The 72,089-nt window shown below is 41.8% G+C and overlaps 1 protein-coding gene across 2 annotated transcripts; it reads left to right on the top strand.

Moving 5' to 3' along the window:
* Positions 1-21,575: 21,575 nt before the first annotated feature.
* On the top strand, positions 21,576-64,569 carry RTL9 (retrotransposon Gag like 9). Of its 2 annotated transcripts, XM_081043674.1 has the most exons (4): positions 21,576-21,661; positions 27,113-31,050; positions 31,598-31,710; positions 64,461-64,569. In XM_081043674.1, the coding sequence occupies exons 2-4, from the start codon at positions 27,190-27,192 to the stop codon at positions 64,462-64,464; spliced, it is 3,978 nt and encodes a 1,325-aa protein (XP_080899800.1). In that variant the 5' UTR covers positions 21,576-21,661; positions 27,113-27,189; the 3' UTR covers positions 64,465-64,569. The 2 variants fall into 2 exon arrangements, with proteins under 2 accessions (XP_080899800.1, XP_080899799.1); XM_081043673.1 differs by lacking the exon at positions 64,461-64,569 and having other exon boundaries at positions 31,598-32,693.
* The last annotated feature ends 7,520 nt before the right edge of the window (positions 64,570-72,089 follow it).

Raw genomic sequence — 72,089 nt, 5'->3', positions numbered from 1 at the left:
TGGATAGATCATCCAAACAGAGAGGAAATAAAGAAATATCAGCCCTAAATGGCACATTAGATGAAATGGACATAATTGACATTTACAGAGCACTTCATCGTAGAACGTCAGACTATACATTATTTTGTAGTGTACATGGAACATTCTCAAAGATAGACCATGTAATCGCACATAAAGCTAGCCTCACAAAATTGAAGAAGATTGAAATCATAGCAAGCATATTCTCTAATCACAAGGCTTTGATTTAGGATATCAACGGCAAAAAGAAAGCAGGAAAACTCACAAATATGTGGAGATTAGATAGCATACTTTTAAAGAGTTAGTGGGTTGGGGGCCGGCCCCGTGGCTCAGGCATTTGGAACTCTGTGCTCCTAATGCGAAAGGCTGCCAGTTCGATTCTCACATGTGTCAGTGGGCTGTCAACCACATGGTTGCCGGTTCGACTCCTGCAAGGGATGGTGGGCTGTGCCCCCTGCAACTAACAAGGGCAACTGGATCTGGAGCTGAACTGCACCCTACACAACTATGATTGAAAGGACAACTTGACTTGGAAAAAATTCTGGAAGTAAACACTGTTCCCCAATAATTGGGGAAGTCCTGTTCCCCTTCCCCAATTAAAAAAATGATAAAAATAAAGAATGACAGTGTCAAAGAAGAAATAAGAGATCAAAAAACAGATAGAAACAGATGAGAATGAAAATACATACTACCAAAATTTTTGGAATGCGGTGAAAGCAGTTTTAAGAGGAAAATTTATATCATTTCAGGCCTATCTCAAGAAAGAAGAAAGAAGAAAAATCCCAGATAAATAACCTCATGTTACACCTTAAAGAACTAGAAAAAGAAGAACAAATGATACCCAAAGTCAGCAGAGGAAAGGAAATCATAAAAATCAGAGCAGAACTCAATTAAATAGAGAATAAAAACACAATAGAAAAAATAAATGCACCTAAGAGCTGGTTCTTTGAAAAATTAATAAAATTGACAAACTCTTGGCTAGACTCACCAAGATAAAAAGAGAAGAGACACAAAATCAGAAATGAAATAGGGGAAGTTACCGCGGACACCACAGAAATACAAAGGATCATCCAAGAATACTATGAAGGACTAAATGCCACCAAATTCAATAACCTAGAAGAAATGGACAAGTTCTTAGAAACATATAGCCTTCCAAGACTGAATCACAAAGAACTGGAAAATCTAAACAGACCGATCAACAGTAAGGAAACTGAATCAGTCATCCAAAACCTCCCCAAAAGCAAAAGTCCAGAACCAGATGGCTTCACTAGTGAATTCTACCAAACCTTCAAAGAGTATCTAATAGCTGTTCTACTCAAACTCTTCCAAACAATGGAAGAAGAGACAGTACTCCCTAACTCATTTTATGTGGCCAACATTACCCTGATTCCAAAACCTGGTAGGGGTAACACGAGAAAAGAAAATTACAGACCAATATCTCTGATGAATACAGATGCAAAAATCCTACACAAAAGTCTAGCAAATCGAATACAACAATGCATTAAAAAGATTATACATCATGACCAATTGGGGTTCATCCCAGGGGCAAAAGAATGGTACAATATGCACAAATTGATCAATGTAATACACCACATAAACAAAATAAAGGACAAAAATCATATGAATATATCAGTAGATGCAGAAAAAGCATTTGACAAGATACAACATTAATTTATGATAAAAACATTTAATAAAATGTGTATAGAAGTAAAATTCCTTAACATAATAAAGGCCATATGTGACAAACCCTCAGCTAATATCATATTAACAGTGAAAAACTGAAGCCCTTTCCTCTACATTCAGGAACACAATACGGCTGTCCCCTATCACCTGTTCTTTTCAACATAGTATTGGGAGTCCTAGCCAGAGCAACAAGGCAAGAGAAAGGAATAAAAACATCTGAATTGGGAATGAAGAAGTTAAATTGTCACTTTTTGCTGATGAGATGATGCTATATAGAGAAAACCCTAAAGACTCCACCAAAAGGCTATAGAAACAATAAACACAATAAAGTTGCTGGCTACAAAATAAACGTACAAGAGTCCATTGCATTCCTATATACTAACAATGAAATCTCAGGAAAAGAAATTAAAAAAGCAATTCCTTTTGCAAGTGCAAGAAAAAGCATAAAATACCTAGTAATAAACTTAACCAAGGATGTGAAAGACATATACACTGAAAACTGTAAGACATTTTAAAAATAAATTGAAGAAGACACAAAGAAATGGAAAGACATTCCGTGCTCATGGATTGAAATAATCATAGTTAAAATGGCCATATTACCCAAAGCAATATACATACGTAATGCAATCCCCGTCAAAATCCCAATGGTGTTTTTTCAAGAAATAGAACAAAAAAGCATCAGATTTGTATGGCACCACAAAGGAACCCAAATAGCCAAAACAATCCTAAGAAAAAATAACAATACTGGAGTTTCATGCTCCCTGACATCCGCTTGTAGTACAGAGGAACAATAATCAAAACAGTATGGTAGTGGCAGATAAACAGACACACAGACCAATGGAATAGAATTGAGAACCCAGAAAAAAAACCATATAAATATGAACAGAAAATTTTCGACAAAGAAGTGAAAAACATAGAATGGAGAGAAGATAGCCTCTTCAATAAATGGTTCTGGGAGAATTGGAAAGCTACATGCAAAAGAATGAAACTAGACTGCTATCTGTCACCATATACCAAAATTAATTCAAAATGGATCAAAGACTTAAGCATAAGACCTGAAACAAAAAACTGCATAGAAGAAAACATAGGTACTAAACTTAAAGACCTTGGGTTCAAAGAGCGTTTTATGAATTTGACTTCAAAGGCAAGGAAAGTGAAAGCTATAATAAATGAATGCGACTATAGTAAACTAAAAAGCTGAACAGCAAAAGAAACCATCCACAAATTCAAGAGGCAACCAACTGAATAGGAGATGAATTTTTGCAAACAATGCCTCTGGTAAGGGGCTAATATCCAAAATATATAAAAAGAACTCATACAACTCAATAACAGAAAAACAATCAATCCAATGAAAAAATGGGCAGAGGACCTGGACAGACATTTCTCCAAGAGGACAAATGGCAAATAGACATATGAAAAAATACTCAACATCACTAATCATCGGAGAAATGCAAATAAAAAAACACAATGAGATATCACCTCACACCAGTTAGAATGGCTGTCTTCATCAAACAAATAGTAAGAAGTGTTGGAGAGGCTGTGGAGAAAAAGGAACACTCATATACTGTTGGTGGGAATGCAGACTGGTGCAGCCGCTATGGAAGGCAGGGTGGCGGTTCCTGAAAAAATTAAGAATAGAATTACCATATGACCCAGCAATCCCTCTCTTGAGTATTTACCCAAAAAATCTGAAAACATTTATCCATAAAGATATATGTGCTCCAATGTTCATTGCAACTTTATTTATGTTGGCCAAGACATGGAAACAACCAGTGTCCTTCGATAGATGATCGGATAAAGAAGTTGTGGTATATATACACAATAGAATACTATTCTGCCATAAGAACAGACAAAATAGTGCCTTTTGTGACAACGTGGATTGATTTTAAGATTATTATGCTAAGTGAAATAAGTCAGACAGAAAAAGTCTAAAACCATACAATTTCACTGATATGTGGTATATAAAACTGAAAACAACAAAGGAACAAGACAAACAAATGAAGAAACAAAAACCCATAGGCACAGACAATATTTTAATGGTTACCAGAGGGTCAGGGTTGGGGGTGGTAGCTGAGAGTAAAAGGGATCAAATATATGGTGATGGAAGGAGAACTGACTCTGGGTGGTGAACACACAATGTGATATATAGATGACGTATTACAGAATTGTGCACCTGTAATCTATGTAACTTTATTAACGAGTGTCACCCCAATAAACTTTAAAAAAATTGTAATAATATATACTGACAACAAAAGATTAATACAAGTCATGTGTATACATTTTTTGGCATCCCTGGTATTTGCAGAAGTAACAAATGAATTTTTTTAAAAATTAAACACAGGTGCTTTAAATAAATAACTTCACATTTTGTGTGTGAGACTGAAATTGGTGATAAGGCTTTCACTTTGTTTTAAAACCTGAAAATGCCTAGCTGTGGCTATAATACCTTTGGGTATAATCACATCTTGCAGTTTTCCTGCTGTATGGTACTCAGGACCTTGTCGGAATAGGAAGGAACAAACTTGGATTCTTCCTTCATAAGCCCTGAGGCTGCCAGGTACCAAAGGCCACTGTGTTTGTCACCTGCTCCTTTGGCTGCTGCCCAGATCTAGGAGGACCTGGAGGAAGGGGGCACTTTATTCACATTTATTCTTGCCAAGGAGAGGAAAGAATTTGAATGAGGCCTCTCAGTAAACAATCTTAGTCTTCTCCCTGGCATTGTTGTGATGGAATGAAATTCCCAGTTTCCACCAATGTTTGTTGAATATTTACCTGGAGGTTTACAGTTAGCCTGTGGACAGGGTTCCAGAATGCAGAGGAACGGAATTGGGAATGAGGGGAGCGCTGTGTGTGTACTGGGTTGGAAACAGCGGGGGTACCAGCATTGCAAAGCAATGGGTGTCCGGAGGGAGAGTGTTGGAGAAAAAAAAAATAGCTAACTCCTCAGCACACATTCATTCCTTTTCAAGACTTCCGTTTGCTGAAACAACTTGACTGGTTCCAATCTTAGAAGCCCACTTTGGGCAGTTAGTGGCCAGGGTTCCCAATTTGGCTTTCCTGTGGTTGGGGTTGATGATTAAGTGGATGAGGAGAAGGACTTTGGTATCCTGGCATAAAGAGAGGCCCTGGGATCAGTGCTAATAATTTCATGCCCCATCCTACTAGGGGGCATACAACAAATCCTTCTACCTCCCTACCTCCCTACCCCATGGAAAGACCAGGATTCACTGTTAGAAAACTCCTGGGGACATCACTGGTGAGGAATTGAATGTGGGGCATGTTGGGTTTAAGGAACAGAGGGACCATTCATGCTGAGGAGGTCTGGGCTGGAAAGAGAGACATGGGAGTGAGGAGCATAGAGGTGAGGGTTGAAACTGCCCAAATGGAGCATATAGAAAGCAAAACAGAAGAAAGGGTTTCCATAGTTATCATGGTCTGTGAAGTGGGAACAGGGCTTGGGAGTAGTATGAGTTTGAGAAGAGTTCATGTATTCATTCACACATCCATTCACATTTATTGAGCTTTATGCCAGATACTGAGTATGATGAGGAAGTTGGGGATTTAAGAGGGAGAAGGATTAAGAGGGGCTCCCCGTGTGGGTTCCGATGAAGAAGAAGGGAGGGGTGAGCGTCTGGGCGCTCTCTTGCCAGAAGAGCACATCTGTTAACACAAAGCTGCATCTGTATCCCAGCCAGCTCTCCCCCCTTCATTCCCCCCTCTCCACCAACCCCTTCAGGAGGGGAGTGACAAGGAGGCTTCTTACACCCTGCCCTCCTCCCCCATGTTCTTTCTAGGCACTTAACTGTGGCGCCAGCAACACCCCTTCTAAGAGCTCAGGCAATCCCCAGGGGCGTTGGGGGTAGGAGTGGGGGCAGGTTGACAGTTTCAAGAAAAAGAGCCAGAGAAGGAGCTGTCTGTCCATCTGTAATTAGCTGCAGCTGCTGTTGTGCGGCAGCATTGGAGTGTGAATGCATGCGTATGAACCTGTGTGCGTGGGGCCTCATATGACTCTATTTTTCACTGTATTCTGCACTGGCTTTGGCCTCACTGCTCTCCAACCTCTCCTGTCCCTGAGGATCCCGAAGGACAGAGTGTTCCACAAGCAGCACCAGCCTGACTCACTAATGCTGCTAAGGAGGAGGATAACAAATAAAGGCCTCCATATACCCTAGATGCACAAGCCCCTGCTCTCACCCTCCACCCCCATTTCCTGACTGTTTCCTACTAAGTGAAGCTCCAGTACTTGACATTAGCAGCACTTCACTTCCACACAGCCTTTTTGGCAAAGAGCTTTCACAGCTGTCATGCCACACATCTTCAGATAGTCCTGAGGGCAGCATTGTACAGGTGAGGACCCTGAGGTCCAGGCAAACAGAGAGATTTGCACAGGGTCACCCAGCTGCTTGGTTGGCAGAGCTGCATCCAGGATGCAGGTACTCAGCCTCTTGGCCTGGTGCCTTGTCCCCAGCGGAACACTGACAAATACGCATGGTCTCATGGGTGTTGTAGTTGAGGAATGTAGCAGCATTATGGGTACTGATGGTGAATGGCCTGGTATCTAGGAATTAGGACAGCGTCACAAATGATGGTTATTGAAGTTGGATCCTGAGAGATGGAGGGTTTTCCCAGAAGGAGCAGTGGAGGGAGGGGAAGAACATACCAGGCAGAGGGGACAGTATTTGTGTGAAAGTGCATGTTCTGGAGGGTGGGACAATGGTGGGTCGGGTGCATTATTGGCAGCACCCCACCAGAAGGGGAATGAAAAAGGTGGTTGGGTCAGCTTATTCATGGCTTTGTTGGCCAATCTGAGAAAGTTGCACTTTGTTTTGTGAGCAGTAGGGAGTCATCAGAGGTTTTCATTAAGGTAGGGGAATGATGGATATGGAAAGCAATTCTTAGGGCACCAGGTGGGAAGGATTCGAGGGGAGAGAGGCTAAAATCAGGTAGACCCATTGGGAGGCCATCTCAAGAGTCCTGGTAAGAAGTGGCAAGTACTCTGGACCAGGACCATGGCAGTGAGACTGGAGAGGAGGGGACCATTTCAAAGACATGTCAACAGGTAGAAACCACAGGTCAAGGAGGGTCTAAAAAAGGTAAAAGGTAAAAGTGACCCTAATGCTCTAGCTTGGGTCCATGGTGAGACTGTTAACTGAGACGGGGAACACAAGACAATTATTTGGCACAGGGATGAGTGGAGACAGGTGACAAGTTCAGCTTGGACATGTTTGGTCGGGGCTACAAGTGAGAATTCCAAGTGGACATGTCCAACAGGACGTGGGGTGAGAGATGGGAGCAGATCCCAAGTGAGAGATGGGGGCTGAGAAGCTACCAGGTTTCAAGTGATATTAGTTGACCCCATGGGACTGATGGAGTGTCTGTTCTTCCACCTACTCCTCCAGGGCAAGGCCTGGGGACAGAGCCAAGAGAGACTCAAAACGAAAAGGATGAGGTGATGGGGGACATTGGCCCAGGTGAATAGACGCCCTTCTTCCTGTCCTTCCCAGAAACCTTTTCCCTTTCCCTCAGGATTAGTGCCCCCTTTCCAGGGTTGTGCTCTGGGCAGTGAAGGCAGGTGCTCCATGGGTAGGACTCATGTCTACCCAGGGGCCACAAGCCAAGGAAAGGACAATCACTTCAGCTTTTGAGTTCTTTACTGGGGAAGTCTTCCAATGAAATACAAAAAATATTAACCACTGGGGACTTGGAACAGAAAGGACAAATAAAAAGACTCTACAATGGCTGCTGGAGCAGTTGGTACAAACAACTGACTCTCCAGTGCTATGAAGCCGGGAGCACATTCACGACGGCACTTTTAAAGATCCAGTCTGTGCGAACTACAGCCCATCTCCTAGGAGTCCTAAAACTTTAATTAGACCTAGCAGGTCCCGTCACCAAATCCCATAATCCCATATATCTATAGCAACAAGTTAGGCATGAGAGTTTTAGTTACACTATGAATGTAAGAGGCTCCAAAATGACATTTTCTTGACCAACTCCTCCCCCAGAACTATTTACTCAGGATGCCCTTGGTCTCCCCTGAAGCCCTGAGGACATCTATTGATTTCTCTGGTAAATCCCTGGAACCACAGCAATAATGGTCCTTAACCCTTTCCACATTAAGAACTCATTTTTTCCTCCTGAATATTACAGACCCAGTTTATGTGTATGATAATATTTATAGTAATAATAATAACAGATAATGTTTGCTGAGGGCTTAATATAGGCCAGGCATGATTCTAAACACATTCTGTGAAATAACTCATAATTCTCCATGAATAACACTACGAATCAGGTGTTATTACTATTCCCATTTTACAGATGAGGAAACAAATCACAGAGAGATTAAGTTGCTCAAGATTACTCAGCTTTTAAGAGGCCTGGACTGAGTCAAAGCCTGCTGGTGTAGCTTCAGAGTGCTGTTAAACTGAGGTCTTCTATGTCACCAACTAGCTCCAAATGCCTCTAGATAAGAACTCTCTGTCCATTTGCACCTCAGACTGGTAGCATTGCTGATTTAGGTCTGCAGTCCAGATATTTAAAACTGCTAAGGGTCTTTGTGAAGCAGCCTAGGATCTGTTGACTAAACTTGGAAGGCACTTACTCATGCTCCTGGAGAAAGTCAGGATGTAGGCTAGGGCTAGTTGTAGGATTCAGAGCCATGTGATTTTCCTCTGCACCCCCTGCCCCTTTTCCACAAGATGAAGTGCACTCTTTCTTAAGGTGCGGCTCTAGAAGAGCTTTTTAAACATACAGATTCCAGAGATGAACCTCAAACACAGAGACTCTATGGGGTCAGTAACTGGAATATGCATTTTAGTCAACTCCCTGACTGAAAGGGTTCGAGAACTGTTCTCATTCAGTCTTTGAGAGGATGTAGGTCAGTCTTCTGATTCTAGAGGTACCAGAAGCATGCCTAGCAGGGCTTCGTTCCCATCCCCCCTGCCAAGCAGAGAATCAGGGAGGGCTGGATTACAGAGAGCACGCTGAGGGCATGCCTGCACAGAAAGCAGAGCTCCTTACTTCCACCACACCCCTTGAAAAAGTGAATTTTGTATCCTAAGGTGAGGGTGGGGAGGAGGAAGAGAAAGGAAGCAAAGGAAAGGCTCTTGAAGCCACAGCACCCTGGGGCTTAGACAAGGGAGTGTCTTGAAGGAAAGGGGGAGCAGTGGGGGTATTGGAGGAGGAGAGCAGCAGTGGGCCAGTAGTCACAGGGTCAGGGAGCCACAGTGGGAGTGGCCGAGGCTAGGTATTGATTCCACAGCTGCATGAGATTTACAGGAACCAGGGACACGTTTTAGGTGGGACTCCTTTTCTTTTGTTAGTGCTTCATGAGCTGCATCCTTCTGGACCCCGCCCTATCAGAAATGATCCCATCTCACCGCTATGGAATGGGTAGCAGTAGTGAAGCTCAGTCTGCTGTTGGGGAAAGCTAAGGAAAAATTTCATGAAACCTTAGAAGTGAATCTGTGTATTTAGGTAGGTGGGGGATGGAGTGGATGTGGAACTAGTGAGAGGAAAAGCTTAGGAACACTCTCATGTAGTGAGACTGGGAAGAAAAGGAGAAGAGGACTCCTTTAAGGAAATGGTGAGTCCACGAAACCCTGGGGTGATTTTAGACCTGCAGTGAGCAGGACCATCTGCTGTTATAAGTCATTCTCAGATGGTGATGCATACAGCAGAAAGTTTGGAATCTTAATCATTGCTGATTTTTGTTAAGCACTTACTTTATATTAAGCACTGTACTGGGCTTTAAAGGCGTCATCTCATTTATTCTTCACAATACTATATGGTAGATTCTACCATTATTGTGCCCATTTTACAGATGAGGTTCAGATAGGTTACATGACTTGCCCAAAGCCACACAGCTAATGAGTATCCGAGCCACTATTTAAAGCCAGGTGGTCTGACTCCAAAACCCTGTCCACTAGGCCCGAGGACATAGAGATGTGGGGAGTTTCACCCTTGTCTTGTAGTTCTGGAAGGACAACCCTTCTTTGTACCTTACAGATCGCGGTGAACAAGGTGAGTCACTGTATCTATCATGAATCCCCTCAGGTATGAGTTCAATGTTGATCCCAGAAGAAGGAAAGGGTGGAAGTAGAGTCTCAGAGTCTAAGTCCCTGTGTGCTTCTCTCTTTGACCTGCCCTCCTGGGCTGGAGAAATGCCGGGTTTGAGGGGTGACAGAGTATTCAATCTGCTTGATTCTTTGCACTGAGGCCTCTTAACATATTTTGAGAACCCTAGTTCAGTGGTTCACGTAACAGCCTGAGGGTGCCCTTGCAGCGAACTCTCCTATCTCCTTTCCCACTCTAGTAAATAGGATTCTTCCCCCTCCGTGTTCCCCAGTTTCATTAAGTGGGTCTTCACCTTATTCCTGAAATTCCAAGTCTCCATCTCAGTAAATTGCCTTGTACTCCATTTTAGCAAGACTAGAACCCCTTTCTGCCAGTGGAGCTTCTTGGTACTTTTGGCTTTAATCCAGGTCCTGCTTCTAGACTCCTGCTCTGAGGTTCATCTTTCTATCTACAATGATCTCATGTTCCTCTTCTCTCTTCTCCCCTCTGTCAAAAGCTGCTGTCAGGATAGGATACATCCAGATGAGGTTTAACAGGTTGACCTAGAGTTTGGCATTATAGCTGATGCCAAAGCCCTTAGTCAAAGAAATTATGTACTTAAGAATTTCCAAGCCCTAAGGAGTGGATAGGGAGAGATTTTAAAGGGCCAGGGGACATTCTTAATACTCCTGGAATGCCATAGGTAGACAAAAAATTCAGGATATTGCCAAGCCAGAACCTGGATCATTTTGGTTATAATCAGAGTTCATCACACAAGGTGTCATGCGGGGTGTCAGGCGGGGTCTCTGGTCCCGCTCCCCACATAAGAACGCAGGATACAGCGAGGCCAAAAAGGAACACCCACGGAGCCATAGATAGGGGAGTCAAACCAATATATTCTTGCTGGTGACTGGGCTGGAGACACAGGAAGCAGGATCTACATAATCTGCAACCCGCCGTCCTAACAGCAGTCCGCGCTTCCCAGCCACCATCTTCTTGCTAGCTCCCATTTTTTTCTGCTAGCGTAGCCACGGCAGTTATATTAGTGGCCAATGGCTTACTGGTTACCGCTGGTGGCTAACTAGCCACAGCTGATGGCCATCCAATCACAGTTAATGGCCATTTACTACCCGAGCCAGCACCTTCCTATGTGAGGCCGAGAGCCTGGAAACTGCTTTCTGGGGTTCTGTCCCCACACTCCACCCATACAGGGTCTCGCCTCACAATCTACGTGACAAACATCTTCCACGAGGGGCACTGTGCGAGGAGCCTGGAGGTGAATGCAATATCCTGGACACAGCCAGGCTCTCTGGGCACAGCCAGGGTTTCTCACGGCACCGCCAGTACTTCTGGGCACAGACAGACTTCCTGGGCTTCTTAGGGTACCACTAGTCTCCTCGGGCACAGCAAGGGCCTCTCAGGGCACTGCCACTCTCTCTGGACACAGCCAGACTTACTGGGGTCAGCCAGGGTTCTCAGGGCACTGCCACTCTCCTGGACCTCTCAGGGTACCGTGCTGGAACAACAGCGATTCACAGTGAAGGTGCTTACATATTCTCGATGGCAGCCAGTCAAGACACAAAACCAAACACCTGCCAGTTCCAATACATGGTGGTATGTTCCCAAACAAACAGTGAAGCTGTCCATTAAATCAGGGATAGAAGGCAATTCCCCATAGTCCATAGTCATTCGCCAGGGCTGTCCTGGGGGTGAGGGATGACCTTGCCCTCACCCTCATCTTCCACGGAGTATTCAGCAAGCATTTCCTCCTGGCACTACAAGTCCCGCATCCGGGCTGCCTCAGCAAGAAATTCCCAGCCCACAGGGCCGCAACAACCTTCGCTTTCTCCTGCCTCTGCTGGTTGGAGAACCGTCCATGTCTTCCCACCCCTCCATGGTGGTCCAGCTCTCCGGCAGCTACTCCTCCTGGTCTTCCTGAGACTGAGTGTTCATATGCACAAAATGCTCCACTGCCCTTCGGAAAGCTTTGGCCAGCACCGTATCCTGCCGACTATGCCATGTATCGTGCAGGGCGGCCTGTGGGGTCTCTGCTCCTGCTCCCCACATAAGAACGCAGGATATGGTGAGGCCAAAAAGGAACACCCACGGTGCCATAGATAGGGGAGTCAAACCAATATATTCTCACTGGTGGCTGGGCTGGAGATACAAGAAGCAGGATCTACATAATGTGCAATCTGCCGTCCTAACAGCAGTCCGCGCTCACCAACCACCATCTTCTTGCTAGCCCCCATTTTTTTTCTGCTAGCATAGCCATGGCAGTTATATTAGTGGCCAATGGCTCACTGGTAACAGCTGACGGCCAACTAGCCACAGCTGGTGGCCAACCAATCACAGTTGATGGCCATTTACTACCTGAGCCAGCACCTTTCTATGTGAGGCCGAGAGCCTGGAAACTGCTTTCTGGGGTTCTGTCCCCACACAGGGTGATGTCCCTTCTCCTACCCAACACCCAAGGCTTTGACAAAAAAGTCTTCCAGACCATGAGCTTCTATTATCTGAGCATCATTTTCTCAGAGCTCTTCAGAAGGAGAAGGGCTGAGAAACTCCATGAGTTACCAAAGGCTATACAAACAAGCAGTAGTCAAATCAAAGCCAAATTCCTCCTGAGACTAGTTTCTTCCTAGAGTCTGAGATCGAATCCAGTCTCCACCAAACGCAAGGTGGTTTCCCAGCACTGATATTAACATTGTTCTCTTCAAATCCTCCCCAGACCTGGTATTCTTCATAGAATACAAATAAGAATCTGCATATTTCAGCTTTGTTTACGGTGGCCAAGACATGGAAACAACCAAAATATCCTTCGTTAGATGAATGGATAAAGAAGTTGTGGTATATATACACAATGGAATACTATTCGGCAGTAAGAAAAGATGATATAGGAACATTTGTGACAACATGGATGGATCTTGAGAGTATAACGCTAAGTGAAATAAGTCAGACAGAAAAAGCAGAGAACCCTGTGATTTCACTGATATGTGGTATATAAACCAAAAACAACAAAAGAACAATACAAACAAATGAGAAACAAAAACTCATAGACACAGACAATAGTTTATTGGTTACCAGAGGGTAAGGGCGGTGGGGGGAGGGAGATGAGGGTAAGGGGGATCAAATATATGGTGATGGAAGGAGAACTGACTCTGGGTGGTGAACACACAATGGGATTTATAGATGATGTAATACAGAATTGTACACCTGAAATTATGTAATTTCATTAACAATTGTCACCCCAATTTAGTGGTTACCAGATGGTAAGGGGGTGGGGGGTGGGTGATGAGGGTAAAGGGGATCAAATATATGGTGATGGAAGGAGAACTGACTCTGGGTGGTGAACACACAATGGGATTTATAGACGATGTAATACAGAATTGTACACCTGAAATCTATGTAAATTTACTAACAATTGTCACCCCAATAAAATTAATTAAAAAAAAATAAATAAATAAAATCTTTTTCTCAAAAAGAAAAAAAATCTTCATTTTTCTCCAATCTGAGAAATTGAAGGTAGCCAGCTTTGGTCTAACAAACATCTTATGCTTTTTCTCTGCCGAAGACAGTGTTCTTTCTGTGGTGCTGTGTGGAAATAAAAGGGCAAGACCTACTGGCCTGTCCTGTTCTTATTTATGGCTGAGGAAGTCACTATGAAAGCCCAGAAGGACACTGTTTTTAGTCTGGGTCATGGCAGGTTTTCCAAATGACTTTCTATCAATGACATTCCTCATCCTCACCTCCAAACACATTCTGGACCCTACGAATGACTTTTGTCTTGGTGTTGGGGGAGGAGGGTAAGTCACAAGGCCTGGCTCTGTTATCTTGGGTTATTTTGAGGAAACTTCAGCAGTCCTGAAAAGAAGGGTTAAATGTCCTCTTCAGGGACTGACAGGCCAGCCAGAGACAATGTGTAGCCTCTCAGGAAAGTGGTAAATAAAAGCATCAGAAATGTTCCTTTCCTGGAGAGAGCCTATAGATAGCTGCTTTGGCCTCTTCTCCCGTTAAATAAGGAAGGCATTGAAAAGGGCCTTCTCATCTCATAGTATGGAGCCATTGGGGCAGCATTTCTAACTGCCTTGAGAATCAACCCAAACCACACTGCTCTTCCTTTTTACCGTGAAGGAATTTCTAGATTCCCATTTATATCCTCCTGCTTATGACATCTTTCATTGTTTCAGCAAATTGCTGCATAAAAGATGGAGAACCCGGCAGGGGCTGTGCCCACAATAGGAGCTGTGGTTGCTTAATATAAGGAATTCAAATGTCAAGGATGCACTTTTCCAATTAAGTCCAACATAAGAAATCAGGTGTGCACAGCACTGACGGGCAGAAGACCCTGACGGACAGGTGGAGTTTCTGGTATGCTGGGGGCTTGGGCAAGAACAAAGAGGCATTTTAATTTTCCCAACTAAGAAGCAGTTCTGGCGGGGGTTGGGGGAGATGTCAGGAATTCTTCTGACGCCATGGGCCTGCCCACACCAGAGTTAGATATTTATTACCTTCCCCAGGTTTTGCCCTCCTCTCCCCCTCCCCAAAAGACAGCATCAGCTGCAGTGAGCCCTGGTACTTACAGGTGCAGAGGATTTTAGGACACGAAAATGGATACTGCAGGCTCCTGAATGCCTGCCAAGTCAGTTGCATCAGATTAGGAAGTGATGACTGTAAGAATAAGATGTTTGGAATATCTTTGGAATAGAATTGAGAACCCAGAAATAAAACCACATAAATATGGACAGATAATTTTTGACAAAGAAGTTAAAAACATACAATGGAGGAAAGACAGCCTCTTCAATAGATGGTATTGGCAGAATTGGATAGCTACGTGCAAAAGAATGAAACTGGACTGCTATCTGTCACCATGTACCAAAATTAATTCAAAATGGATCAAAGATTTAAGCATAAGACCTGACACAATAAACTGCATTGAAGAAAACATAGGTACTCTACTTATGGACCTTGGGTTCAAAGAGCATTTTATGAATTTAATTGCAAAGGCAATGGAAGTAAAAACTAAAATAAACGAATGGGATTATATGAAACCGAAAAGCTTCTGCACAGCAAAAGAAACTATTGACAAAATAATGAGGCAACCAACTGAATGGGAGAAGATTTTTGCAAAGAGTGCCTCTGATAAGGGGCTAATATCCAAAATATACAAGGAACTCATGAAACTCAACAACAAAAAAACAAACAACCCAATTGAAAAATGGACAGAGGACCTGAAGAGACATTTCTCTGAAGAGGACATACAAATGGCAAATAGACATATGAAAAAATGCTCAACATCGCTAATCATCAGAGAAATGCAAATGAAAACCACAATGAGATATCACCTCACCCCAGTCAGAATGGCTTACATCAACAAGACAAATAGTAACAAGTGTTGGAGAGGCTATGTAGAAAAAGAAACCCTCATACACTGTTGGTGGGAATGCAGACTGGTGCAGCCGCTATGGAAGGCAGTGTGGAGGTTCCTCAAGAAATTACGAATAGAGTTTTTCTTTCTCATTTGTTTGTCTTGTTCTTTTTGGTTCATATACCACATATCAGAACACACAATGGGATTTATAGACGATGTAATACAGAATTGTACACCTGAAATCTATGTAAATTTACTAACAATTGTCACCCCAATAAATTTAATAAAAAAAAAATTACGAATAGAATTACCATATGACCCAGCAATCACTCTCCTGGGTATCTACCCCAAAAATCTGAAATCATTTCTCTATAGAGACACGTGTACTCCAATGTTCATTGCAGCTTTGTTTACGGTGGCCAAGATATGGAAACAACCAAATGTCCTTCAATAGATGAATGGATAAAGAAGTTGTGGTACATATACAAAATGGAATACTATTCAGCGTTAAGGAAGGATGATATAGGAGCATTTGTGACAACATGGATGGATCTTGAGAGTATAATGCTAAGTGAAATAAGTCAGACAGAAAAAGCAGAGAACCCTATGATTTCACTGATATGTGGTATATAAACCAAAAACAACAAAAGAACAAGACAAACAAATGGGAAAGAAAAACTCATAGACACAGACAATAATTTAGTGGTTACCAGAGGGTAAGGGGGTGGGGGATGGGTGATCAAATATATGGTGATGGAAGGAGAACTGACTCTGGGTGGTGAACACACAATGGGATTTATAGACGACGTAATACAGAAGTGTACACCTGAAATCTATGTAAATTTACTAACAATTGTCACCCCAATAAAATTAATTAAAATAAATAAATAAATAAAAAGAAAACTGGCAGGTAAGAAGTCAATAAATATCTATTTAATTAAATTGAAAAAAAAATCTATGTAAATTTACTAACAATTGTCACCCCAATAAATTTAATTAAAAAAAAAAGAAAATCTTGTCCAGCTCACCCCTCCTTTGTCTTTTCAGTCACATCCAAACTCAGACCATCCGTTAGGATATCTGTCCTTCCAGGCTGCCTGCTATTTCCATGCCCATTACCACGGGGGTGCTGGCAGCCACACTGCCTCTAGGAGACTGTGGACTTGCAAGGTAGTCGGGCTCCTGGGATTAGGTTGGCAAGAATGACCGTCTTCCAAATGCTCAGCCCAGAGAAACAAAGAGAGTGAGCAAACCTGAAAACAGGTCCAAGACAGAGAGCTCCAGGTCCTTAGCATGTTCCTGGCGTATTCCGAAAGTAGCATCCACAGCAGAGGAAATGTCCCAAAATAGCTCAGGCTGCCAATGCCTTGCTGAAACCTGAGAAAGAATTACTGAATTCAAAGATCTGGGTCCCTGTGGGTTTGTAATCAAAGTGCGGATTTGTTGGTAGTAGGAACTCAAGCCTTGAGCTTAGGAGAGATATGAGGTCACCTGGGTCACTGCCTTCTCTTTTCCAACTTGCTTAAGCTGGTGGCAATGTCAGAAAGCTCCCCTGTTCTGAGATGGGGCTAGCAAGAGGTCCTAGGTTTGCTGTTTGCATTCCCAGGACTCTGATGTACTAACAGTATGAAGTAGCAATGCTCTATTTCTGCATTTCGAACAAGGGAACTGATACTGTGCAAAGGTTTGTTGTGCGTGTGTATGTGTGTGTGTGTTTCTTTTTTTAAAAAGATATTTCTTCATAACTGATGAAATTCCCTTTCCAGTAGATTTTTCATTTCTTTTGGTCTTTGGCATAAGTAAATGTCAGCTTCTTAAAAATCAACAGAGAAAAGTGAACAGTAGGGTCTCTGTGATTTTCTTGGGATTTGAGAAATCTCCCCTCCCTGGCTTCTGACTGGATGGTGTCTATACACTTCTGCCTATGGTACTGGCATAAGGATGAGGTCCACTCAGGCACACTGCCTCATTTTTGTATTTGCTGAGCTCTTAGGACACTCTCCTTCCATCAGGTATGTTGAAAATTTTAGGATTGTATGCATAGAATGGGGGTCAGTGTGTGGAATGTTCAGCATATGTCTTTCTTGGACCGGCTTTGGGGTTTAAGAAGAAAAAACACAGAATTTGGTTTCTAGTTCCAGCTCTGCCTATCTTTTGCTGTGTGATTTTGGGCAAGTCATATCTCTTCTCTGGACCTCAGTTTCCTCCTCTGTAAAATGAAGACAATAATCCCTATCCTAATCCTAACCCAAGGGTATATAGTGAAGATTAATGCAAATAATCACCAGAATGTTACTAAGGGAAGGGCTGGTCACTCTCAGTAAATGGTGGCATCATTCAGGGAACCCTGATTGGTAGCCACTAGAGTCCTGCATCAACATGCCTATAGCAAACCCAATGCATACCACAGTACTAGGCATTGTGGACTTCATGCCTAAGAGTCGAAATTACTTCTGCTTCAAAGCTGTGAGGTTTTGGCCAGTTGCTTAGTGTTCCAGAGCTCAGTTTTCCCGTCTGTCAAGTGGGTATACATACTACTAATAATACAGATCTACAATCTTTTATCTGAAACCACTGGAGTTAGATATGTTTTGGAGTTCGGAACTTTTGGATTTTAGAAAATCAGTATAGTACGTATAACATATATAACACTCCTTATGGGATCTGGGGCAGTATCCTGTGATCAAACACTTAATACTTCTAGACGCGATAAATGAATAGCCTCATGCCAGTTGAGGCCCAATTTTGCCACCGAGAGTGAGCTTGCCACAAAATTTCAGTTTTCAGAAACTTTTGGAGGTCAGAAAGGCAGAAAGGGAATTGTGGACAATGAAAGAAGCTAATATAGCTGATCCTTGAACAATGCAGGAGTTAGGGGTGCCGACCCCCTACACAGTTGAAAATCTGTGTATAACTTGAATCCCCCAAAACTTAATAATAGCCTACTGTTGGCTGGAAACCTTACCAATAACGTAGTTGATTAACACACATTTTATGTTATATGTATTATATATTGTATTCTTACAATAAAGTAAGCTAGAGAAAAGAAAATGTTATTAAGAAAAGCATAAAGACGAGAAAATACATTTACATTATTTATGAAAAAAAATCCTCATTATAAATGGACCTGCACAGTTCAAACCCGAGTCGTTCAAAGGTCAACTGTACTTATTTAATGCTTGCCAAGTGCCAAGTATTGTTCTGAGTAGTTTCTATGCATTATCTTATTTAGTTGGACCAATAACCTTATGTGGTAGGCATTATTATTATCATCCTTATTTTACAGATGAGAAAAACTGAAGCTCAGAGAGGTTAAGTCACTTGCCCAAGGTCCCAAAACCAGTAAGAGGCAGAGCTGGCATTCTAACCCAGACAGTTTGGCTTCAGAATCTATGTTCTTAACCACCTTCTCATAGGGTTAAAATAAGCCTTCAAATGCCTCCAGAGGTGACGGAAGTCACTGTGAAAAAGTAACTGGTGAACCAAAGCCCCATCTACAGGGAGTAGCTTACTCAGCTCCAGCTGACTGCTGCCATGTCATAATGAGTATCCAAGTCTTTCTGTTTTTGTTTTTTTCCCAGAGAAGCCAGAAATTCAGCTTTTTATGTGAAATCTCATAAATATTGACAACTAATTTAAAAATGTTGCAAACACTGTGTGGGTCAACTAGAATTCATCTGCAGTCTGGATCCAGCCTGTGACTGCCAGTTTGCAAGCCCTGCAGTGAGGAAATTGATGCAAAAGTGTTTGAAAACTTCAAAGCATGTTCCAGAAACAGACAGTCTCATTTTAGGGTTAAGATTTTTTCTTGACTGTAGTCTAGTTTTTTGAAAACTGGTGTTCCTGGAGATGAAAAGTCGGAATTTAAATAGAGACGTCAGTGAACTTGAGTGCTTCATTCCTTTGGCTGGCCGGGATAAATGAGAAACCTAGGTGTACTGGATGGGCTAAGCCTCAGAATTCTTGCCACACCCACGGGCCCCTTCTAAGGAGTCCACAGACCCTAGCTGAGGGAAGTAGCAGTTTCTTATGAATAGGTGGCTATGTCTAGTACCACGTGACCCCACTTCCCCCTGGCTATAGCAGATTGAGCCAGGAGAGGGCATCTGATCTAAGACAGTCATTCTATAGGCTGGCAAACAGCTTATGAGGGAATCCAGGATGAGAACTTTGCCCAAGAAGCAATTGCGACTAAATTTGGACCAGTGAGAGCACTTGGGGAGTTTGAACACTAGACCTAGAAAGATAGAGCAGTTGGCAACAGGGGCAGCAGCTGAACACAGGGAAGGCAGGCAGCAGGGTCCACGAATAAGAAGGACCAGGAGAGATTACTGAGCTTATTAAGTGCCAGACATTTTACACATGTTTTTGTTTAAAATACATTCACAGAGCCTGTGAGGTAGGTACTGTTTGTTATCCCTGTTTTCCAGACAAGGAAACTGAAGTGAAAGAAGTTGAAGTGCTGGGTGGGGATGGAGCCCAGGCTTTTTAGATGTTTAAATCAGGACATACAAACTCATTAGCCAGTGGTTTCTTAAACTTTAGAGTGTTTCAGAATTAGTTGTGACAAAATTTGGATTCCTTGGCCTCACCCCAGACCTACTGACTCAGACCCTTCGAAATTAAGCCCCCATCCCCAAGTCTGCATCACATTTTAACCGTCCTCTCAGGGAATGGCTGAAGCAGAGTTTCCCCAGCCATACTTAGAGAAATGTGGTTTGAGAGAGTATGGTAGGTGCTATGCACTGTATTGCCTTCACCTTCAGAAACTAGGTCACTCTCAACAGATGAGGTCAAACTCTAATATACTCTTTTGGAAATGGGGCTAATTCTGCAAATAAGAGGACATTATTTTTTCCTCTTTTCTGATGCAGGAAGTATACACTGACACCAACTGTCTGAGAGAAGATGACAGGATTGAGGTGAATGCTCAGCAGTTTGTATAGAAGACCCTGTCTGCTCTCCACGGTACAGAGCTCATAGCTAGCATATGTTCACTAAGCATTTTCCATGAGGAGCACAAATTGCAGTACTGCATTGGCAACAAAGAACAAGAAAGAAAATTACCAAATGCAGAGAGATAGATTGTAAACCATGGCATTTTCAAATATAAACCCACTTCCTAGGCTGATGGTAGATGTTCTTCTTGGCCCTAGAATAATTGTGTAAGACTTCCACCTGTGCCCTTATTTACACCACTGATAAAAGTGTTGAACAGGACAGGATCAAGGCTAACAGTGCCTTCTAGGTCGTTGTAGAACTCGACGCTAGCAACGGTATTGAGCGAGTTGCAAATTCATCTGCCTTTAGGAACTCTCTTTGGGAAGATATGTAATAGTCTGGAGATTGCTTGGAGAGCCTCAAGTCAAAATCTGGTTAGTGGTCCAAATGCTCAATGGCATCAGGCACATATTCCTACAAGAGGGCTGTGTGGTCCAAGGGGTGACATAGGTCAAATACATTGGCCAAGTCTGGCCTAAGCAGGGCTTGAATCCACAATTGGCAAATTTTATTTCTCTCACACTTCCCCCCTGGATACCTCCTTTATCTATGTTAACGTACTCACTTAGCATAAGGTCAAACTTTGTTCTTCCCTCTTCTGGCCAGAAAGATTTCTTGTTTTATAGGTATCTGATCTTATTTGTGTTGATATTTTGACTGGGAATGATTCCCTAAAGCGGGTCTTTGGACAAGTGTCCATTCTCCAGGAAAACTGCAGCAATCCACTGTGCAATGAGAAAGCCTGAACTACATAGTCAGTGTTTTGTAAAGTGAAATCTATTTCATTTAAAGGACTGTCTATTATTCTGAGATTATTTCCTACTCTTTTGGTGTTTAAAGAAAGCCCTTTTTATGAAACGATAAATTGGCGTTGTTTTGTCATGTTTCTTAGTGCATTTACTTGGAAAACTAAAAATTTAGCAATCCACTGTCAGTCCTCCCATTTTTCGGTTTGTAATAACTGCCAGTCTGGGCACCTGGTCTAATTTGTACAGTTCTGCTAGTACTTCTAGGTACCTCCTATCACCACTTATGTCCTAAGTGCTTATAAATTACCCGCTTCATAGTCTGCGGCAGAATCTCTCGGAGGATTGACATCAAGCTCACAGCTCTGGAGTTTACAGTATACTGGTCTGTAGTTTCCTTATTTAAGAAAATTGGGACGCTGCCCATTTGCAGTCCTTCTGTATCCCTCCTGTTCTCTCCGATTCCACAGATCCTTCAGGACGGCACCTAATGCAAGGCAGTTCCGTTTGCTCTTCTTATAGTGATCTTTTCCCTATAGAGTTGGGCATGCATATACATGTTGTTTGGGGAATTTGCAGCACATCCAATGAAAGCGCAATTCCCAACTAACAGTCAAATCCTTCTCTTTGGAGCTACCCAGAACACACCTACCCTCTCTTCCATATGACAGCCCTTCAGAGACTTGAAGACAGTGTGTGACTCTCCCCTGAGTTAAGAGCACCAGCTGAGTCAGACAGACCCGAGTGACAAGCCCAGCTTCATTCCCTCTCAGCTGTGAGAGCCAAGGTAAGTTATTTGATTTGATTTTCTCCCAACTTCAGTTCTTTAGCTGATTTATAAAATGGGGGTAAAAAAAACCCCACTTCATTAGTTTATTGTGTAATAAATAATGTAATTTATGTAAAGTGCTTAATACAGTGCGTGGCAGAGTGAGCGCCCAGTAAATGCTTCCTCTTTTCTCCTCTATTATAAGAGCCGGGTGGGTATTTTAAGTGTCCATGCTGCTGGGGAGCAAAGGGATGAGGAGAATTTCTTTTTTCCTGATTGATCAGGACCTTAAAGTAGACCAGATATTTCTTTATCCTGAGGTTGTCTATGTCCAGTTATCTGGGTATCTATCTGTTTGCTAGGGCTGTGGGAGAGGATATTGTTGAGAATCTAGGGAAAGGTTTATTTTCAAGAGCTCGAGAGCTATTTGTTGACATATTGGACTGTCTCTTGTTTATTCTTATTTCCCTGAGCAGCTAGCCAAGCAATCCCCCAAACGCAATTACCTTTTGTGAGGCAGCAGGAAGCATGACACCACCTAGCCATATCGATCAGTGCAGACAGGGCAGGATGTGAGGGACCTGAGAGATGCTAAGTAGTGACTTCTGGGCTTTTCCTTCTTTAGAAGGTCTCTCCTCTCTGTGTTTGTAGAGACACTGGCATTAATAAAATTGACTTCTGTGACCCAAATGGACTGAGCATTCAATTCTCTCAGTAGCTTCCTTAGAATAAGGCTGATGATGAATAGTCACAATGGACCAGAACTTGGAATCCTGGAATGACCAGTGCCAGAATGGTTTTCTAACTGTAGCTCTTTGCACATACTGGGTTTTGCAAGCAATTGCATGATATGAACTCTGAATACCATTAAAGCTAGAAAAAGTTTGAAAGGAGACACACCCAACTGTGAACAGACAGAGGAATGGGACTTGAGGGGATGGGGGGCAGGGTAGGCTCAGGACTAGCTTTATCTGTATGTAGGATTTCAAGTTTTTATTCTGAGAATATATTCCTAGATGACTTATGTAACTATTAAACATAAATAAAAGTTAGGAAAAAAAAAGAAATAATTTTTTTCAAAAGAAAAAGCAACAACAAAATAAAAGCAAGTCATTGCAGAAGTCACTACTGACCAAGGATCTGAGTAGTGCAAGCATTAAGTTTGTGGGGGAAGAAAGATTGCTTGGATGGGGAGATGTTGGAGATCCTTAGAGAGAACATGCAAGAAGAGGAGGGGAGTGGGCTAGACACAGAACCTGAGGGAAACACACCGTTTCAAAAAAGAAAAATAACGTTCTTTTTCCTTTGAATGCAACTGATATGGGTCCATTATAGACAAATAAGAAAATACAGATAAGAAAACAAAAGCAAAAATATTCTTTAATCCTACCACTTGGGTATGGTCACTGCTAACATTTTGATACATATCTTTCCAGACTGCATTTTTTTCTATGCAAAAATATACATATTTATTTTATAGAAAGCAGGTCATCACACTCAATGGCTGCTACAAACGCACCGTGAGTCATTCATCGTTAAATGAATTGTTTTCTAACATTGGCATGTAGGTTCATTTCCATTTTTTTTATTATTATACACAATAGTGCTTTCTAGCTGTGTGACCTTGGGAAAGCTAGTTGACCTCTGTGCCTTTTGTCATCTGGAAATGAAGGTGATAATAGTACCTACCTCATAGGATTGTTGTAACAAATGAGATTATGTATGTAAAGTGCTTAGCACAGTGCCTGACACAGTAAATGTTAACTTTTATTATTAGGTATAATAATAATAATTGTTGGGTTTCCTGTGACCAGTTTTTGGTTTACGGGAGAAGGGAGAGCAATTGGAATTATTCTTTTTGAGTAGTATACTATATATAATGAGCTCTGGAGTCAAACAGAGCTGTGCTTTGGAGCATGCCAATTCACCTCACTGAGGCTCAGTATTCTTATCTATAAAATGAGAGTTAAAAGGACCTAGCTTACAGGATAGCTATTAGGATCAAATGAGAGAATGCTTGTAATGCCCTCAGCATATTCCCGTATGCCAAAGTTAGAGTTCAATCAAAGTTAGTTTCTATTACTATTACTATTACTATATTACTATTACTACTATTACTACAATGACTCAGCCATTGGTAGGGGTGAGAGGAGGAACGAGGCAGTGAATAGAGCACTTGAAATGTTTCTAACCACTTGTCTGATTACAAAGAGAGGAAATGGAATCAAATGGACCGAGGCTCAAATCTGGGCTTTGCCATTTCCTAGCACTGTGACCTTGGTCACAACTTCTCCAAGACTGTTTCCCCATTTGTAAAGTGAAAATGGCACCAGTGCCTACCTTGCTGGTGTTGCATTGAGGCCCAAAGGATATAATGCAAGCATAGTGCTTATCCTGAGTGCTCAAGCATTATTGGTTGCTAATTATGAATGTGGGAAGGTTTATAATGACCTGAATGCCTCCCCGCAACCTCCAGACTCTGAGTCCCTATACCTCAGCTACTTGAACTTCTGCTGAAGGTTTTGCCCTATGCAGGGCTCAGGAACCAATTCTGCCCCTAGTCTGGGAGTTTCAGGGGTACTGATTCAGAAGGTTAGAGGGCTCTGGTAAACCTTTTTGCTAGTTCTACTCTGATCTTGTGCCCCATTTCTAGAAAGTAAGCTATAGCCCTGTGTTTATGAGCAAGCCCTCACCTGGTATGCTCAAGACTGGTGTGCTTTTCTTGTCAGCTGTCTGAACATCCTGGAACCTTGCTGTCAAATCCTAGCTCTGGGACACTGGTTGCCAGATTTCCCTCCAGGTCTCTGACACTGGGGCAAATCAGCATTTTTAGCATCACTGTCACAGGTCTCAATGAAGCCCCCATGGCCTATATTCCCAAACCCTGTTTTCCCTGCACTTGAACTCTTTGAACTATCTAACACTATTCCACTCACCTCCAGCCCTGGTTCTCTTATCTCTGACCCCTGCCTGCACTTCCATGTCACACCAGTTGCAGTGCCTGGCGCCCAGGACTCGTGTCTGCTCAGCCGCAGAGGGTGTGTCTCATTTTCTGAGCCAGGACACTTTCAGTCTCAATTATTTAATTGTGGGAATCTCCTCTTTTTCTTTGGGGGTGGGGCAGCCAGAGGTGGATATAATGGGCTGGTGGTCCAACTATTGGGGTAAGGAGAAATGGGGTGGAGTTGCATAGGTCAAGTGCTAAAGCGGAGCTTCTGGAGGGCTGTCAAGTGAAAGGCGGCCAGAGGCAAATGTCAGAGCCTATATAGAGGCAGGAATCTGGGACCAGAGAGACAGAGCAAGCACTAGCAAGTTAGGAGCAGTGGGGCGGGTGGGCGGGCAGGCTGGCTGGCTGTCGGGCAGGAGGGGGGCGTGGCATGGGATAGCTAAGGGAGATTGCAGAGAACAGCTGCTGGTATTGGGTCTTACTTTAATGAACTGGCTGGGCATGGGGCATAAGTAAATTGGACAGACTAAAAGAGCTAGGGGTGCAAAGGACACACACACCCTCTTCTCCCTAACTGCCAAGGTAAGATCTTCCCGGGTTTTGCCTGATGGGAAACTGTTGCATGTTCAGGGATTTTTCTGAAGATGGGAGGTAGACGTTTATGACTGCTCTTTTGACTCATCTTTCTCATTGCACCAATTAGTAGAATAACTAAGGTGCCAGCAGGAGGCCAGTATTTATTTTACTACACTCCATCTTGGGGTTGTCCAGGTTGGCTGGGGTTGGCTGGTGGGGAGGGGTCTTGGTAATGTGACTGAGTAAGGGAGAGAAAGTAGATCAGGTGGGTCTTTATAGACCAGTGGAGAAGAGTAAGGAGCTCTGGACTTGGGTGGACCTAGGAATTTATGTGACTGCAGGCAAATGAGTAAGCTTCTCTTGGCCTTAGTTTTCTCATTTGTAAGAGGAAGATAAAGTACTATCCAATTTCTTAGTGTTGCTGTGGGAACCAAATGAGATGATGTATGTCAAGTGCCTAGCAGAGTGCTTGCCAGTCAGTGCATGCTCAAGAAATGTTTGCTGTCAGAATTTCTGTTGCTAGTATTCATTCTCATTACTTTTATGACGACACAATGCCACTAGAGTGAGGATTTTTGTGACATTGTCCCAAATGAGTAAGTGTTCCATTTTTGTCATGGCCAGGCTGTGGGGATGTGTCCACATTGTGTAATGTGTGTGTTGGTTTCCAAGCTATGTGCCAAGGAGCCCCTTCTGGGGCTGCTTACAGGGAAGAGCCAGAGAGGTGAGGCTCTGGGATTGCCCACCACATGTCATCAGAGAAACTTGAAATGTGTACATACTATAGACTGGGCTTCAAGTGAGCTATGGTCTAGGATGTCAGAGAGATAATTGAATGCAGGTTTAGGGATACCAAAAGCTAGGCAAACTCAAAGAGTGGTGATAGTCAAAGACATACAATTTTTACTGTTGTGGTAACCCTATTTTAGCCCCCACCCTGGCTAATCTGAGAAAGCTGATAAAATGGGAATAATAATAGTATCTATTGCACAGCGTATTGTATGATTCAAATGGGATAATGCTTGCAAATCCTTGTACGTTATAGACAGTTTAAAGTTGCATACAGTTGCCTTAAATTTAGTGTCTGGAACACACTAAGTGAGTAATAAGTAGTAGTAGCAGTGGTTGTTATTTTTATTATTTTTATTATTGAGAATAATGATGATGATAAGCAGGCTTTTCAGTTCATGGAATGTTTCTCCTATTGATGTTTTTCTGAGGAAGACATTCAGGGCCATCAGAATAGTAAAATGGGGACTAAATCACTGGCAGGACTCAATGAGCCCCAGGAACTAATGATTTTTTTAGACTTATATTGATCACAGATGATGTATTACAGAATTGTACACCTGAAATATATGTAACTTTACTAACAATTGTCACCCCAATAAACTTTAATTAAAAAAAATATTTAAAAGACAAATCACTCAAAAACGCCAAATGTCTATTTGCAGCGACATTGAATGTTTGAGATACACATCATGGCATTTTCTATGAAAGGAACTAATGATTTTTCTGGAGCAAAGGGCTTTCTCATCTGGGCCCACCAGTACCTTGGCTGGTTTGTGAGTGCTCTTGTAGGATAGAACATAGCCCAGGAACCTGCACTTCTCACAGTTTTCCAGAAGGTGGTAGTGCTGCTTCATTTGATCCAGGACTGCCCAGGCTCCTGGCAGCTGAGGTCGCCAGCATTTTGATATTTACAAACTGATAAGCTGTGCTGTATGACTGAGTGGGTTGGTTTGGAAAGAATAGGAGCAGAAGGGATATTTGCTTTACATTTGTTCATTGTTGCACAGCTTCTTTAACCTGATAGGCCCATCTCCGATGCCACATAGCTGGCAATACAAAAAGTCAGACAAAAGGTCTCCATCATGAATTATTTGTCTGTTTCCCAATCTTTTTGATTTTGACCTTTGACTGATAAATCTGTTTCTTGTTTATAGATTTTCTTGCCACTTTGGCTTCAGCAGGACCCCTGATATCATCACTCTAGGGGCTCCCTCCAAACTATCCTGTGGCCATGGCAGATACGTCAATACCCTTACATTCATTGAGATTCAACAATATGCTGAGGGAGGAAAATGACAACCCAAACAGGGGGATGACCTTCTCTGGAACAATGATAGAGACCACAGAAGAGGTACAAGTTCTGCATTCCCATGTACAGCCTGTAGTCTCAACTTCAGCATCAGACCCTAGAGGGGTGTCCACACAGCTGATGAAATCTTCAGACTTTGACGCCATCTCCATACCTCTGATGGGAGTACCAGACTCTGGAGAATTGTCCCCACCACTTATGCCAGACTCAGACTCTGAGGAACTGTCTCCATTGTTAACGCCAGTTTCAGATTCGGAGGCATTGTCCCCATTGCTAATGCTAGCCTCAGACTCTGGAACATTGTCCCCATTGCTGTCTGCTTCAGAATATGGACTAATGTCCCCAGGTATGATGACAATTCCTGACTTCGGGACAACATCCACAGTACTAATGGCAACACCAGACTCTGCAGAGATATCACCATTGGCAATGCCAATTCCACCCTCTGGAGTGATGTCTACACCATCGATGGTTGCTCCAGATCCTGGAGAGATGTCCCCTCTCCTAATGCCAGATATAAACCCTGGAGTGATATCCACACAGCCAGTGTCAGTTCCAGGCTCTGAAGCAATGTCACCATTGCAAATTACAGATGAAGACACTGAAGCAATGTCCAAAGTGCTAATGACTGCTTTGGCCTCTGGAGAGATATCTTCACTGCTAATGTCAGGCACAGATGTTGAATCTATATCCTCACTAATAATGTCAGCCCTAGCTTCTGGAGCAACGTCAACTCATCCAACAAGCACCCAAGACTCTGGGGAAATGTCAACCCAACTGATGTTAGGCCCAGACTCTGAAGTAGTGTCTTCAGTGCTAATGTCAACTCCAGGCTCTGGAGGTATGTCCACACTGCTCCTGTCAAGTCCAGATGCTGGAGAACTGTCCACATTGCCAAAGCCAGCCCAAGATGCTGGAGCACTGTCCCCACTGCTAATGACAGCCCTAACATCTGGAGTGATGCCCACTCAACTGATGCCAGCCCAAAGCAGCTCTGGAGCAATGTACCCACAGTTAACACAAAATCTAGACTCTGAAATCATGTCTACTCCACAAATGAGGGCAACAGCCTCTGGGGAGATGTCCACACTGCCAGTGAAAGCCTCAGACCCTGGAGCAATGTCCACACTGCGAACGAGAGCCCCAGCCTCTGGAAATATGTCTACATTGCTAAAGACAGTCCCAGACTCTGGAGCATTGTCCACCCAACTGATGACGATCACAACCTCTGGAACAACATCTGTGGAGCAAATGCCAACTGCAGCCTCTACGGTGATGTCCACACAGATAACAATATCCAGAACTTCTGAAGCAAGATCCACAGGCTTTTTGAAAGCCACAACCAACGGGGCAATGTCTATGCTTCAAAGGAGAGCTCCAGATTCTGGAGCAATATCCACACAGCCAATCACTGCCCCAGCCTCTGAAACAATGCCTATGCTACAACTGACAGCCCCAACCTCTGGGTCAATGTCCACACTGCAAATGACAGCTCCTGTCTCTGGAGCAATGTCCATGTCACAAAGGAGAGCCATAGCTTCATCAATGACAGCTGTACCACAAATGAGAACCCCAGCCTCTGGAGCAATGTCTGCACTGTTAATGAGAGACACAGTCTCAGGAGTGATGTCCATGCCACAAATGAGAGCTACGACCTCGGGAGCATTATCCAAGCCACTAACAACATCCAAATCCTCAGAAGCAATGTGTATGCAGCAAGTGACAACTGAAGCTTCTGGAGAGATATCCACAATGCTAATCAGAGACACAGCTTCTGGAGGCATATCCATGCCTCAGATAAAAGACAACCCCTCTGCAGGGATGTCCACACCACACAAGACAGCCTCAGCCTTTGGAACTATGCCCATGCCTATAATGAGAGCCCCAGGCACTGGAGCTATGTCCACAGCACTAACAAAAGCCACAGCCTCTGGAAAGATGGCCAGGCAGCCAATGAGCACCCAAGATTCTGGAGGGATTTCCATGTCACTCTTGAGATCTATGACCTCTGGAGGGATGGCCCCACTGCAGATGCAAGCCCCAGACTCTGAAATGATGTCCACACCAAAAATGAGAGCCCCAGCCTCGGGGGTATTGTCTACACCACTAGTGAGAGCCTCAGACCCTGGAGAGATGGGAACCTCAGACATTGGAGAGATGTCCTCACTGCTCATAAGAGCTTCACCCTCTGGAGAAATGTCCCCACCACTAATGAGACCCCCAGCTTCTGGAGAGATAGTCACATCTCTGAAAACCCCAGCTTATGGAGTGATGTCAACTCCACAAATGACAGCCACAGCTTCTGGAGGGGTTTCCATGCCACAAATAAGGGCTCCAGTCACTGGAGCCGTGTCTACACCTCTCATAAGATCAACGGCCTCTGGAGCGATGTCCATGCCTCAAATGACAGCCATGGACTCTGAAGGGGTGTCCAGGCCACTGGTAAGAACCCCAAGCTCTGGAGAAGCATCCACACTACAGATGATGCCCATGGCTTCTGGAGAGATGTGCACACTATCAATGCAAGCTCCAACTTCTGGAGTGATGTCCCAACCATTAAGGGATCCAGACTCTGGAATTACTTCCACACCACTAAGGAGACCCTCAGCCTCTGAAGATGTGTTCACAAAGTCAATGAGAGCTCCAGCCTCTGGAAAGATGTCTACTGGACAAATGACAGCCGTGGCCTCTGGAGGGATGTCCAAACCATTCATGAGAGTCACAGACTCTGGAACAATCCCCATGCCATTGATGTCAGCCATGGCTTCTGGAGAGATGTCTATGCCACTAATGAAAAGCATGGCCTCTGGAGCAATGTCAGCACTGCAAACAAGAGTCTCAAGTTCTGGATCTGTGTCCTTGCCACAAACAACATACTCAACTTCCAGAGGGATGCTTGCATCGCCAATGAAAGCCTCAGCTTCTGGAGGGATGTCCACACCACTCATGAGGACCCCAGACCTGGAAGCCATGTCCACACCACAAATGGCAGCCACAGGCTCTGGAATGATGTCCAGTCTTGACATCAAAACAACAGATTCTGGAGAAACATCTGCCTCTCACATCAACATCACGGCTTCTGGATCAAAGTCCATGCCACACGTGACTGCTACAACCCTTGAAACAATGAACCCACCACCAAAGGAAGTTCCATCCTTTGGCATGCTGACCCCAGCACTCTGTTACCTCTTAGAAGAACAAGAAGCAGCCCGGGGTACATGCTCTGAGGAGGAAGAGATGGAGATTGATGAGGAGAAGCAAATGAAGGGATTTTTGGACGATTCAGAGAAAATGGCGTATCTGGTATCTCTTCATCTGGGGGCAGCAGAAAGGTGGTCCATATTGCAGATGGAGGTAGGAAAACCCCTCTCAGATGAAAACAAGTCTTTCCTGAGAAGATCACAGGGCTTATATGACTCTCTCTCTGATATAGACATCCTCAGTGCTGTTCTTTGCCATCCCAAGCAGGGCCAGAAGTCAGTCAGGCAGTATGCCACTGACTTCCTGCTGCTGGCCCGACATTTGTCTTGGTCTGATGCCATTCTACAGACCAGGTTTCTGGAAGGACTCTCGGAAGCTGTTACCACCAAAATGGGCCGGATCTTCCTGAAGGTGGCCGGTAGCCTAAAGGAGCTGATAGACAGGTCTCTCTACACCGAGTGCCAGCTGGCTGAAGAGAAGGATTCCCTGGACAGCTCAAGCCAGGTTCTACCATCAGCCTGTAAGCGGAATAATGAGGAGACAATGGAGAATGAACTGAACTCTCATCAGCAGACTGAGGAGGTAATAATGGAGAAATATACTCAAGGTTTTTGAGCAGAAAAACGATGAGGAGTACACCCTGCTCCTTTGAGTAAGATAAGGAAGAGGCAAGTGGGAGGCATTGAGCTGCTAGATCATTACTCCCAACATGGAGTTTCATCAGCAGGCCTGGCTATTGCAGTTATTTGGGGAGTGTTAACCACTTTGAGGAACAATGCCCTGCCCAAGTTATTGAAGGCCTAGGGTGGCTAATGGACTAAGTCCTCTGATTAGGAGGAGCCGGCTGGGCTCAGTCCCAACTCTCCACTTATTCCAAGCCCAGTTCTAAGGGAGGGGTCATCTTTTGGGGGCTGGGTCTTACCTACAGACACATGGGTTATGGATCCAGGTCACTAAGGAATTTGGCTACCCTAGTCCTCGGTCACACTTTATACAAGTAAGGTACATTAGCCAAGTTCCTTGGTGTGCTAAATTACTGAAATTATCTAGGCAGAACATCCTTTGTCACAGTAAGTGTGGCTCTTACCTCTGCTGGTTTTTTGTTTTGTTTTGTTTTTCTCACTCTCAGCACCAGCATGTTCCCAAACGCTGTTACTACCTGAAAGAGCATGGAGACCCCCAAGAAGGTCTGCACGACCACCTTCGACAAAGCACAGGCCATTGGATGGCCCCCACCAACAAGTAATGTTCCCTGGACTCTTCTGTGATACCTGACTAGGCTGAAAACTTGAGGACTTGTTCCTGGACCCATTCCATTTAATTACATCACAAAACTTGTGGCCTTCCCCCTTCAGACTCCCCCTCCAGGCACACCCCACCCTATTTTCCACTTGGCTGACTTGGCCTTTTCTTTCACCCCATATGCCTGTGACCTGCCCAAATAATCAGAGTGTGGACTTCAAGAGTGTTTGGTGTATGAGGTTCTGAACTTCCATCACCATTGAAGTCAGTTTTAGTTCTTGGTTCAGGAAGATGTATAGGCAGGAGAAACCATGTCCTACCTCAAAACACCTTAGAGTGTCTTGCCACGTGTCATCAGGCAAACTTGAGGATGTTCTGGTACCCATTTCACCAGGAGAGCCTATAAGGAGAGTGCTGCCCACCTCTATACACCCTTTCACCCAGTAGACTCGCTCTTGTATGCCCCAACTCATAATATCTATAGTGGGTCTCCAGGGTCCTTGCCCTGTTTATAGTCTCCATCGTGAGCCATTTGTTTTGACCCATACTAATAATCATAGTAATGGCTAACACTTATTGATTATGTACTGCACCTAATCCTCGACAAGCACCATCACACTACATTCTTACCATAACCCAACTTGTTCTTGTGTGGTCAAATTCTGACCTCTTGATCTGTTATGTGTGGCCCTTGTGTTGTCCTTCAGTGTCAAATCTCTAGCTCTGACTTCTGGGTGACCCCCTTAGATGTCAGTTGCTCTCACTGCCCTTGGCTATTGTGCTTCATGGCCAGCACTCTTGATAAGGGTCTTGGTCTTTTAACAGGCATAGATAGTTAGAACATAATATGAGCAGTGTTTGCCTTCAGGTGGTGGGATTATGGGTGTTTTTATTTCCTTCTTTCTACTTCTGTGTTCTTTCCAGATTCTCTACAGTAAGCATGTAATACATTTGTAATTATAAAAGTAAATAAACTTCATTTATGAAAAAATAATTAACGGTGGCCAACAGAATTTGATTTATTGAGTCCTTCATTCAATCAACATTTATTATCTAACACGTGCCAGCCACTGTTTCGGGGACAGACAGATAAGAACCCTCATTGAATGAAAACTTCATTCCAATGGAGATAGGAAACAGGCAATAAGCAAGAAAGCAATAAGTAAGATAAGTTGAAATTGTGGTGAATGTTACAAAGACACAAAATCAGGGTAATGGGGAATTTGATACTAACAGGACCAATTTATATATTCAATAATAGTCCATGTCATTGGGTTATTCAAAGATCTTTAACAAACAATAGGAGCTACATGACTGGAAATGTATTTTAGAACATTAACTTGGCAACACTTTAGAGGCAGGATAGGAGAAGGGTTCAGGGGGCAACGATGAGCTCCTTACTACACTAGTACAGGTGACTGACAGACCAGATGACTCAATCTAGGGCTATACCAGCAGGGATGAAAAGAGAAGGAAGGAGACCAATCTCCCTCTGCAGACTCAAGTCTGCTTTTTCATTACCCTAAGCACTGGGTCTGATTCTAGGAAGAGGAAAATGATTCTCAGAACAAAACAAAACAAAACAAAATACAAAGATTGGCAGACAAATTGGTAGCCCCATGGTAATATAGATAAGAATCTGGCTCTGTGGACTGCCAGCAGATGCATCAATCATCAGTGCTGTTGCATCGGGAAAAAGAGGGTGTAATAAGTTGGGAAACTCAAATTCCAGGTGGAGAGGCAGTGGGCCTCTGGAGACCCAGCTTTCCCCTCATCTCCGACCCTGTTGGCTCACACCTGGGCCAGTCCAGGTCCTAGTGAACTTTCAATCTGTGTTCAGCCAGGGTTACTTTTAGTTTGGGAAAGCTCTGTTGACATTACTCTCTACTGAAAAAGAAATTGATAATACAGAATCACAATTTGTGTCTGGAAAATGCGTATGGGAAGAAAAATGTCTTTAAAAATAAAATTGATTTTTTTTATAGCCACGATAATGGAGAACAATAACATTCTTTCCTTTATTTTTCTCCTTAGGCATTCTTCTTGCCTTTGCTTTTGCCTCTCCACTCTTAAAAGCTAACATCACTGGTGATAAATGGAACAAACAAAGCCCACTTATACCCTTCCAGAGCTCAGTCCCTGTTCCTATACCCACCCCATAGGTTATATTTAGAAATGTTTCAAGAGCCACTCAGCATCTACATGGAGCTGAGCCATCATATGTTCAAGTACTCGAGACTATTTTGTCTGCTGTAAAATGGTGTTTCAAGTTTCTCTAGTCCTCCCTGGCCCATGGGTGAAAATAAGACTCCATAGGCAGTAAAAACTCTGATGTCACTGACCCCTGCCCCTACCCATTTGTTATAAGATATCAACCCCTTGAAGGTTTTCTCCAATTATTTGTGGAAAACCTCAACAGTTTCCCATACTCTGAGGCAGTCTTCTCCCATTGCTCTTTTCATCCTACACTGCCTCCTGGAGGTCAGCTGTCCACATTGCCACGTGAGGGCAGCCCCTTCATCTTGCCTCACTGCTGGTGGGTGCCTCTGGCTGGGGGAACACAGAGGCTCCACCTGGGGTGGGGAGTGGATTCTGCAAATTCTAAAAGGGTGCTGCCCTCCCTTTAGGCAAATTTGACTAAAGCCACAGATGGGTTATTGGGTGAGGTGGAGGGTTGAAAGGGTGGGGATTTGGGGAATGGAATGGGGGGTAGGGGTTGAGGTGTAATAATTCCCCTCTGAATTCTGTGCCACGCTTTGTCACTTTGTCGCCTGGACATTGAAACATTGCTTCTGTCCTGTACCTCAGTAAGGGCCATGTGAGAAGAGCGACTTCAGCTTCTTCCTGCAGCAACCTCTCCCCTGCCACCCTCGCCACCCCTGTTGCCCCAACTCAGACTTTTAGACTTGGTTCCAATACTTGGAGAACAAAACCCATCAAATCCCCCATTCAGACCCAGTCTTCACCTCCAATTTCCAAATTCTTCTATCTGGTCTCAATCCTTGCTCCTAAGGCACTGTAAGTCCACAGATGTCTTCAAAACCACTATCCCCTTTGGGAATAGATGCCAAGAACTTTTTCCAGACATCTAGTCCTTAGGGCCCAGGTGGAAAGCAAATATCACCCTGTCCTGTTCCTCTACTCTTGTGCCATCCTTTCATCTACCACTTAGTCTCTGTCTCTGCCCCTCAGGGACCAATAGCATATGAAATCTTTCTTTTTGCCATTTATTTTCTTAAAATCAATTCACAGAGGTATCTAGCAAATAACATTTTAGTAATCTGAGAGTAAATTTAAAATTGCGTATGTATCACTGTTTCATGAGAATATGTCAAACACTGTAATACTCAGATTTGAAAATGACACAAATAAAAAAGTATACATGTATATTAAACAATCATTGATAAGATAGTCTCTTTTAGCCTCTTGAAGACCACTTTTGCAATGCAAGCACAGGCTTCGGCTGCCACTGAATGACCAATGCTGCCAACAGTTTCTGGACATTTCTGAGACTCACTTTGGGCTCAGGAAAGATCCCACTACACTGGTCAGATCAAATACAGGATTCATGTCTTCCAATAGGTTTGAGACCTCAAGGCACTATCAACTTCATTCTCCAACCAGAATATTACAGATAAAATAAATTTCCCTACCTCAGAGTATAGAGAATTTTTTTTCATATGGATCACATGTTTCCTTTCTTCTCACCTAGTCTGAAAACTATGCACCTTGAACAGTTGTGGGGCAGGGAAGCAGGCTACTTGATTTGTGATCTAATGGAGGAATTATAGGAAAATAGATGTTGTAGGGGGTTGAAATGGTCACTGGAGGAGGAGAACAGACTTTGAGTGCCTTTGTCTTTCCTTCTAACGAGCGGTGTGATTCTAAACAAGCCACTTTACCTTTCAGGGCTTTGGTTTCCTCTTCTTCAAAATAGAAATATCACCACCATTAGAAATAGAAAATCATCACCATTCTGATAACCTCACAGTTTCATGAAATAAAGGTTGTAAAAGTGTTTGGAAAAATCAAGTGGAAGACGTACAATTGTAATATCTTGTCATTATACATAAAACTAAGCTCAGCTCTGAGGAGGTTGGGAAGTGGGTGGGATAGGACTAGTTGGGACATATTCATCATCTACTCTCTGCAGGAATTCTATTTAAACTGTGGGGGAGGACCTAAAAGTAAATTATTAGCTGAAGACTGGCAAAAGACACAGTTTAATATTAGCATCTGTGGAACACTTACCAGGGTCCCAAGTTCTGGACTAACTGCTTTATCTGGATTATCCCAGGTAATCTTCAAAACAACAGTGAGAGGTGGGCGATCTCCTTAATCCTATTTTATAGACTGAAAATCTGTGGTACAGAGAGGTTAAACAACTGGTCCAAGGCTACAGAGCTAAAAAGTAGCAGAGCTGGCATTTGACACGAGAAGTTTGACCCCAGAGTGGCCCCCTCCCCACATGCAACCACTCAAGTACACATATAGCTTCATTATTTAGAATCAGATGGCCACTGTGAAGATTTATCCTCCCTTAACAAATTTGCCACCCAACAGCAGCCAACATTTGAAGCTCATGAAGTCTGAGGCCTGAGCAAAAATGGCCCTGCTTACCCCCTTCCCCATCTTAGATCCAAATGTGAATCCTCCTAGGGGTATTTGGGGAAAGTCTTTAATATTCAAAGAACAAAATCAATCATTGTGGAATGCTACTGAGCTCAGGAGGTTCTTTCCAGGTGTTAGCTGCAGACCCAGAGTGGAGCAGCCTCTCTTCTGAGCTCTGGCCTGAGAAGGAAGCTAGGATTCTCCCCGGGCATCTTCCCATTGAGAAAAAAAATCTTGGGTCCAGGCATATGTGGAAGGATATAGACTCTGAAAGTTGAAGGGATTTTTGTGCCTACACCAAGAGCTGGCTCTTTGTTCTCAGCACTTGCTTTTCCCTCTTTGTCACTTCTCTCTCAGGAAGTGGGGGGAATGGGTAAGGAAGGAAGACGATCAATCATTTAGATACTCCATGCCCCTGACTTCCATTGCCACCCTCCACCCCCCAAAAGTGATGCTACTTCTAACATTGGGGTGAGTGTTGCATTGAAAAGGCACCAGACATTTTCAGTTTTACTTGATAGAGAGAATTTGGAAAGGCTTCTCCCATTATAAACTTGCTGGATAAAGTGTGGGGGAAAAAACTCACAGCTAAGCCTGAAATAAAGAAAGGGAAATCCCCAGGGGCTAAAAAGGAAGGAGATCTTAATGGCAGATATGGTGGAGCAAGAAGAGATACAGACAAGCTGACAATGGAATACATACACAGCACTTGAGGAGCAAAACTGTGAACCTCTGATTCTACGCACTGCTCAACTATCATTTAAAAGTCAGTGTGACACCTAGACTTTTTCCAACAAAGACTGAATCAATTCACCATTCATAGGAAAAGTGATGCCCTTTGAGCTGGTTTGGGCTTGGGGAAGCTGGCAAGATTTAAAAACAAAAATATGTTCCCACCCCTTGACAACCTTTGCTGAGAATTTCACTGGCTTAAGCTCTAATGTATAAATGGGCATGGAACAGACTGACCCTTGCTTCCCCACAATATCTATCCTCTAATATCTTTTTAAAGAATTTATTGGTATTTTGTTGGTCAGAGTTTTATTGAGATATAATTTACATACCATATAATCCACCCATTTAAAGTGTATAATTCAATCCTTTTAGTATATTCACATAGTTGTGAAACCATTACCACAATCTAATTTTAGAACATTCTCATCTCCTCAAAAAGAAACCCATCCCCATTAAGCAGTCACTCTGCATTCCTTTCTCCCACCAGTCCCCAGAAACTACTCATCTACTTTTTGTCTCTATAGATTTACCTATCCTTCACTCTTCATACAAATGGAATCACATGTTATATGTGGCCTTTTGTGTTTGACTTCTTTCACTTAGCACAATGTTTTCAAGGTTCATTCAAGTAACATGTAGGAGTATTTCTTTCCTTTTAGCTGAATAGCATTCAAATGTATGGATATACCATGTTTTCCTTATACATTCATCATTTGATAGACAATTTGGTTGTTTCCAGCTTTTGGCTATTATGAGTACTGCTGCTATGAACATTCTTGTACAGTTTTTATGTCAGCATACATTTTAATTTCCTTTGGGTACATACGTAGGAGTAAAATTGCTGGAGCATATGATAAATCCATGTTTAACCATTTGAAGAACTGCTAAACTGTTTTCCAAAGTGGCTGCACCATACAGATACCCATCAGCAACGTATGAGGGATCCAAGTTCTCCACATCCTCCCAACACTTGTTATTATCTGTCTTTGATTATAGCCATCCTAGTGGGAATCTCATTGCAGTTTCGTATTGCATTTCCCTGATGGCTGATGATGTTGAGCTTCCCTGTAATATATTTTTATCACAAATTCAATCATCATGCAACATATTACCATAAATATTGTTAGAGGCTTCACTTTTGGAGAGTAATCTGGGAAAAGCTACTGCTTCTTTTGTCTCCAGCCCAGCCCCAACTATACTATTGCCACAAACCTTTTCAGAATTGGGGTGGGTGTTTAGAAAGGCAAATTCTCATGACCCCACCCAGACCCATAACATCTTTCTTTCAACTGCTGCCTTCTGCAACAAAGATTGACTGAGAATAAAGGTGAGTGTGGGCTTGTATTTTGGGTGATGCTGAAGATCCAGAAGCCTTAGCTCAAAAACAAAAATCCCAGAGAAATGTGGATTCTTTCCTGTGGATTCTTCCTCTTCAACCAAAAACTAAAGCAATCCAAACAGATGATTCATTGTTGTGGTCATTCATTAGGTTAACACTCTCCTATTCTGACACCACTCAGAGTTTCTCCATAATCCAATGACCAAAAGTTATTATCATTTACCCTGAGAAGGAAGGAGGGGGAAAGAGGAAGATGGGGAGGGGCGGAGGAAAGAGAAAGAGAGAGAAGATGAAAATCTGCATTCTAATTCTCACCATGCTAGTGACAACCTGTGTGACCTTGGGCAAGTCACTTGTCACTCCGTCATTCTGGGCCTCATCTTTATCATGTTTGATTCTCATTATGGAACTAGATGAGGTGATAACTCCCTTCTTGTTTGGAAATGCTCTGGAAGTGGGAAGGTGTCTAAGTGGCCCAAGGAGAGGACTGCTGGTGTAGAAGCCCAGCCTTAGCCACTGCTAGAGGGCAGCATTGTATCAGAAATTATTTTAATGACACTAACTGAGGTGTGTTTGTCTTAGAGTGTCCTAAAAAAAAACACGGTCTTTTTCTTTCATAAATGATGAAAGGAAGGTAATTTCAAAAAATCTACAGGAAACCAGAGAGAGAAGAATATGTCTGCTCCCCTGCGAGTTTCATTGTACATTAACAAATTTAAAATTGCAGAAGATTGTGAATTTTAATTTCTAATTAAATCTGTTAGCTTTTGGTCTCATTTGGATATAGTTACACAACTATCATTTCCTCTTTAAAAACCCCACCAGCACCACAAGGGAGCTGTTCAGAGTCATTAGAAACCTCTTCCAGAGGTTTGATTCACAGAATTTATTGGGGCATTATTATTTTCATTTTCTTCCTTCATTGGCTTATATTTATTATAATGAAAAAAAAGAAATACTTAGGAAATAGATCTGTTATAAAGAATTATCCAGAAGTTTCCCACTAAGTCTTTTGATTTCTCGCCACATTTCACAGTGGCTGACTAAGTTTCTGCATGTGAAGGTGGCATCCCAAGCCAGTCCAGTCATCTGGGGAAAAAATCTATATGGCTGCAATAACTCTTCAAACCATGTATATCTAGCTATATCTCTTTCAGCTGTTGCAGATTGTTCAGTCTTCCATGAGGTCATGCTCTTACCCCAACCTCAGTACACACACACTATTTCTAAAAGCATCAAGGGGTTGCCTCATGAGTGATATGTTCATAAAGATATTATCATTCATCAAGGGAAAGAATAAAATAGACACATTGCAACTATCTACCTAGCAGGGGTGGCAGAAATATTTTTACTTACATGTTTCTCCAATTACTTGGTAGTGGCTGCTTACGGCATTGTTGAGAAGGATTCTTAGGTCAAATTTGGAATCCATAAAAAAGATGGCAAATGAGCAATTAATTAGTGAATCTACCAAGAACAGGGATGTGGGTACACAAGTAGAGAAAATGGCCATCTTTAAGGTAAAGTCATGCAAATGGTTTTAATTTAATAATAATAATGAAAATAATATTTTTAATAGAAAAATAAGATATTATTGAAAGGGAACTGGGGTATATCAAAGAGCATTCAGTCTATGACTGGTTCTAGGTGGGTGGGTGCAGGTGATCCTCAAGAACTCCTAGAGTAAGGGACTGGAATGCCACCCGTATTCTTGGTTTTTCTCTCTGCTTCTCATCTCTGAATCAGTCTGTATATTGACTTACTTCTTTTTTTCCCCCATAGGCTGGCTTTGTTCACATTTTGGTATATCTGGCTCTTTAGAGCTACCCCACCCAATATAGCAGCCACTCGTCACATGTAGCTATTGAGCTCTTGAAATGTGGCTACTCCAAATTGAGATGTGCTGGCTGTTAAGTGTAAAACACACACTGGATTTTATTTTTTATTTTTCTGTAAGTCCTCAATAAATGTTCCCTTTTATTTTTTTCTTTCTTTTTTGTTTCTGTTATTTTTTATTTATTTTTTATTAGTTTCAGGTGTACAAAACAATGTAATAGACATTTATCATTTATATCCCTCACACAATAATAACCCCCCTACCCCCCTGTACTAGCCCTCTAACATCACATACAGCCATTACATTTCCACTGTCTCTATTCCTAATGCAGTACTCCACTTCTTGTAACAATATATATAAAATTATAGTTGACATTAATTATTGTTCAGCTTCAGCTTCAGGTGTACAGTGTACTGATCAGGCATCTACATCTTCCCTGAGGTGGTCTCCCTAATGGGACACATGTCCATTGGATACCCTACAAAAGCTTTACAACATTATTCATTACATTTCCAAAATTGACTTTCATATCCCTGTGGCAATCAGATTCACACACTGGATTTTTTAATTTATTTATTTGGGGTGACAATTGTTAGTAAAATTACATAGATTTCAGGTGTACAATTCTGTATTACTCATCTATAAATCCCATTGTGTGTTCACCACCCAGAGTCAGTTCTCCTTCCATCACCATATATTTGATCCCCCTTACTCTCATCTCCCACCCCCCACCCCTCTTATCCTCTGGTAACCACTAAACTATTGTCTGTGTCTATGAGTTTTTGTTTCTCATTTGTTTGTCTTGTTCTTTTGTTGTTTTTGGTTTATATACCACATGTCAGTGAAATCATAGGGTTCTCTGCTTTTACTGTTTGACTTATTTCGCTTAGCATTATACTCTCAAGATCCATCCATGTTGTCACAAATGTTCCTATATCATCTTTTCTTACCACCGAATAGTATTCCATTATCTATATATACCACTACTTCTTTATCCATTCATTTATCGAAGGACATTTTGGTTGTTTCCATGTCTTGGCCACTGTAAACAAAGCTGCAATGAACATTGGAGCACACGTGTCTTTATGGATAAACGTTTTCAAATTTTTTGGGTAGATACCCAGGAGAGGGATTGCTGGGTCATATGGTAATTCTATTCGTAATTGTTTGAGGAACCTCCACACTGCCTTCCATAGCGGCTGCACCAGTCTGCATTCCCACCAACAGTGTATGAATGTTCCTTTTTCTCCACAGGCTCTCCAACACTTGTTACTATTTGTCTTGTTGATGATAGCCATTCTGACTGGGGTGAGGTTTTCATTTGCATTTCTCTGATGATTAGTGATGTTGAGCATTTTTTCATATGTCTATTTGCCATTTGTAAGTCCTCTTTGGAGAAATGTCTCTTCAGGTCCTCTGTCCATTTTTCAATTGGGTTGTTTGTTTTGTTGTTGTTGAGTTTCATGAGTTCCTTGTACATTTTGGATATTAGACCCTTATCGGAGGCACTGTTTGCAAAAATCTTCTCCCATTCAGTCGGTTGCCTCTTTATTTTGTCGATGGTTTCTTTTGCTGTGCAGAAGCTTTTAAGTTTCATATAGTCCCATTCGTTTATTTTAGCTTTTACTTCCATTGCCTTTGGAGTCAAATTCATAAAATGCTCTTTGAACCCAAGGTCCATAAGTTTAGTACCTGTGTTTTCTTCTATGCAGCTTATTGTGTCAGGTCTTATGCTTCAGTCTTTGATCCATTTTGAATTAATTTTGGTACATGGTGACAGATAGCAGTCCAGTTTCATTCTTTTGCACGTGGCTATCCAATTCTCCCAGCACCATTTATTGAAGAGGCTTTCCTCCATTGTATGTTTTTAGCTCCTTTGTCAAAAATTATCTGTCCATATTTATGTGGTTTTATTTCTGGGTTCTCAATTCTATTCCATTGATCTGTCTGTCTGTTTTTCTGCCACTACCATACTGTTTGATTATTGTAGCCCTTTAGTACAAGCTCAAGTCAGGGAATGTGATACCTCCAGTATTGTTCTTTTTTCTTAAGATTGCTTTGGCTATTCGAGGTCTTTTGTGGTTCCAAACAAATCTGATGATTTTTTGTTCTATTTCTTTAAAAAAATACCGTTGGGATTTTGATGGGGATTGCATTAAATCTGTATACTGCTTTGGGTAATATGCCATTTTAACTATATGCATTCTTTAATCCATGAGCACGGAATGTCATTCCATTTCTTTGTGTCTTCTACAATTTCTTTCAAAAATGTCTTATAGTTTTCAGCATATAGCTTGGTTAAGTTTATTCCTAGGTATCTTATTCTTTTTACTGCAATTGCAAAAGGAATTGTTTTCTGTATTTGTTTTTCTGAGATTTCATTGTTAGTATATAGGAATGCAATAGTTAGTATATAGGAACCCTATGATTTTGTACGTAGATTTTGTAGCCTGCAAATTTACTGTATTCGTTGATTGTTTCTAATAGCTTTTTGGTGGAGTCTTTAGGGTTTTCTATATATAGCATCATGACATCTGCAAAGAGTGTTAATTTAACATCTTCATTCCCAATTTGGATGCCTTTTATTTCTTTCTCTTGCCTGATTGCTCTGGCAAGGAATTCCAACACTATGTTGAAAAGCAGAGGTGATAGGGGACAGCCTGTCGTGTTCCTGAAGGAAGAGCAAATGGCTTCAGTTTTTCACCATTAATTATGAGATTAGCTGAGGGCTTGTTATATATGGTCTTTATTATTTTAAGGTATTTTCCTTCTATCCCTATTTTATTAAGTGTTTTAATCATAAATGGATGTTGTATCTTGTCAAATGCTTTTTCTGCATCAATTGATATAATCATATGATTTTTGTCCTTTATTTTGTTTATGTGATGTATCACATTGATGGATTTGCAGATTTTGAACCATCATTGTGCCCTAGGGATGAACCACACTTGGTAGTGATGAATAATCTTTTTAATGCATTGTTGTATTCGATTTGCTAAAATTTTGTTTAGGATTTTTGCATCAGTATTCATCAGAGATATAGGTCTGTAGTTTTCTTTTTTTGTGTCGTCCTTACCAGGTTATGGTATCAGAGTAATGTTGGCCTCATAAAATGAGTTAGGGAGTACTGACTCTTCTTCAATTTTTTGGAAGAGTTTGAGCAGGATTGGTATTAGATCCTGTTGGAAGGTTTGGTAGAATTCACTAGTGAAGCCATCTGGTCCCGACTTTCGCTTTTGGGAAGGTTTTGGATGACTGATTCAATTTCGTTACTGGTGATCGGTCTCTTTAGATTTTCCAGTTCTTCATGGTTCTGCCTTGGAAGGCTATATATGTTTCTAAGAACTTGTCCATTTCTTCTAGGTTATTGAATTTGGTTGCATATAGTCCTTCATAGTATTGTTGCATGATCCTTATATTTCTGTTGTGTCCTTGATAACTTTCCCTTTTTCATTTCTGATTTTGTTAATTAGTGTCTTCTCTCTTTTTATCTTAGTGAGGCTAGCCAAGGGTTTCTCAATTTTGTTAATCTTTTCAAAGAACCATCTTTGTCACATTAATATTTTCTATTGTCTTTTTTTCTGTTTCATTTAGTTCTGTTCTGGTTTTTCTTATTTCCTTCTTCTGCTGACTTTGGGTTTCACTTGTTCTTCTTTTTCTAGTTCTTTAAGGTGTAAACTGAGGTTATTTATTTGGGATTTTTCTTGTTACTTGAGATAGGCCTGTAATGATATAAATCTCCCTCTTAAAACTGCTTTCGCTGCATCCCAAAATTTTTGTAGGATGTATTTCAAGTGTCATTTGTTTCTATGTATCTTTTGATCTCCCCTCTAATTTCTTCTTTGACCCAGTTGTTCTTTAAAAGTATGGTGTTTAATCTCCATGCATTTGTGTTTTCACCTGCTTGCTTTTTGCAGTTGATATCCAATTTCAAAGCCTTTGATCAGAGAACATGCTTGGTATAATTTCAATCTTCTTAAATTTGCTGAGGCTGATTTTATGTCCCAATATATGGTCTATCCTTGAGAATGTTCCACGTACACTTGAAAAGAATGTATAGTCTGATGTTTTAGGATGAAGTGCTCTATATTTGTCAATTATGTCCATTTCATCTAATGTGTCATTTAGGGCTGCTGTTTCGTTATTTATCTTCTGTTTGGATGATCTATCCATACCTGTCAATGATGTATTTAAGTTCCCTAGCATAATTGTGTTTTGGTCAATTTCTCCCTTTAGTTCTGTGAGTAGTTGCTTGGTATATTTCGGTGCTCCCTGATTGGGAGCATAAATATTGATGATTGTTATGTCTTCCTATTGTATACTCCCCTCGTCCAATATGAAATGTCCATCTTGGTCTCTTGTTACATTTTTCACCCTGAAGTCTGTTTCATCTGATATCATTATGGCTACACCTGATTTTCTCTGGGTACCATTTGCTTGGAGTGTCCATTTCCACCCTTTCACTTTGAGACTATGCTTGTCTTGTAGCTGAGATGTGTCTCTTGGAGACAGCATATGGTTGGGTTTAGTTTTTTGATCCAATCTGCTATTCTGTGCCTTTTTGTTGGTGAGTTTAGTCCATTTACATTTAGGGTGTTTATTGATATGTGAGGATTTCCTGTCATTCTATCTTTACTTTTCTGGTAAGACTGTGTGTCCATTGTTTCTTTGCCTTTTTGTTGTTGTCTATTATTTCTGTGTGGTCGTATTCTATGATGTTTTCCTCTGTTTCTTCTTTTACTACAGTATATATTTCAGTTCTGGATTTTTTTTTGAGTGGTTATCCTTAAGTTGATGTAAAAGAGATTTTGATATTTAGAGTATTCCATTTTCTTCAGCACGCTTCCTTTTTCCATTCCCATATTCCAGTTCAGGCCTTAACTCTCCCCCTTTTTATGTTGCCACAAATTGTCCCTTTTGATGGTGGTTGAATATGCTCCTTTAGCATTTCTTGTAGTGCAGGTCGTGTATTAGAAAATTTCCTCAGCTTCTGTGTGTCAGGAAAGAAATGTCTTTATTCCTCCTTCATATCTAAAGGATATCTTGGCTGGATATATGATTCTTAGCTCATAATTTCTCTATTTCAATAGTTTGAATGTTTGGTTCCACTGCCTCCTGGCTTGTAGAGTTTCTGCTGAAAAATCTGATGATAATCTAATGGGCTTTCCTTTGTAGGTTACTGTCCTCTTTTCCTTGGCTGCCTTGAGAATTATTTCTTAGTCGTTGATTTTAGACAGCTTTAATACAATGTGCCTTGGAGAGGGCCTGTTGGGATTGAGGTAATTAGGTGTTCTATTTGCTTCTTGGATTCGAGGTTCCAGTTCTGTCCACAAGTTTGGGAAGTTCTCATCAACAATTTGTTTGAATATATTCTCTGTTCCCTTCTCTCTTTGTTCTCCTTCTGGTATGCCCATTATTCTTATATTGTTGTTTCTGATAGAAACAGAAAGTTCTTGTAGAGTTCTTTCATTTTTTATAAGTCTCAAGTCTCTTTCTTCTTCCATCTGTGTAATTTTCAGGTTTCTATCTTTGATGTCACTGATTCTTGTCTCCATCTGGTGAACTCTACTACCTAAGCTGGTTATTTCATTCTTAATTTCTTGTGTTGAGTTCTTAATCTCCAGAAATTCTATTTGGTTCTTTTTTAAAATTTCAATCTCTTTCGCAAAAGGCTCATGTTGTTTTTGATTGTGTTTCTGAGTTCTTTAAACTGCCTTTCTGTGTTTTCTTGCATCTTGTTGAGTTTTTTCGAACTGCAATCTTGAATTCTCTGTCATTTATGTCACATATTTCCATATCTTTAAGTTCTTTTTCTGGAGACTTTTCACTTTCTTTCTGAGCTGTCTTGTTGCTTTATTTATTCATGGCAATTCCTGATTTATTATTTATCTTCCTAGACATCTACAGGAGTGGCTTCTGCAACAGGTTGATAGGAAGAGTACTTTCTTTTGTTTTCCAGTACTTGTTGGTAGAATGTTTTATTTTCTCTCCGACTGCAGCCTTTTTTCTCTCTCTCACGTGGTAGGGCTATGTTTTCTCTGCATTATTCCAGCTTCTCACACAATGAGGGGATTCATTGGGAGGCAGGCTTCTCCTCTGTTAATAGTTCGCCTGGGTCACAGGGTGTAGTGTCCTCGTGGGTATGCAGAGAGATTTTTAAGTTCCAAAGCTCTTTCTGCACCAGATTTAGAGCCCGTATTTTTTAGCAGTTCTGTTTACTCCTGCAGGGATCCACCCAGATAGGTGGGAAAAGGGGTGGGATGAGTTGTGAGTGTTGGCCCAGTGCAATGGTGGTGACCACCACCATAGCAGGTCCTGCTTCCACAGCTCTCTCCCCTTTGCCAGAAGTAGTTGGGCTGCAAGTCTGTGCCTGCCGTCCACAGTTCTCAGAACAGCAAATATTCTGTTCATTTGATCTGACACTGCTACTGTTCTGCTCTAGCACTGGGCAGGTGGGGGCAGGGCTATCTCTGGGTTGGTAGGTAGGGGTCGGCTAGTTCCAGTGCCTAAGGTTCCTGCTTGGCAGTGAAGGCTTAAAGCATTCCCTCAGTTGTTTCTCTGAGGTCTCTGCTGTGAGCGTTGGGTTCAGCCGTGTTATATACTGCCCCCTCAGCCCTGTGGGCCATAAGCAGAGCCCTAGCAGTCCGAGTTCTTCCCTCTCCCGCAGCTGAGGTAGTTCTTGGTTGTAGCTAGCTCAGAGCACTGAGCTAGGTTTGCGTCCTGCGCCCATGCGGCTCTGTCTCTGCACGTCTCCCTTCCCTCCTCCTCCGCTTGTGTGATTCGCCCACCTTTAGGTGAATTCTGTAGTGGGCCTCTTCGTCTTGCCTGTCTCCTGTGCAGGGAGTTCTTTGTGGAGTTATTGTTGTTCAATTAGTTGTAAGTTCCAGGGGAGATTTACTGAGGCCCAGCTTACACGGCCATTTTGATGATGTCAGTGAACACACTGGAATTTTAAGACTGAGAATAAGGGGGGGAGAATGTAAAATATCTTATTAATTAAAAAAATTGATTGCATATTGAAATGATAACATATTGGATGTATTGTGTTAAATAAAATATATTATTAAAATAAATTCCACTTGTTTCCTTTCATAAAGTGCCAATTAGAACATTTAAGATTACATACTTGCCTCACATTATATTTCTGTTGGACAGTGTTGCTCTACAGGATTACAACTTATAGCTATAGATGTTGTGATTAAGTGAGTTCTCCTGGAGCAAGGCACAAAAATGAGAGAGAGGCCTTATTGTTGAAGTTGAAGCAAATGCCCACTCCTAAAGAATTCTTATGTGGCCCAAGGGGATGGGTCACATGACAACACAGCAGCTCCAGCTGGGACATAGGATAAGCAGAGATACAATTTCCAGAAGCATGGAGGGAGACACTGGATCAACAAAATAGTAGATAAGCTCCAATGTGGGATTATCCTAAATGCCTCTTTTTAAAACCCTAAATTCCCACAGCCAATTATGTAGCAAGTTCTACTGATTTTGTCTGCATCCACTTTTCTCCATCCTTAATGTTCAGTCACTGTCATTTCAGCTCGGGCTAGGCAGTCACAGGCAAATTACTTTCAAATGAGCATAATCTACAACCAAAAGTCTGTTTCTTCCCTCTGGAAAGTCATTTGGGAAGGTATACACTATTTCCAAGTGAAATGGTTTTTAAATTACATCCAGGTTCTGCCACTCATCATCATACATGTGACCAGGCCTACTCACTTAGCTTCTATGGGACTCAGTGTGCACATCTCTATGTTGGAACTAGTATGAACTCTACTTACCAGGGTTATTGGGTGATACTGGGGGGAAAATAGTTATGAGTCTGTCATGCAGGGTATCATGTGGTATCTCAGCTCCCACTTCCCACATAAGAACGCAGGATTTGGTGAGGCCAAAAAGGAACACCCACGGAGCCATAGATAGGGGAGTCATACCACTATATTCTCACTGGAGGCTGGGTTGGGGATACAGGAAGCAGGATCCACACGATCTGCAACACCCAATGCTAACTGCAATCCACGCTTGCTAGCTTAGCCACCATCTTCTTGCTAGCCCCCATTTGCTGCTAGCGTAGCCACAGCAGTTATCCTAGTGGTCACTGGTTACAGCTGACAGCCAAATAGCCACAGTGATGGCCATCCAATCACAATTGATGGCCATTTACTACCCTTTCCACATGAGGCCGAGAGCCTGCAAACAGCACTCCTGGCTCTGTCCCCACACCTGGCTCTGTCCCCACAACTGTCTTTAACAGAGTCTCACTTGTGGTAAACCGTAACTGAATCGGAGCAGCTGTTCGATGTAGCAGAGCTTCTACTGGTGCGGCCATCCCTTCCATGGTCTCTCCTTCAGGATTCTCAAGACGTCCCAGAGACGCGAGGCCCAGTTGCGCATTGTGAGAGGGTGGTTTGATACTCGGAAGCCTTGCTTCAAAAGGCCGTTGTAGCGTTCGATTATGCCAGCTGCTTGTTGATTGTATGGGGTATGAGACAACCATTGTACGTCCATCCTGGCAGCCCAGTGCTGCACGTCTTGCCCCATAAAATGGGTACCCTGTCACTTTCAATGACTTGCGGGTGGCCATAGAAGGTGCACAGCCGTGTAAGAGCGACCACTGCATGCCACTGATCCGCAGCCGTAAATAGCCAAGCAAACATCCACCCCACAGCTTTGTCTACTGCTGTGAACACATACATCACATTGTGAGCCTTAGGCAGGGGTCCAATGTAATCCACTTGTCAGCGAGTGAGGGGCACCCTCCCTCGTGTAATCTTCTGTGTCTCCCAGGGCAGCCTCTGACATTGGGGGCTGTTTTGGGCACAGACAGCACAGTCATAGCAGGCATCTACTATCTCCTGACATTTCAAAGGCAGATGCCACATGGTTCTGCTTCCAGCGTGCTGCAATTCCCTATGCAGCCTATAGGCCACATCAGTGGCAGGGGCCTGTTCTAACCTTCGGACAGGTGCTAGGACATCTACTTCATCATTACCTGGGGACACTAAGGGGGAGTGACCTGTGACATGCATTAGGGTCACCTCCTTTCTCTGCCCTATGTCCCAGAGGTCCTGCCACATGGCTTTACCCCACAGTGGATGGTGTCCTACCAACCAGTTTTGGTGTTTCCATGTAGGGAGCCATAATGTTAGGCCTTGGAACACCGCCCAGGTGTCAGTACAAATAGGGGTCCAGGCTCGTGGCTGATTATAATCCACACAGCCTGTAGCTCAGCCCACTGACTATTCTGGCCCATCCCAGTATCAAACCAAATGGTGTCTGTTTTGAGCTGCACACCAATAGCCGTCTAAACGGCTGCAGCTCCTTGGCTAGACCCATTGGTAAACGAGGCATCCTCAGGTACTGGTGGCTGTCCTTCTTTGTAGGGTGAGGACTCCAAGTCCTCCCCGCTAGGCAGAGTGCTTGGCTCAGCTTGGGCTATAAGCTCCACAGGCCCCAGGACCTGTTGTAGTTCTGTGCTCAAAGGGCTTGAACTAAGGGTGCTATGTTGCTCCAAGTAGACACCAGACTTGGTGAGGGTGGTGGTCTGTGCCACCCCCATTTTGCGTCCCTGAGTCCACGTATGGAAAGACCCATGGACGGGATAAGTTGTTCGAACCAACACCCGGGTCGTTCCTGTGATGGCTTCTGTGGCCACTAGAGTTGCATACACAGTGGCCAGCTGTTTCTCTATTAGAGAGTAGCAGCCTTCTGCTCCTTTCCACAATTGGGAACAAAATCCCACAGGTGACAGGAGATGCTCCTGCCGTTGCCAGAGGCCCCAACCATACCCTTCTTGGGTTACATGAACATAAAGTTCAAGTGGGCGGCCAGGGTCTACTACTTGCAGAACCTGTGCCTGCTGCACTGCCCCTTTCGTGGCAACAAAGGCTTGCTCTGTAGCCTCTGTCTAATCCCACAAGTCCCCCTTTTTTGTCATGTTACACAAGGGCCTTGCCATTTGTGCTAAATGGGGTACAAATGCCTGCCAATACTCCAGTAGACCCAAATACGTCTGTAGTTGGGAGACCTTGGTCGGTGGGGAAAAGCTTGTATTTTATCAATAATACCTGACCACACAACACCCAAAAATTTGACTGATAAGCCTTGACCTTTTCCTCATTCACCGCCCAGCCATGTGACTTCAGGTGGCAGAGAAGAGAGGGAGCTGCTTGCTCTAAATCTGAAAGAGAATCAAATGTTAGTAAAATATCATCAACATAGTGAAACAAGGCCACAGAGGACGGGTGATCCCATTGTGCCAAATCCTGGGCTACAAGCCCATGGCAGATAGTGGGGCTGTGCAAATATCCTTGTGGAAGGACTTGAAAACTCCACTGCCACCCGTCCCAAGTAAAAGCAAACTGCTCTTGACACTCGGGTGCAATGTCAATGGAGGAAAAAGCATTGACCAAGACCACTACATAGTGATATGTTCCCAGGCGGACAGTCAGACGATCCATCAAATCGTGAATTGAAGGCACTGCAGCGTGCCAGGGTGGTGTTACCTTATTTAACTCCCTATAGTCCACAGTCATTCACCAGGTCCCATCTGGCTTTTTGACAGGCCATACTGGGGAGTTAAAGGGACTGTGCGTTGGCCTCACAATATGTGCCCTCTATAATTCCAATATTGTACAACCAATCTCCTCCTGCCCTGGCAGGCGGTGCTGTTGCACTGTAACCACGCGCTGGGGTTGTGACAACACTTGAGGAAGGTGGTGAGCATGCCCGCATGTCACTGCTTTCACCACCTGGATCCGGACACGGAATTCTCCTGCCGACGTCTGTAAACAGGCCATGTAGCACGTCCACCCTTAGAATATACTCTGGAATGGGGGAGACATAAACCTAGTAGGTATGAGGGAGAAGCCTTCCTATACCCAGTGGTAAGGAAACAGCTTTTACCATTACCGTCTTTCCCCCATAGCCATCAATGCAGATTGCTGTCTGGGGAACAGTTCTGGGTTCCCATAAACAAGACTGCAGTCTGCGCCAGTGTCAACTAGGACCAAAACCCTCTGCACATTGGAAGGGGACCAATGTATGGGCAGTTCCACGTGGGGCCTCTGGTACCCACTCGTCCCCTCAGACAGGGTGCCTTCCCCACCCCTAATCAAGCTGAAAGGAGTCGGCCTCAAGCAGCTGCATGAAGTTTTGGAGGTACATGAGTCACGCTTTCCCGGACTTCTCCTTTACGCTTCGCCGGAATTGCTGTTCTGGATGCAGCTGTTTCCAAAGTTCCAACAAGAGTGCATTAGGTTATTGGTGTATTTTTTTCCCAATCGATCCCTACTGCCACGAGATCACGACACATCTGCTTGCGTGTTACTCTCTGAGGCCCGCGACCTCGCCCCTTTACCTTTGATTTGGGCTTCCAGGTCTCGACTTCTCGGATCTCCTGTCTTAACTTCCTTTGCCTCCGGCTTTCACCATCCCCTAGGGTGGCCATGGCAATTGTAACTTCATGGATCTGCTGCCCCACATAGGGTGTAAGAATGGCAACCAAGGATCCAAAAGCACTTGCAGGGGCAGTATCCAAAACCAGATCTCTCGTGCTGGTTGTAAAAGGCTCGTCATCTGGCCCCCGCATGTTAGGGTTGAACATAACATGTCTCATACCCATTTCATGGATGATTTGAGTAAGTTCAGTATATGACTGCATAGTGTCCGGCAGCTTGCCAGCCTGTCCCCATACTGTGCGTACCACAGCAGTGAGCCACTCCATTAGAGTGTGGTTGCCCTGGTCTTGGGCCAACCTATGGCAATTCTGTAACCTTTGTCACAGGGATGGATGCCCCGTCATGGAGGCTAGCTTTTCCATCTCACCTGGGGAGCAGAGAATGCTGTCTGCCCCCTCATTCCATAAACACAGCATCCATGCCAGGAGCAGCTCTCCAGGGTGCTCTCTGCACCACTTTCCCAGCTCCTGCAGCTCAGTGGGAGTGCAAGGGGTGTAGGTTGTGAACTCAGTCACAGCTGGGTTACCAGCAGTAATGCCCCCAGGGCACAAAGGTTGCTCATGCTTTACCTTTTGCTCCACTGATGGGCCAGGTGTGGGGGTTGGGAGCTACATTGTCTCCACTCGCGTCCTCTGCCTCTACCTCAGTCTCCACTGTGGGGATCCTCCTCTAACAGGAGGACCAGAGCTTCTAGCACCTCCCACCGGGACACCTGGTCCTGCACCTGGGCTATTCCAGAAGCGCTTTCTCCAAGTTATGACGCACCGCGGTGAGAACCTCCTCCAACCAACAGTCCTGAGCTTTCAGCTCCTGCCCCTAGGGCTGCTGGTCCTGCATCTGAGCTATTTCGTTAAGCTTATCCTCCATGTTATGACACAACACGGTGAGGAACATCCAACCCACACAGCTGGCTATACCCTTTGCCTTCGGCAACTGCTCAGCTAGAATCCGCAGGGCCCTCTCAACACTGGCCGAAGAACCATCCATCTCCTCGGGGGCCCAACTTCAAGAACAGTGGCTACGGGGTACCACACACTGTGTGGGGACCACCTGTCCTCTTGCCCAGAGTCAGACACCATTCCTACCTGGCCGGAACCCTGCTTGCTCTGCCATTTGTCATGCAGGGCGTCATGCGGGGTCTCAGCTCCCGCTCCCCACATAAGAATGCAGGATATGTTGAGAACAAAAAGCAAAACCCACGGAGCCATAGATAGGGGACTCATACCTCTATATTCTCGCTGGCGGCTGGGTGAGACACACAAAGTAGGATCTACACAATCTGCAATCTGCCATTCTCTTTACTGCCTGCCAACCAGCCAACCAACACCCGCAGTCACAGCAGTTACATCAGCAGCTAACTGGTCAACTGATTACAGCCGATGATGACCCAATCACTGTTGATGGTCATTTACTACTTGAGCCAGCACCTTTCCACGTGAGGCTGAGAGCCTGGAAACTGCACTCCTGGCTCTGTCCCCACAGAGTCCTTTAATATGCAAAGTATAATTTTATAGATTAGACTAAACTGCAAAAACCAGCCATGTAGCACCTTCTTTAGAATTGCCTTAATTGCAGGGACACGTTCATCAAATATCCTCAGCAGCAGTGATTCATCTTTCTTGAAGGTAGATTTGATTTGCAAATGGTCCGAAATAATTGAGAGTTAATTCTAGTAAGTGAGATGTGTACTCAAGCTGAGTGATAGTAAGTTTAGTAAAAAAAAAAAAAAAAGTGAATGTAAAGCAACAATATTAGTTTTATTATACCCTCCCAAGAGAGGTTCAAAGTGTTTATTGTGGCAACCTCTATTGTTAGGCTAAGTGGGCAGTCTTCAGCATTGATTGTTCTGATGTACTAGTACCATGCTCATATGCACGTGAGGCACTCAAGTGTTGTTTTGTATGCACATTGAAAACAGTCTGACCTACTGGGTGGTACAACCTCTAAAATAACATTTTGTATTTTAAAAAGCCCTTTCTTGAATAGGAGCTAAAATGGCGGAATAGATGGGCACTGTGCCAACTGCCTCCCAGGATCACACCAAAATTACAAATAATTTGGAGAGGCTGTGGAGAAAAAGGAACCCTCACACACTGTTGGTGGGAATGCAGACTGGTGCAGCCATTATGGAAGGCAGTGTGGAGGTTCCTCAAAAAATTATGAATAGAATTACCATATGACCCAGCAATCCCTCTCCTGGGTATCTACCCAAAATATCTGAAAACATTTATCCATAAAGACACGTGTGCTCCAATATTCATTTCAGCTTTGTTTACGGTGGGAAAGACATGGAAACAACCAAAATGTCCTTCGATAGATGAATGGATAAAGAAGTTGTGGTATATATACACAATGGAATACTATTCGGCAGTAAGAAAAGATGATATAGGAACATTTGTGACAACATGGATGGATCTTGAGAGTATAATGCTAAGTGAAATAAGTCAGACAGAAAAAGCAGAGAATCATATGATTTCACTGATATGTGGTATATAAACCAAAAACAACATAATAACAAGACAAACATGAGAAACAAAAACTCATAGACACAGACAACAGTTTAGTAGTTACCAGAGTGTAAGGGGGGTTGAAGATGAGGGTAAGGGGGTTCAGATATATGGTGATGTAAGGAGAACTGATTCTGGGTGGTGAACACACAATGGAATTTATACATGATGTCATACAGAATTGTACTCCTGAAATCTATGTAATTTTACTAGCAAATGTCACCTCAATAAATTAAAAAGAAAACAACAACTGAAGCTCTTTGTTCTCTGTGCAAGAACAGGACCACGGTGTCCCCTATCACCTCTGGTTTTCAACATAGTGTTGGATATCCTTGACAGAGCAATCAGGCAAGTGAAAGAATTTAAAAGCATCCAGATTGGGAACGAAGATGTTAAATCATCACTCTTTGTTAATGAGATGATGCTATACATAGAAAACACTAAAGACTCCACCAAAAAAGTGTTAGAAACAATAAACGAATACAGTAAATTTTCCCGCTACAAAATCAATGTACAAAAGTCCATTAAATTTCTATATACTAACAATAAATCCTCTGAAAAAGAAATAAAAATCCTTTTCTTTTGCAATTGCAACAAAAAAATAGAATACCTAGGAATGAATTAACCAAGGATGTGAAAGAGCTATATGCTGAAAACTATAAGACATTTTTAAAAAAAATTGAAGAAGGCACAAAGAAATAGAAATACATTCTGTGCTCGTGGATTGGAAGAAACTACATAGTTAAAGTGGCCATATTACCCAAAGCAATATACATATTTAATGCAATCCTCATCAAAATGTCGATGGCAGTTTTTAAAGAAATAGAAAAAAACAATCATCAGTTTTGTTTGGAACTAAAAGAGACCCCCAATAGCCCAAGCATTCTTAAGAAAAATGAACAATGCTGGAGGTATCACACTCCCTGACTTTAGCTTGTACTACAGGGCAATGATAATCAAAACATCATGGTATTGTCAGAAAAACAGACACACAGACCAATGGAATAGAACTGAAAACCGAAATAAACCATATAAATATGGACAGATAATTTTTGACAAAGAGGTAAAACCCATACAATGGAGAAAAGACAGCCTGTTCAATAAACTGTTTTGGGAGAATTGGAAAGCCACATGAAAAAGAATGAAACTGGCCTGCTATCTTTCACCATGTATGAATATTAACTCGAAATGGATCAAAGGCTAAGCTTTACAACTTGAAGAATAAACTACATAGAAGAAAACGTAGGTAGTAAATTTATGGACCTTGGGTTCAAAGAGCAGTTTTTGAATTTGACTTCAAAGGCAAAGGAAGTAAAAGCTAAAATAATTGAATGGGACTAATTCAAACTAAAAAGCTTCTGCACAGCAAAAGAGTCCATCGACAAATAAAGAGGCAACCAACCGAATGGGAGAAAAATTTTGCAAACAGCGCCGCCGATAAGGGTCTAATATCCAAAATATACAAGGAACTCGTACAACTCAACACCAACTAAAAAAACCAAACAATCCAATTAAAAAATGGGCAGAGGACCTAAAGGACTTTTCTCCAAAGAGGACATTCAAATGTCCAGTAGACATATGAAAAAGTGCTCTACATTACTAATCATCAGAGAAATGCAGATAAAAATAACAATGAGATATCACCTCACACAGTTAGAATGCTTATCACCAACAAGACAAATAGTAATAAGTGTTAGAGAGGCTGTGGAGAAAAAGAAACACTCATACTCTTGTGATGTGAATGCAGATTGTTGCAACCGTTATGGAAGGTAGTGTGGATGTTCCTCAAAAATTAAGAATAGAATTACCATATGACCTAGCAATCCCTCTCCTGGGTATCTACCCCAAAAAATCTGAAAACATTTATCCATAAAGACACGTGTGCTCCAATGTTCATCGCAGCCTTATTTACGGTGGCCAAGACGTGGAAACAACCAAAATGTGCTTCTATAGATGAATGGATAAAGAAGTTGTGGTATATATACACAATGGAATACTATTCAGCGGTAAGAAAAGATGAAATTGTGCCTTTTGCGACAACATGGATGGATTTTGAGATTATTATGCTAAGTGAAATAAGTCAGACAGAAAAAAGCAGAGAACCACGTGATTTCACTGATGTGTAGTATGTAAGACTGAAAACAACAGAACAAGGTAAACAAATGAAGAAACAAAAACTCATAGACAGAGACAATAGTTTAGTGGTTACCAGAGGATATGGGGGGAGGGGTGGTAGATGAGGGTAAAGGGGATCAAATATATGGTGATGGAAAGAGAACTGACTTTGGGCTTTGAACACACAATTTGATGTATAGATGATGTATTACAGAATTGTACACCTGAAAGCTGTAACTTTACTAACAATTGTCACCCCAATAAACTTTAATTAAAAAGATGAAAGGAAAAAGAAAGTAAGCCTATGCTCTTAAGCAGTAGCTTGTACTGCCACCCAGTGTCATTTTCCCTCTTAAGCTGCCAAAATGCCCTTGATGCTTCTGTGTATTTTATCAATAACAATAACATGTGACACACCCTTTCTCTATACAATGTAAATAGACACTTGAAATTATCAACTATGGGAAAGAAGTTAGCAAATTTATTAGTCTTTTTTTACTTTCCAAATGAACCAATTATTGCTTTCATTAGTTAACAGTTTGGTTTTTGATTTAGGACCTTAATGAATGAATACATCATTTGTCTGTTTTTGGTATTTACCTTCTTTCACTGGTCAACAGGAAGCCAAATTTAGGTGGCAAATTCTCATGAAAGCAAGGCCTAAAGTTTAATGAAAAAGGTGAAATTTGGTCCTTGGAATTGAAGTGTAAGCAGGATCCTATATAGATATGCTGACTGTTTCTTTCCTGTTGCCGACATTCTCCTTTGACTAATATATTTAGAAGACTGAAGATCAGCACCTGTTCCTCTAGTGGATCTGTCTTGTACAGTGACCTTTGTCTCACCCTGTATAAATACACACATGGTGGTTAAGCTGTCAGATATCGCAGTGCAATATTTCAGGGGTCAGTACAATTAATCACTTTTGGAATTTATCACTAATGGTCCCCTAGATGTCTGCTATCCACCTTGCCAGTTATTTCTTTGCCTATTCTTTTTTTAATTAAGCCAGGGTCTTCAAATGATCCACTAACGTTGTGGCATTTGAAGATTCTCTATCAAGTATAGGGCTTGGACTCTCTCTCTCTCTCTCTCTCTCTCTCTCTCTCTCCCCCTCTGTGGTTTACTCTCTCTTTTTAAAAAGATTTGTATTAATATATAGTTAACGTACAATATTATATTACTTTCAGGTGTACACGATAGTTATTCAGCATTTATATACTTAAAGAAGTGATCACCATGATAAATCCTGCAACTGTCTGACACAGTATCATACTATCACAATATTATCGACTATATTCCTTATGCTGTACATTACATCCCCATGACTTATTTGTTTTATACCTGGAAATTTGAACCTCTTATTCCCTTTCACCTTTCCCCCTTTTTAAATTTTTCAATCACAGTTGACATTCAATGTTATTTTATATTAATTTCAGGTGTGTAGAATAGTGGTTAGACATTTATATCATTTACAAAGTGATCCCCTTGATGAGTCTAGTACCCACCTGGCACTACACAGAGTTATTACTATATTATTGACTATATTTCCTATGCTTTACATCCCCATGAATGTTTTTTAACCACCAATTTATATTTCTTAATGCCTTCGCTTTCTCACCCCACCCTCCAAACCCTCTCTCATCTCTCACCCCAATAATTCTAGTAACCATCTGACATCATACATAGATGTTACATATTATTGACTACATTCCTTGTGCTATATTCTACATCCCCATGACTACTTTTTTAACAACCAATTTATACTTTTTAAAAAATTTACTGGGGTGACAATTGTTAGTAAAATTACATAGATTTCAGGTATATAATTCTGTATTACATCATCTATTCCTTTTTTCACCCCTTCCCAAACCTCTCTCATCTGGCAATCATCAAAATTTTCTCTGTATCTATGAGTTTGTTTCTGTTTTGTTCATTTGTTTATTTTGTTCTTCAGATTCCACATATAACTGAAATCACATTGTATCTGTCTTTCTCTATCTGACATATTTCACTCAGCACAATAACCTCCAGGTCCATCCATGCCACCGCAGATGACGAAAACACATTCCTTTCCATGTCCAAGCAATATTCCATTGTATATACCAGGGGTGCCAAAAAAGTGTATACACATTTTAAGAGATGTTACCTATGTATTACTTTTCAAAGTTGAACTGCATTATGCAGCAATGTGTACTATGACATTCGCTCAAAGGATAGCGTTAATCAAATGAATGCTAGTGTCTTCACTGTATTACAATTTTAATACAGTTTTTTCCTTTCTTAAACTGTGTATACGTTTTTTGGCACCCTCTGCACATACCATCTACTCTTTATCCATTTATCCATCGACAGACACCCAGGCTGCCTCCACATCTTGACCATTGTAAACAATGTTGCAATAAACATATGGATGCACAAGTCCCCCTGAACTAGTGTTTTGGGTTTCTTCAGATAATTACCCAGCAGTGGGATTACTGAGTCCTTCTTTGTCACTTATTATAGTCTTTATTTTAAATATTTTGTCTGGTATAAGTACTGCTACCACAGCTTTTTGTTAATGTTTTTACATTATCATGAAATATGTTTTCCCTATGCCTCTACTTTCAGTCTCTCTGTGTCTTTTAATGTGAAGTGAGTCTTTTGTAGACAGCATATGTAAGCGTCTTGTTTTCTTATCCATTCCGCCACCCTATCTTTTGATTAGAGCATTTCATCCATTTAAATTTAAAGTAATTTTTAATAAATATGTAATTATTGCCATTTTATTGTTCATGCATTTTATTTTTTATTTTTGTCTTAAATGAGTCCCACTAACATTCCTTGTAATACTGGTTTGGTGGTGATGGACTCCTTTAGCTTTTCCTTGTCTGGGAAGTTCTTTATCAGTCCTTTAATTCTAAATGATAGCTTTGCTGGGTAGAGTAATCTTGGTTGTAAGTCTTTGCTTTTCATCACTTTTAATATTTTCTGCCTATTCCTTCTGGCCTGCAAAGTTTCTGTTGAGAAATCTGCTGATAGTGTTTTTTTTTTCTTTAAGATATTTATTAAAATATAGCTAACATACAATATTATTAGGTTCAGATGTAACCATAGTTATTTGACATTTAAATATCTAAAGCTGATAGTTTTATGGGAGCTCCCTTGTAGGTAACTAACTGCTTTTTTTTTTTTGCTGCTTTTAAGATTCTCTCTTTGTCTCTAAAATGTGTTATTTTAATTATGATGCATCTTGGTGTCAGTCTCTTTGGGTTCATCTTGTTTGTGACTCTCTGCACTTCCTTGGCTTTTATATGGGTTTCCTTCACCAGGTTAGGGAAGTTTTCAGGCATTATTTCTTCAAATAGATTTTCAAATCCTTTCTTTCTCTCTTCTCCTTTCTGGGACCCTTATGATGCAAATGTTGGTACACTTGATGTTGTCCCAGAGGTCTCTTATACTCTTCTCATATTTTTGGATTCTTTTTGCTGTTCTGATTGGATGTTTGCAACTACCTTATCTTCTAAATTGCTGATTCAATTTTCTGCTTCATATAATCTACTGTTGATTCCCTCTGTTGTATCCTTTATCTCATTTGTTGTGGTCATTATTTCTGACTATTTTAAATGTTTTCTATTTCAATCTTTATGTTTCCTATCTCTTTGTTGAAGTTCTCCCTGAGACCATTGAGCATTCTTATAACCAGTATATGGAACTCTGCGTCTGGTAGATTGCTTGTCTCTACTTTGTTTAGTTCTCTTTCTGGAGCTTTGTTTTGTTCTTTTATTTAGGAAATGTTTCCTTGTCTCCCCATTTTGGCTGCCATCCTCTGTTTGCTTCTATGTAGGGGTGTTATACCTCCTGGTCTTAGCAGAGTGGCCTTATGTAGTAAGTGTGCTGTGGGACCCTGTTGTGCAGTCTCCTTGGTCACCAGACCCAGTTGCTCAGGGTGTGTCGCTTGTATGGAATGTGTGTGCTCTCTTGTTTTAGTTGAGACTTGATTGCTGTTTGCACATCAGTGGAAGTGATTGACCCTCAGGCTGACTGATTGTGAAGACGGGCTGTGAGGACAGAGGAGGAGCTGTTGTGCAGTGGTTGATACAGAACAGGGCTTACTTTAGTGGGGCTCTGCTGCCTTCCCAGTGTGCCATTTGGCTATGTCATCTTTGGAGGTGGCTGTGTGATGCTCTCGCCCAGTCTGAAGCTGGCCACTGGGCCTGCCAGACCTGCAGCCTCCTGGGAGGAGACCCACTGCAGGCCAATTTCAGCTGCAGTCTGTGCCCTGCCACAAAGCAATGCAGAAATGGTCACATCCGCACTGTTCTTGGAGGTGCCTTGGGAGGCCAAGCCATGAACCAAGGCCATCTGTCGCTAGTTCCAGGCTTAGGGCTGCTCACTAGAGGTACAGAATATGCTGAAGCCAGATGCTGCTTGTTTGGGCTTTGTGAACTTTTGAGAGATTTTAGAAGAGTCCATAGCATTAGCTAAGGCAAGCTGTTTATATGGAAAAGTCACTTGAAGCAGCTTGTGTGGGCCTGAAATTTGGGTGGGGTAGGGTCTCAAGGAATCATTAGGGCAGAACAGACTAAAGTTAATAGCCAATTTATTAGCGACTCAGATGTGGTGTCTGGGAGGGAGAAGGCTCAACAATGAAACAACAGCGTCTACTAGCTCCTCCTTCTGGGAGAAAGGGGCTCCTACAGCCCCCCTGAAGCTAAACAATTCATTTCTTTCCTATATGTTTCTGACACCATTTCAAGCTGTTGCCCTAGTGCTGGAGCTCAGAACGAGTGAGACTGTCAGCAAGTAAATTCATGCATGGTCCCTTTAAGAGGAGTGCCTGGGAGTGCAGCCGCCCTCTGTCTCACTCAGCCACAACCTCCACTGGTTTTCATAGCCAGAAGTTATGGGGACTTCTCTCACCAGCTCTGGAAGTCTTTGCTGGGGAGAGGCTGGAACCCGTCACTCCTCAGGGAGGAGGGGACTTCTGCTGCCAAGATATCCCTCCCTATTTTTAATGGTCACATGTGGGTGTGAGATCAGCTCATTCCATATCTCTGCCCCTCCTACCAGTCTCGATGTGGCTTCTTCTGTATGTTCTTAGTTGTAGGGCTTTGGTTCAGCTAGACTTCAGGCAATTCTCAGTAATGGTTGTTGTCTGCACTAGATGATTTCTTACTAAGAGTCCTCCCAATTCTGGAATTTATGGACTCAAATTTTACTTCCAGTTTCCATGATTGAGGACAGATATAATATGACATTAAGTTTGTACTTAGGAAAGTGTCAATGCTCAGTTTATTGTTACTACAGGACTTAACACAAAGTTATTTGTTGGTAGAAAACTCTCCAGCATCCCAGGGCTTTTTCAGTTGTTGGAAGAAAAAAGAAAGAAACTAACATTTTATGAATTATCACACAGCATATATTATGTCAGTTAAAACTTATTGCCTGTGAAAGCAGTGCTATTTCCCCCATTTTATAAAATAATGAGTTTGGGAAAATTTAATCAACTTGCTCAATGTTGCATATCAAGTAAGTGGTGAAGATCAGATTTGAATTCAAGTCCTGGTTTCAAAGTCTTTCCACAACTCATGCTTCCTATCTAACCATCAATTTACTAATTTATTGTATATTTATTGAGCACCTACTATGTACCATATAGGCACTGTGAATATAATGGTGAATAAGATAAAGTCTTTGCTCTCCATCACGGTTCACTTACAGCATGAAATTATCTTGAATACGGTAGACCACAGGACAATGAGCATCCCAGGGCCGCAGTAAGATTAAAAACAGATGACTTGACTATAAAAATCATGGAATTGCCATGGTGAGACCTTGTTAACATTGCTCAGGAACAGTACCAATCTTTGATCTGATCATCTTCTTCTTAACACCTCAAGAAGACCCCATTACATTTTACCAAAACTCCTGTCAAAGTGGTATGAGGGGAACTTAACCCTTCTTTTGTATATTAAACTCTAAAAAACCCTAAATTTACTGAGGTATCATATGTTACATATACACACAAATACCATAAAATCTACCCATTTTAAGTGCATAACCCAATAGTTTTTATTATATCTGGTTGCACAACCATCTCCACAATCTAATTTTAGGACATTATCATCACCTCAAAAAGAAAACACACAAATATTAGCAGTCATTCTGCATTCCTGCTTTCCCTTCTTGTCTGCTCCAGCCCCAGGAAACCACTAATCTACTTTCTGTCTCTATGGATTTGCCTATTTGGACATTTCACATAAATGGAATCATGTAATATATGATGCTTTGTGACTGGCTTCTTTTACTTAGCATAACGCTTTCAAAGTTTATTCATGTTTTATCTGTATCAGTACTTCGTTCTGTTCTGTGGCCAAATAAAATTCCATTATATGTGTATATCACATTTTATTTGTCCATTTATCATTTGATTGATATTTGGATTATTTTGATCTTTTGTGAGTAATATGAGGCTGACAATTAAGTTTGCAAACTTTTTGCAACAATATTGCTAGCTTTTTTATATCAGAGGGATTATTCATTATGAATTTGTACCAACTGGATAAACAGTTAATCAAGTTTACTATTTGTAAGTGATGAAAAAGCTGCATAAGAAAGTTAGATCAAAATGGCCTGAACTTTTCACCAACAATTCATGGCTCCTGAATCACAGCAACGTACCAGCTCACATGGCACTGTCTCTAAGGGAGGTTTTAGCCAGTAAACAAACAACTGTACTGGAACACCTTCCCTACTCACCGTATCTGGCCCTCAGTGACTTCTTTCTTTACCCAAAGATAAAGGAAATATTGAAAGTAAGACATTTTGATGACATTCAGGACATCAAGGGTAATACAGTGATAGCTTTGATGGCCATTCCAGAAAGAGTTCCAAAATTGCTTTGAAGGGTGGACTAGGCACTGGCATCCATGCATAGCTTCCCATGGGGAGTACTTTGAAGGTGACCATAGTGATATTCAGCAATGAAGTTATGTAGCACTTTTTCTAGGATAAGTTCACAAACTTAATTGTCCTACCTTGTATTGTGGTGAACATTTGTGTACAAGTTTTTGTTTGGACATCCATTTTCAATTCTTTGAATATATACCTAGGAGTGGAATTGTTGGGTTCTATGGTAATTTTATGCTTAAAATATTGAGAAACTAACAAAGTCTTTTTTTCACAGTGGCTGCATTATTTTCCACTCTCATCAACAATGTATGAAGGTTACAGTTTCCCCACATCCTCCACAATATTTTATAAGCCCTTTAAAATAGGCATTGCAGCATTTTAATAATAATAATAATAATAATAATGACAGTAATAGCCAAAATTATTTTGTGTAAGATACTTTTCTAAGCACTTTACATAAATCAACTCATTGAATCTTCATATAAACTGTATGACATAGGTAGTATTATTTCAAGTGAGGATATTGAGGCATAGAGAAAAGCAGTTAATTGCCCAAGACCATACACCTAAAATGTGTCAGGGCCAACATTTGAATCTCATAAGTTTGACTCCAAAATTTGTGTTCTTGACAAATAGGTATCAGTGCCTAATGATATTAACTCACATTCTAAGTGTTTTACGCCCGTTTTCTCATTTCATCTCACAAAATGCCAATGAATTAGATGTTGTTTCATCACCCCCATCTTATGGATAAGTGACTAAGCCATAGAGAGGTTAAGTAATTTACTGGAAGTCACACGGTTATGTGTGTGAAACCATGATGCCAATCCAGGTCAAGCATGCTTAGCCTCTCTGCTGTTTGTAACAGAGTTGGAGCTCAAGCAGATTCAGTGGTAAAAGTGAAAAGGAAAACAATACATATAAGCAGTCCTCTTCCTTAGGGGTAAAAGCTACAGCAAACAGGGTCGCCTCCACCCTACTGAATTCTCATTGACACCTACTTGTAAACATTTGCAATTAAAAAGTAAATGCAAAATTAGCTGAGAGGTTCAGGTGAGATTCAGTGTCATGGGGACCTACTTTGGTAAATAAGTGGTATACTGTCCAAATAAAAATGTATTTCCACTGGATTGTCACCAGCAGTTGTAAATGGTGCCAAAGCAAAAGCACTGGCTTTCCTTTGGGATGGTTTTCAATTGCACTATTTAAAAAAATTAACAGTTTTACGTTTGTTATTTTGTCCTTTACAGGTAAGAAACCAGTGACAAACTCCTTGGATCAGATACTTGTTTTGATGAATGGAAGGTGAGAGATGTCTGGATAAGGACAAATATGGAAAAAAATTGGGAAATACCTGTGACTTCAGCTTTCATTCAGGAAATTCCAGTGCCTCATAGCATCTATCACATAGATTTGCGGGGGTTAAATGGGTTAACATATAAAATGCTTAGAATAATTTCTGGCATATGGTAAGATCTCAATAAGTGTTTGCTGTTTGTACAATGGTAGTAATAATAATAACTATTATTAGTGTATGATAATACCAAATATTGTCAGGGAAGAGGAAATATTACAAATCTTAAAATGTGCATGCCCTGAAATGCCACTTTTAGCTAATTATCCTAAACAAATAATTACATATTTGATTACAATTATGTTTAATGCAACCATGTTTATATAGTGTAAAAATGAATCATCCATTACTAATGTAGAGCTGCATGTCTTGACAAGAAGTAATCTTCACAATGTATTCCTAAATGAAATAAAAAATCAGATATTACCCAAAGCAATGTACAGATTTAATGCAATCCCCATCAAAATCCCAATGGCGGTTTTTAAAGAAATAGAACAAAAAATCATCAGACTTGTTTGGAACCACAGAAGACCTCGAATAGCCAAAGCAATCTTAAGAAAAAAGAACAATGCTGGAGGTATCACACAGCCTGATTTTTGCTTGTACTACAGGGCTACAATAATCAAAACAGCTTGGTATTGGTGAAAAACAGACACATAGACCAATGGAATAGAATTGAGAACCCAGAAAAAAACCCACATAAATATGGACAGACAATTTTTGACAAAGAAGCTAAAAACATACAATGGAGGAAAGACAGCCTCTTCAATAAATGGTGCTGGGAGAATTGGAAAGCCACGTGCAAAAGAATGAAACTGGACTGCTATCTGTCACCATGTACCAAAATTAATTCAAAATGGATCAAAGACTTAAGCATAACACCTGACACAATAAACTGCACAGAAGAAAACATAGGTACTAAACTGATGGAACTTGGGTTCAAAGAGCATTTTATGAATTTGACTCCAAAGGCAATGGAAGTAAAAGCTAAAATAAATGAATGGGACTATATGAAACTTAAAATCTTCTGCACAGCAAGAGAAACCATCGACAAAATAAAGAGGCAACCGACTGAATGCGAGAAGATTTTTGCAAACAGTGCCTCCAATAAAGGGCTAATATCCAAAATACACAAGGAACTCATGAAGCTAAAGAACAAAAAAAAACAAACAACCCAATTGAAAAATAGGCAGAGGACCTGAAGAGACATTTCTCCAAAGAGGACATATAAATGGCAAATAGACATATGAAAAAATGCTCAACATCACTAATCATCAGAGAAATGCAAATACAAACCACAATGAGATATCACCTCACCCCAGTCAGAATGGCTATCATCAACAAGACAAATAGTAACAAGTGTTGGAGAGGCTGTGGAGAAAAAGGAACCCTCATACACTGTTGGTGGGAATGCAGACTGGTGCAGCTGCTATGGAAGACAGTGTGGAGGTTTCTCAAGAAATTACAAATAGGGCCGGCCCGGTGGCTCAGGAGGTTAGAGCTCCGTGCTCCTAACTCCGAAGGCTGCCGGTTCGATTCCCACATGGGCCAGTGGGCTCTCAACCACAAGGTTGCCGGTTCAACTCCCGCAAGGGATGGTGGGCTGCGCCCCCTGCAACTAGAAAACAGCGACTGGACCTGGGGCTGAGCTGCGCCCTCCACAACTAAGACTGAAAGGACAACAACTTGACTTGGAAAAAAGGCCTGGAAGTACACACTGCTCCCCAATAAAGTCCTGTTCCCCTTCCCCAATAAAACCTTTAAAAAAAAAAAAAAAAAAAAAAAAAAAAAAAAAAAAAGAAATTACAAATAGAATTACCATATGACCCAGCAATCCCTCACCTGGGTATCTACCCAAAAAATTTGAAAATATTTATACATAAAGACACGTGTACTCCAATGTTCATTGCAGCTTTGTTTACGGTGGCCAAGACATGGAAACAACCAAAATGTCTTTCGATAGATGAATGGATAAAGAAGTTGTGGTATATATACACAATGGAATACTATTCAGCGGTAAGGAAAGATGATATAGACACATTTGTGACAACATGGATAGATCTTGAGAGTACAATGCTAAGCAAAATAAGTCAGACAGAAAAAGCAGAGAACCCTATGATTTCACTGATATGTGGTATATAAACCAAAAAGAACAAGACAAACAAATGAGAAAGAAAAACTCATAGACACAGACAATAGTTTAGTGGTTACCAGAGGGTAAGGGGGTGGGGGGTGGGAGATGAGGGTAAGGGGTATCAAATATATGGTGATGGAAGGAGAACTGACTCTGGGTAGTGAACACACAATGGGATTTATAGGTGATGGAATACAGAATTGTACACCTGAAATCTATGTAATTTCACTAACAATTGTCACCCCAATAAATTAAAAAAATATATCAGACCATATAATAGTACACTATAATTCATTGTTTTGCAAATAATGGGTATATGAATACTTGGAAAAGGGTCTGGAATATCAACATATTAACAGTAACTATCCCTGGGTTGTTATTCATTTTTATGCCCTCCTGGCTATTTATATTCTAGTCATTTTTTTTTTAATCAACCAGCATGCATTAATTTTGTAATTTCAAAGAGTCATTTAAAAAAGTTGAAGCTTGCCACTGTGTGATCTTCCTCACCTGACAGCGAGTTTGGACACTAATGGATGCAACACGGACTGTATATGAGGTACTTCACATTCTCCACAGCAATCCAGGAACAGAATCTCAATTAGAACATCAAGGTCTACCTTCTGTGGCTCCTTGCTGTGTCAGTTCCACCTATGAGCTGCTGTTGATTTGCATAATTAAATGCCCACTGGATAGCTGCCATTGTCTTGAAAAATAGAATGTGATCAGCATAGAGGAGGGGCTGAAAGGGAAAATTCCCCTTTGTTTCATAGCACCCTTTTGTTGTTAATGCTCCTTCAAGAGTGTTTTGACTGAAGCTCAGTTGTGGTTTTGTAATTTCCACGGCTTTTCTTTGATTCTTTTTCCCCTTCTCCTTCTCCTTCTCCTTCTCCTTCTCCTTCTCCTTCTCCTTCTCCTTCTCCTTCTCCTTCTCCTTCTCCTCCTTCTTCTTCTCCTTCTCCTTCTCTTTCTCCTTCTTCTTCTTTACAATGGGGAAAACAATTTGAGCAGAATTTTCTTTTATGAGAGGCACTCCTTAGGAAAGATGTTGCACAAAGAGATTACATGCCACGGAATGTGTGCAGGCTTAGAATCACAGAATTTTCAAGAGAGAGGTAAATTAGGGACAGTCAGTTCTCTGTTTCCCACAACCATTAAAGTTCATGCTGACGTTTCAAGAAAGAAAAAGTTTGTGTCCTTTTTTGTGTTTTGTATCATGAAAACAATCTATCTTTTTTACATTTTCTCTTTGTAATTAAAAAAATATAAATAAAAATTTAAACTTAAATCGTATATTTGTAATGCTATTATAAAAATTCTTTTTAAAGATTCTGATTTTATATTCTATCCTGGGTTGGTGGTGGTGGAGGGGAATTATCCATAGTGCCCTCACTCATAGTAAGATACATTGCTGCAGGCCAAGCCTCCCTCCCTATAGCCATCTTTCTTTCTCATTTAGTTCATTATTGAGTCACTACCATGTTCCAGGGAATGTGCAAGCTCATGTTATATGACCTCCTGTGAAAAGAGAAGCTCCACAGATCTAATGAATTAGTCTGTGGCTCATTGTTAATTTGATCCATTTTTCCATCCATCCATGTATCCATCCATCTATTGAACAAATATTTATTGAGCACCCACTATATCCCAGGCAATGTTCTAGGTTCTGCAGGTGATGATAGTGACCTGTAGTTGACATTCTAGTCCGGAGAGAGGCAATACATAAATAATGTAAAGTAAGGCAATAAGTGTTATGATATGGGAGTGCTTCTTTAGTTGGGATGGTCAGGGAAGGCTTCTCTGAGGAAGTGATATTTGGGCAGAGAGCTGAATGGAAGATACTAAAGCATGATCAGAGACAATCCTAGGGTTGAAGAGTGTTTTAAACAGTTATCTAATGTCTATTTCCAGAATTTGTTGAGACTCAGGGCTGAAAGTTTCCCCTGACTCCAGAAAGAGAGATGGCCAGGTTCAGGTAAGCAGTGAGGAACATTCCAGAGCCCATACCAGATTCTAAGATTCATAGCATTAATCAGGCCACAGTTAGCAGAGGAAGACTCAGAATGCCCATAGCAGGATGGCCTGTATCAGGAACAGAAATCAACACTTGGAATTCTCAACTCCTTAGACTTTCATGCTCTTTGCTTCTGTGATGGATGAGTCACTTGCCCTGATAACCTACTCTATTCTTCTTCCATGCCCTCACTCCACACATAGGATGTCTGAAGGGTCTGAAGGAGCTCCAGATTCCACAGAGAAATGTTTGAAAACCATGGAACTAGTTGCTTCTGTCCCAGGAATTCTTCACCCCTGGTTGTCAGGGCATTGAAACAGCATTTAGCTAGACAGGCTGGGAAGAGCCAAATAGAAGGCCATTTCTGCTCTTGGGTGCAGGGACACAAGCCAACAGTGAGGAGGAAGAGAGAGAAACCAAGTAAACTCAGCCTTCAGAGAAGCCAGTACCAAGAGAGAACTAACTGAACAGTGGGGGATGTCAACAGAGGCCATGTTTGTAACCTTTCATCTTTTCCTTTTGGTGTTCCCTCTCTGTTTCCAGCACTCCTGATTTCGCTTCCACCCAGATGCTGAGTTTGTTCTCAATTAACTGTCCATTAATCTCCCCAGAAAGGGTAACTTGAAATATCTCTAAGCACTGGGTTGTTAACTGAGAATCCCGAAGCCCCAGTGTTCTGAGGTGGTGCTTTGGGGGCCACTGTAGGAGATGAGTGGGGTTGGCTGAGCAAATGGGCATTGGAGTTGTCAGCCCTGTTAAGCAGATCAATTATATTTGTATCTGCTACACATACTGGCTTCTATAAAAAAAAGTCCAACTTCTTAGAAAAACAAAACAAAACACTCACACACACACAAAAGCAAAACTAAAATTGTCATCTTAACATGTACTCCTTCTAGGAGGAAGTAGAATCTAATAGGTAAGAGTTAGGGTCTAGGATGTGGCTGCCTGCATTAAATCCCAGTTTCATAAGAGCAGTGGTCTTGGCAAAATTACTGAAAATTCTCTGAATTTGAGATTTCAGTAGTTCTCAAATTACTGGAAATTCTTAGTTCCCTTAGTTGTTATAAGGATCAAATGCAGTGTTATAGTGTATAAAGGAGTTTGTTAAATGCTTGCTGTATAATAAAGACATGGTAAATGTTAGCTATTATTAGCTACATTTATTAAAGTATCCTAGAACCTTGCTACTGAAAGTGTGGTCCATGGACCAGCAACACCAGAATCTCCTGGGAGCATGTTAGAAATGCAAAATCTCAGGCCCCACTATAGACATGCAGCAACAGAATCTGCAGCTTAACAAGATCCACAGGTGATCACATGCACATTACCGTTTGAGAAGCACTGGTCTAAAAGACATTTAAGAGCAAAATCTAGATCTTTAATGGAGGTATTCTGGGAGCTATTTGGGGGGCATCAGAGGTCCTTCCTGGTACTCTTCAAATCATACTGTGTAGACTGTTACTTTCCTGACCAAGAAGGTTGATTTTTCAAGTGAAGTGCCCCTGGAAAACTTGCTCATCTTTCAAGGCACATCTCATGCATTCCATCCTCAGCACAGACTTTCCTGACCCACCTATCCCACCACCCACATCCTCATGGAACTGAACACTTCTGCTTTTGTCCTCTTCTTGACTCTGAACTAACTTCTATATCATAGTGCTAAAACTCATACAGCAGGGTTGGAATGTATGCACAGCAACTCATATGTGCACAAATATTTTCTAGAATTGAACTAAACTACCCTAGGAACTTCTTATCCTGCTGGCTAGTGGAGAGGAAGTATGGACACAATTCACTGTACCAATTGAAAGAATCAGTCTCTTTGGATAAATGCTGAGTCTTGCATGTTCTAATTTCATTTCCATTCTCTTACAAAACATAGCATCTGGGGTCAGTCGCATTGGGGAGAACAGAGCCTTGCATCCATGCTCATTCTTCAGGATGCTCACTGTTCTCTGTTACGGGGTGGCTGGCCTGGAATAATCCTTATACTCCTGTGCTGCTGTTTGCTGAAGTGCAGTGCGTCCCGTTAGGTCTTTTAAGGACTTCATTGGTTGCACCTGTTGTTGAAATCCATAGTTCTGATTATTTATTTTTGGTTGAAAAGCCCCCTGATTTTGTAACCTTAATTCCAAACACAGGCCTCTGGTGGCCCACTGATCTTTACTTATCCTTCAAATTTTACATTTTTTGTATGTCAGATGCAGGCTATGAAGAAACAGAAGTGCTAGTGCTACATCAGGCCCATGTACTTAGAGACCTACCTCCCCCATTGCTGTCCACTTGGATGCCACATTGCATGAGCACTGAAGTGAATGTGGGTCTTGTTCAAAGGGGCTTCAAGACTTTGCAGTCTGTACCAGGTGTGGAACACTCCTTATGGTTTTGATGGTTTCTACCAGGCCCTCTACTATCTGTCCACTTGCTCATCTCTTCTCCTTCCTTCCACAGTTCCACATCTCCTACCTCAGAAGTGTTCTTCACTCCCCGGGAAGTTGGGAACTTCCTTTACATCCTAGATTGAGTTGTCTTTACTCATGGCTTATAGTAAAGCACCATGACTTGCTTTGAATATATAAAGGGAGCTGCTGGATTTAGAAAATTATTTTCTTCCTTTATAAAACCTCATTCTTTTTTTATTTATTTATTTATTTATTTTTTTTATTTTTATTTTTTTTATTTTTTATTTATTTATTTATTTATTTATTTATTTTTTTATAATTAATTTATTTATTAGTTTCAGGTGTACAAACAAGGTAATACTTAGACGTTCATCATTTATATCCCTCATACTGTGAACCCCCCTCCCCCCATCCACTATCCCTCCGAACTCACACTGAACCATCACATTATATATATAAAATTATAGTTGGCATTCATTAATGTTTAGCTTCTGATGTACAATGCCATGATCAGGTATCCACAGTATCCCTGAGGTGGTCTCCCAAATAGGACGCATGTCCATCGGATACCCAACAAAATCTTTACAACATTATAGAATACCTTCCCCAAATTAATTTTCAAAAGAAAAACCCTGAGGCCATCTTGTGGTTACCAGCTGCTTCCAAATCCCTTCACCTTTCCCCTTATCCCCAACCCCCTCCCACACACCCATCTAACCACTCTCGGTTTTTTCTCTGCGTCCCCAAAACTGACTCTGATTAGTTCATTCACATAGTCTTTTCTTTAGATTCCATATATAAGTGAGATCATATGGTACTTGTCTTTCTCTTTCTGACTTATTTCACTTAACATAATGTTCTCTAGATCCATCCATGTTGCTGCAAATGATAAGATTTCTTTCTTCTTTATGGCTGCGTAATACTCCATTGTATAAATGTACCACAGCTTCTTAATCCAGTCATCTACCGATG

The sequence above is a fragment of the Rhinolophus hipposideros genome, assembly GCF_964194185.1.
Source record: "Rhinolophus hipposideros genome assembly, chromosome: X".
NCBI lineage: Eukaryota > Metazoa > Chordata > Mammalia > Chiroptera > Rhinolophidae > Rhinolophus > Rhinolophus hipposideros.
Note: the sequence above shows the minus strand (reverse complement) of the source record. Positions and strands in the feature narration are given on the sequence as shown.

Excerpts from the sequence above, each read along its gene's own strand:
- RTL9 (XM_081043674.1), top strand. The coding sequence starts at position 27,190 with ATGGCAGATACGTCAATACCCTTACATTCATTGAGATTCAACAATATG. Across the intron at positions 31,051-31,597 it reads CTCATCAGCAGACTGAGGAG|CACCAGCATGTTCCCAAACG; the intron begins GTAATAATGGAG and ends TCTCACTCTCAG.